We start from the raw sequence: 72,089 nt of genomic DNA on the forward strand, positions 1-72,089 counted from the left end.
TACGGATAGGATATTGCATGCGTCCAGAAGTAGAATACGGTGGTATGTGGTCATCACGCTTATGTGTGAGAGCACGTGAGCGGGTTATGGAGGCTTAGAAATAAGCTTATCGACACTATCGCATATACATTGCATGCATCCTAAAATTAGGCACAAGTGTGTGTAGCATGATTGCATAGCTTGTGTTGGCTGGGGTTGCCCTTGCGATCAAACTCAGTGTTGCAGTAAAGACATCCTCACATTTTATCTATTTTTCCATGCATTTTACTATGCGTCAACAGTTGCCGTGTCTCTACCTCTCAGTCATATTCCCACTGTTTTGTCTGTTAGTTAGGAGTAGGAGTAGTGCTTAGCTTACAACCCCCATCATTCTTTTATTCATCCGTCGCAAACACATCACCGCATACATTTAGCAACAAGTCCCTGAGTTCGACCTCGAATCACCCGAGAAACTTATGTCCACGTTATACTTAGCGCGAGCACAAGAACACTTGTGACAGGAACACATGGTCATTTCTTTTAAGATCAACACATATTTTCCTTTCTAACGCATTACCACCGACGCATGAGTATAAACGCATAACTTAAGACATGCATCACAATTTTCATTTTCACTAATTTTACGTCACCAATTTTTTGGCGCCGTTGCAAGGGACTTGGCAGCTAATAGTTTGTTAAGTTTCGTGTTTTCGCAGGAAAACTTTTTACCTTGGGAGTATTGTAGCTTGTGTGACCAAGTTGCAAGCAATATTGAAGTGTAGGCGATGTGTCGAAAACCAGTATTGACTCCAAGGTAGAAGGGCAATCAGTCGCATGAGCTGAAGGTAGTTCTAAGCATATGATGGCCAACATGCGCCCAACAATTGCTGAAAGTTCCACTGGTCAGGGCGAGCCCCTTGACCTAAGAAGTTGAGAGAAATCTCCTGCATGGGAGACTCCTTGTGGTGACAACACTCCAATTTCTTCAGGGATGTCTTCTACTCTATCTCTACCTTGCTTTTCTTAGTTTAGTTTATTTTTATTGTTATTTTGGATATGCAGTTGCTTCCTTGGTTGTGGTGTGTTTTCTCCTTGTAGGTGTGATAATAATTCTCCTTAGTGCGCAGTTACAATGGAAGAATCCTCCCCATCCTTCAACGCATGGCTTCGGTCGCATGAATTCCAAGGCATGGTCGCAAGCGTTATTATACTTAAGGTCCTTTTCTTGTTATCCTTTATGCATTATCCTTTTGAAATTCCCCTTGACTGATTGCCTTCCTTTGTGATGCATCTATGATGGTACGTATAATTCATTACATCCGCTAATTAAGCATCACAAGGCTCTCCTTACTTTTAAATAGCTTCTTCAACTTTTGACAGTCTAAGTTTTGTTTTGTGTGAACCTTCGCTCAAACATTTGTTACCGCATTCCTATTGATTTTGTCTTTAGTTTTGGGGCGAGAGCACTGCCAACTTCTAAGTTTGGGGTGGCAGCGATCCCAGAGAATTGCGTTCATTACATTGCGATCATTAAAAAAAAAAAAAAAAAAAAAAAAAAAAAAAAAAAAAATAACAACTCCACTGTCAACATAATGGGAAACCCATGTTGATAAGAGTTAAGTTGTGAAAGGCACTTATCCGTAGTTAGATGTCTGCATGACACCCATGGGGGTAAGCCAAAATGAAAGTAAATCATCAAGATCAATGCATAAACGCAACTCCTCTGTCGAGCGCAAGCCCAATCAAGCAAAATAAGAGTTGAGTTGAATATCGCACGCAACTGAAGTTGGCTGTCTGCATGACACACATGGGAGCAAGCCAAAACGAAGAGCTTAACCAGGTTCAACGTTGCACGCTAATAAGAAATCGCAAAGCTTTGAATTGTTTTGAACGAATGCATTCTCAAATGCTGAACACAAAGTTGTGGGGAATGAATAAAAAGTTTTTAAGCAAAGGCTTGCCAGATTTAAATTTAGAAAAGATCTTTTTGAAGAAGCAGCAAAAGTGGAGGAGAGTTTTGTGGCCATGGTCAGAGATATGAGTAAATTATATTCTGAGAGGTTAGTCATCACAAAGGAAAGCCAAAAGGTGAGTTAATAATTTCTTGAGTATAACGCATGCTTGAGGACAAGCATGATTCTAAGTTTGGGGATGTGATGATGGGCAGAAATGCACATCATCTTAGGCCTTTTATTTAAAATTATGAGGGCTATTAAATAATATATGCGGCGATTATGTTAGGAATTCATGAGAAAATGAGTTTGCGTCCATCGACATTAAGAATCTCGGCTAACCCACTATTATGTGTTATTATGCATTCAATTGTCTATCTTTGTAGCAACCGCAGAAAGCGATCGCATGTGTAGAAGCCAAGCTATCGTAAAGACGACCGCATGCGGGGATCTCTCCATCGCAGAGGCGAACACATACGTCCATCGCATGGATGTTGCGGCCATTAACGCATGCGTCCATCACATTGAAGTTGCGGCTGTCGAGCAAATGCGGTCATCACATAGATGTTGCAGCCATCAACCGCATGTGTCCATCGCATAGAAGTTGCAGCCATCAAGCAAATGCGGTCATCACAGAGAGATTGCGCCTGCAGAATAATAACCATAATAGAGGGATGATCATAAGGTTGGTGAAATGCAACTTGAACGCATATCTCGGGAGTATCAAAAGATGATGTTGACATTTCACCTACCACGCTGTTAGCAGCAGAGATTCAGAAAAGGACCATCGCGCCGTGAGTGTCAGATTCAGAACAGGTCCATTAATATTTTCGGTGATCAAACTCTATAAATTGAAGCCGCTGAGCAGAATTTCAAATCATCCAAGTTTCTACCTTCGGGTGGATCCTTGTGATCCAGACGAAAGGGTGAGAAGAAAGCTAGAGAGTTCTTCATCTCCTTCATCCATTCCGAGTGACGACCGGAGCCTTCATCGGAGTCAAAGCTCGAGAGAGTCTATTCCACCGCCCATCCATGGCACCACCGGCATCCTTGACACACATCTGCTGGAAGCAAGACATTGGTTTCAGCTAGTCCTTACATTTCTCTTCTTTCCTTATATTGTATTGTATTACATTTTGGCTTAAGGAATTAATACATTTTGTGATCAATGCATTTCTGTATTTTCCTTCAATTCCATCTCCATCTTCATTTACTTAATATCCTTTACTTTCATTGTATCACTTAGTGAGACTGTTAGAGTATCGCATACTTAATCATGCGGTATAGGAATATGAAGTATGAAACAAACCACCGGTAGGTGTGCGTTGCGTGAGTGTTGTGAGAAAAGCTTATTTGCTTAGTGTGAGGTTGTAGCAACGCTTGTCTATAAGCGAATGCAATACTTGTCTATGAGTAGAATCAGCAACAACTAACTGCTCGGAAGGGTAAGTGGTTGGTCACATTAAGCAATGTAAGCAAGTGTTCACTAGAAATAGGAATAATCTTACGTCAGCCAGGTTTATGCGATTACCTTGTCTTATGAGCGCATCATTCATCATTTAGGCATACTTGGGAGAGTAGTCTAAAAACCAAATCTAAGTCTCGGGAGAGTGGATTGGATCGTATAAGCAAGACTAGGGAACTTAGGAATAAGCTCCATTTGCTATTACATAGCGTATGCACCCTACAGATAGGATATTGCATGCGTCCAGAAGTAGGATACAGTGGTATGTGGTCATCACGCTTATGTATGAGAGCACGTGAATGGGTTATGGAGGCTTAGAAATAGGCTTTTCGGCACTATCACATATACATCGCATGCATCCTAGAATTAGGCACAAGTGTGTGTAGCATGATCGCATAACTTGCATTGGTTGGGGTTGCCCTTGCAGTCAAGCTCAATGTTGCAGTGAAGACATCCTCACATTTTATCTATTTTTCCATGCATTTTACTACGCGTTAACAGTTGTCGTGTCTCTACCTCTCAGTCGTATTTCCACTGCTTTTTCTGTTAGTTAGGAGTAGGAGTAGTGCTTAGCTTATAACCCCCCATTATTCTTTTATTCATCTGCCGCAAACACATCACCACATACATTTAGCTACAAGTCTCTGAGTTCGACCTCGGATCACCCAAGAAACTTGCATTCGCGTTATACTTGGCGCGAGCGCAAGAAAACTTGTGACAGGAACGCATGGTCATTGCATTTTAGATCAACGCATATTTTCCTTTCTAACACATGACCACCGATGCATGAGTATAAACGCATAACCTAAGACATGCATCGCATATTACGTTCACTAATTTTTCGTCATCACACCCCATTAAAGACCGACAGCTGTACTCTTCGCACTACAGATATATTTCTGTATTCATTGGATATAACTAGTCAATAGTACAATGACCCTTCACAAATTGCTCGTAAGTACAACTAGGAAAAATTATCGTTTTGCCCCTATAGTTACATCTAATTCCTTAAGTACCACTAATACCTCTTTTGAACAATAGATTATAGTCCCACTATGACTAAACCCCTCTCAGCCCAGGAGAGGGTGTGGGTCCACATTGTTCAAGACTCAGAATCAACCATTAAGGGAGCTATTATCTACTTACCTCTGCTTCGGAGAAGAAGTGAATTTCATCTTGTGTAGCTATGCTCCCAGCTCCCAAATCAGACGAATCCCGAAAGTGGTAGGCTTATTGAGTCGACGATCTGGCCACTCTCACCCATACAAATCAAAGGACTGCTCTCATAGGCAGGAGTTCACAACTCACTAAGGATTCTAGTCATGTTACCTATGGTAATCCTGATGAAATGAAAGTCTATATTATGAACAACGTTATATAATAAGACTAGACATTTCGTGGTCTGATCTTATACAAACTTCTTTGTATAGAATATCCCCGTTCGCATGTATAATAAATGAATGATCAGGATCAGATCCTTTATAGCACTTTACAACATTTGTAACACCTACAAAAAAGGCCATACTTGTAGTGTCATCAGGATAAGGTACTCAACCTTATCCATATACTACAGACCATTTAGGTTATCACTTAAACATGATCCACCTGTATGTCTCCATATACATGTTTAAATTACAACGATAACCTTGGATGTTAGTTTATTGGTTTGTGGTTAATGCAACTAAAATATCACATATTTCATAGAAAAAGTGAATAAAAATATCATATATTATTAATCACATAAGAGTTTGTTCATATAAGTTTTACAAACTATAGGATCCTACGAGATTTAGGGCATCAACCCGAACAAGACAACATTTTTTTTTTTTTCATATTTTGGGTATTGGGCTTTTCTGCAAAACAAAATTAAGCTCATTAATTAGCATGTTAAACAATTTTGCAAAATATGATATTTAGCATATATTACCTACTTATATAATGCAAAAAAAGAAAGTAATAATAAATAAAGTTGAGAAAAATAATACCAACTTAAACTCATATTTAGAACTCCAAATTAAACAAATGAGCACCTAAACACAAATTTTCTGAACCCATATTAAAATATTTTGCAAACCAAATAGAAGTATTATTTAATTGGAAAATTATTTCAAATGGTAAAATTGTTGAAAATATTTTCAAATTAGAACAAAATTTTAGAACTATCAATGATAGACGCTGATAAATATTGATTGACTTCTATCAATTTCTATCAATGTCATTGATAGAAATCTATCAGCGTCTATCATTGATAGTTCTAAAATTTTACTATATTTTGTAAACATTTTGATTTGTTTTTCTATATTTGAAAACAACCCTATTTAATTCGACAAACTATTATAACATAGAGATTATAATAGCCACTAACTATTATAATTAACTATACGTCTCAAATAACTTGTAGAAGGTTATGAGTCATCAACGCGTGGAGAAAATAATATTATATTTATTAATGCATCAACGCGTGGAGAAAACAACATTATATTCACAAGAATAAAATAGAACAAAAGATCAGCTTGTTGTTGATTTGTTTTTCTATTGGACTTTCAAAAGTCTTTTTTTCATTGTACTACATTTTTTAATACGTACAAGTCTTTCAACAGATGTGTTTACCGTTTCCTATACTTTTAATTATATATTATTTAATATGTACACGAAAGAGACATGACTTTGACTCTAGCTAAAAAAAATTCCGTTTTGCTCATTACCATTTATATAGAGGTTTTCCCTAAAAAGAAGGTATAAATTTTCTTTTAAATTTATTTTTGTTCTAACAATTACATATTTAAAGATGTCGACTTTTAAAATAGATAAAGTTTCTTTTTCTTGGTAGTATTACAAGTTAATAATAAAAATTAAATAAGTTAAATTTATGTAAAAAATGAATAATAAAATAATCAATACAATATAATATGTTAAACATTTAAAATAAATATGAAAAATGAAAATGAAAGTAGGGTTAAAAGAGGGAGAACGAACCTAAAGGTTATTTTTCTCGCTTCTTCACAATATCATACACTCTCTATATATGTGAATTTAATTGCAAAAAGATTATAAAGATACATTTAAGGGCCATTTTTAAAAAAAAAAAAAAAATAGTCAACTTATTTACGATTATAGTAAAATGTCACTATTTATAAGTGATAGACCATGATAGATCGCGAAAAACATCTATGAGTGTGATCAGTGATAAATATCTATCGTGATCTATCACTGATATATTACACTTTGCTCTACTTAAAAATAGTTTTAGCAGATTTACAATTTAAAATAATTACCCTACATTTAATTAAATTCACAATTTTTTGTAATTATGAAAATATTTTAAGAAGATTTGTTGGGCCTAAATACTCAAGATCAACATTGAGAAGATGAAGAAATGACTGAAAAAGACTCTGTCAAATACTTGATGTTGGATACTCGATATTCGATGCTCGATGCAAATTTTCTTCTTTGTCTGACGAGTTTCTGTTCAATCATCGATGGAACTCGATTAATACTGAACGATACTCGATGAGTCTTGGTCTTTACTCGAAGCAACTCGATGGTGAAAATGACTGACTCGAAGCAACTCGATAGCGGAGATCGATGCACGATTCAACTCAATACTCTGAATTCGATATGATTTGAAACAAAATTGGATTGCGCACGATTTGCAGAAAGATAACAGTCGATCGAATGAAGAAGATAAAGACAAGAAGAAGAAACACAAAGGTTTATGTGATTCGGTAAAAATGCCTACGTCCATGGAAAGATTCTTTTTCACTTAGAAGATTGCATATAGCTTTTGTTTGTTTACTGAAAGTTAGTAAATGATGAACTTAACTTTTTTTTTTTTTTTTTTTTGTTTCTCATCAGAGGTATTTATAACATATACCAACTTGTCATAAAAAAAAATGGAATCAAGACATATGAAAAATAGATTGGAAATCAAAACACACGAAAAAGGGAAAATACAATTAGATTATAGATTAAATTTATAGAAGACCAAAATGGTACACAACAAAAAGAATATTAATTTGAATCAAACATTTTATCACACATTTGATCAAATTTATTAGACTTATAGACTATATAATAAACAGAAAGTCTATATTTATATATGTGTGAGCCTTCACGTCATAAATTCAACTTCCACATCTCATAAGGCAATAAAACTCTTAGTCTACTAACACATTTTTTGTTCATGTGACTTTTTAAATCTCATTACATGTCTTGATTTGCGTCAATTTAAGAGTATTTAAAAATGACATTATTTAATCAATTTAGGAAAATTGTATTAAATGGCAAAAACAGGTAAATTATTTACAAATATAACCAATAATTAAAACTTACCACTATAATGACAATCTGATTTACTTTTTTAATTAGTTCCAATTTTACCTAATGTTTATTTACTTTACTTTATCGTGTGGCTGATGAGGTAGAAAAGAAATAAGATGGAGAGGGAGAGTACAGTTAACATGGGAGGAGGATACGCATACTGTTTTTTCTAAAACTAAAAATCAGAGCCACTCAAATTAATAAATCAATCCCATTTGCAAGCCGCTCTGAAATACCAGATGCAGATTGTTATGTCGTGGAGGAACCTACTGTCTGAAAAGTAAAAATGGTTCTACCTGCATGCTAAATTGCAAGAAACCGATTGCTCTCAAGATTTATAAAACACCAGATTTGTTAGGTCCAATTGATTATGATCAGCCCAAGGGAAAAATTAAGTATTAAGCCCAAGTTTCAATCTGTGGAGGAGGATAAATCACGCTGATGTTTTCTTTTACACGCACCCGTAATACATTCAGAAAAGGGGTAATTTTGAAAGTGGTTTTTCCATTCAGTTTCAGAACATGCAAAAGAATGAAATTCTGTTTCTCCTCTCTCTGTTCTCTCAAGGCTCGGTGAAAAAGACGAAGATGAAGGAAAAGGTCACTGTGATATGATTAGTTCTCCAAGAACATAGATGATGATCAATTAAGTATAGAAGAAGAATCAACACGAGGTATTAGAGTGGTTCGGCAAAGGTGTCTACGTCCATTTTACAAGGGAGGATATTCACTTTTATTGCTTTTTCATTTTAGAGATTTTATAAAATGATGTCTCATCTTCTAACTCACTTACGTTTTTATTTATATGCAGATTTTACGACAATAATAGAGAGTTAAAGTGAGTTTGGTGGTTACAATAGAAAAAAAGAAAAACAAATAAGTTTTCTTTATTTTTCCCTAACATGATCTTTGAAGTGCACTCATCAGAGAATAGATTGGAATCAAATGGAAAATTGCTTAGAAACAACCGGCGAAACTCCATATTTTGACTACAAACACCCAACACATTTGTAGCTATTTCATTCTCTCACGTTATATATCTTTGTCTAACAATGACATTGACATTAACTTTAATAATTTAATGATCCAAAACAATTCTAGAAAAAAAAAAAGAAAAGTTATTGTTTTACCACATTTAAACAAGTATCTCACTAATGACAAATAGTAAACTTGGTATTTTCAAGTCATACCTCAAATCATCTCCACTTTTAATATGATGAATTTGTAAGTAAGGATGATATAGTTTTTTTTACTAGGCATGCACTCATGAAGGTACAATGTCGAATTAAGAACTTCAATGAAACATCTACTAACTGTTTCACTTGACAACACAAAATATTTATGTACCACTTTACTATCATATGCAATGATGCATAAAAATATTGCACTATTTTCTTCAAACTCTATACGTTTACTTCCATTTAACTTCCCCGCAGTTTTGAACATATTAAAATTTATACTCATTATTCTACATACAACAAAAAGACCTTTTAATAGCATCACAATGTTACATTTCTTAAAAACTACTATTGAAAAGAATAGGAAAAAAAAGGCGGGCAAGTGGAAATTTGGGCATGCTTAATTAGGTCACATTTTGCTTTTTTTTTCTCCTCGGTTTGTGTATTTTGCGAAGCTCCTTCACTGAACAACACCCACAAACCCTTCATTTTCTCTCCATCTTGCTTTCATCTTCTTCTTCCTTCAAACGACACCCACAAACCCACAACTGATCTAACATCGTCTTCTTCATTCATAGCACTGTCTTCTTCTTCTTAGCATCGTCTTCTCCCTCGTTCACAACTTTCACTTGCCAAGTATTGAAGATTTTTGGTTGCTGAGCATTTTTCGAGCATCTGCCTTTTGTCTTCTCTTGAATTTGAATATGCGATTTCACTACTTTCTTCTTCTACGGATTTACATTTTTCCACAACTTTCTGAACAATTTTTAAGGTACACACACCACATAACTCATCTCCTTCTACCTTTTCAATTAAATTCTTTTCACTTGTTTTGTCGCTTAATTTGTAGCTCAATATTTCATCTCGACTTCTAAAAGGGTTTTCTATATTCAATTATCCGTCTAAGGTTTGTTGATCAAATATGTGTAATTCTTTGTTGGGAAACTTTATTGGTTTTGTGTGTTTATTTAATCGGATTTATTTGTTTTGAAGTTTCTTCTCTGTTCTCCTACTGTTGGAAGGTGAATTGAGTAAGTGAAGATATGGGCTCGTCGTCTACATAGGTTGTTCGGGTAATGCAGGGAAAATGTTTAGGCTTTCCGGTCATTGTATTTTACTGTACATGTACTTATTGCAATCAATACATTGATTCAGTAACAAGCATCTCTTTCTTCGTCATTTGCCATCGTCTAAAATTACGTATCTTCTCATATCATTCTTCATCTCGATTTTCATTACCATTTGTTTCTAATTTACTTCTTATTTTCCTCTCATTTTTTCCATTTCATATCTCGTTCTCTATTTTTCTCTAATTTTCAGGACCTTTAAATCCATTAAGTATCGTATCCAAGGAGCCCCATGGTATACGTTTTTATATTTTTATCTAACATCTCTTGTTCTTGTATTGTTGGCCATGTCTTTTGTGATTCAATTGTTGAGTTTTTTTTCTCCATTCCTTCCTCGTTTCTTGTCAATTGCATACTGGCCATCTTTGTATTTGTTCATTTGGAAGTTCTAGCTTTATTTCTTTTGTTTCCAGACAATGTAAAATGTTTAACGTATTCGTTTTACCATTTGATTTGTAGCTAAACAGTTAGTTACGAATATTTATTGGCAATTATCCTGATTTGATTTGTATTTATATTATGCATAAATTGGATTTTTTTGTCACATTTATTGGATAACTATTTGTTTGGTGTTAAGATCATCCTTGTCTCATTGAAGTACTTCCATGACTTGATTGGCCTACCAAAAGTTGAAAATGAACTCAACAATTTTCACTTTTTGTTTAGTACTTGTTTTAGTTTTATCATTAAAAAATTTTCTATGTTGGGCTTTATAAACTTTTACTTTGATGCTTAAAGTTCAAAACATTTTGGTTTAGTCCCAATTAGTCAAATAACTCAACACTCAAGTCTTGCGATTGTTTTTTTACAAATTATTTAACAAAACCCGCCCCAAGATAGATATGTTCTTAATTTATTTATTTGTGAGTTTTAGTTCTATTGTTTGTTATCTATGAACGAGACTACTATGGGCATAGTCATAGTGATTCACGATGTTCGATCAAAAACTCTCTCAAATATCATTGATCTAAATACCTACAATATATAGAGTTTAGATCTATGTTTTCCTTTGTTCAAAGAAGATCTTGTTGGGGTTAATGCCCTAAACTCTCGTTGGGTCCTGTAGTTTGAACAAAGTATTGAACAAACGCTTGTGACGTAATAATATATGATATTTTCTTCACTATTATTTATGAAACATTGGATGTTTTATTTGCTTTACCACAAACAAATAAACTAAGATCTCTAGTTGTCATTGTAACTTAAGCATGTATGTGGAGACATACAGGTGGATCATGCCTTAAGTGATAACCAAAATGGTCTATAGTATATCGATATAGAAGGAAAATCTTATCTTGGTAACACTATGGATGCGACCCGCTTTGTAGAATAATTACAAGCATTGTGACTTGCTACAGATGGTCTTATTCTAATCATTCAGGTGGAAACATGCAAGCGGGGCATCCTATACAAAGGAGTTTGTATAAGACTGGACCATGAAGTGTTATAGTCTCGTTATATAACGAGGTTCATGACAGAGACTTCACTTCATTAGGATGATCATAGATAACATGACCCCAATCCTGAGTGAGTTGAGAATTCCTGCCTTTGAGAACGGTTCTTTGATTTGCTTGGGTGCGAGTGTCCAGATCGCCGACTCAGACCTACCATTTTGGGGATTCATCTGATTTGGAAGTTGGGAACTCAGCTACACAAGATGGAATTCACTCCTTCCCCGAAGTAGGGGTAAGTAGATAGATAGCTCCCTTAAGGGCTGATTCCAGGGCTTGAATGATGTGGCCTCACACACCTTCTCTTGGTCCGAGAGGTGTTCACACATAGTTGGACTATGTTGTATTATTCATTAGAGGAATCAATGGTACATCACTATAGGGGCAAAACGGTAAATTGGCTCAACTGTACTTACGAATATCTGTGAAGGGTTATCGTACTGTTGATTGGTTATATCCGATGGACACATAAATATATCTGTGGTGAGAAGAATGCAGCTGTCGGTGTTTAGTGGAATGCCTGACAATTAACGGATGATGGATCTCGTGGCTAAAGAGTTTAGTCAGCTATTCATGTACTGTTGGAGTTTCGAGCCATAGGTTCATAAGGTCCCCTTGGTAGTTCAATGGATTCAAGTTGAGAATCAGTTTTTGGGTCAGTTTGAAGTGTTCAAATTGACAAGAAGGAGTTTAATTATATATGATATAATTAAACGAGTCAATTATATATAATATAGTTGACATGATGTAGAGATACATTTATTGGAGGAAAAGGATATAAATATGATTTATATCTAGTGGAGGAGAAAAGAACTATGGTTTATATGTTTCATTTGATGTGATATTAAACTATAGGTTATAAATATAATATGATTATATTTATTTTTTAATTAAACAATTATGGGATAATTGTTGGCGATTTTTCTTCATAACCGAATGAGATAGTGGGAGGTTGCATTCAGTTTTCGTAACTGAAGGATAAAATGAAAATGGTTTTCATTTTGCAAGACATCGGTTAATCGCTACACGAATTAATACATTGCCCATCGCCTAGCAAACGAGAGCATACAAAATAGCTCAGAGTTTACTAAACGATCGTGTACACCCACGCTTTACCTAAACGATTGCAAAGCATTTGCTAAACAATCGGTGCCCGAGTGATTTTACTAAACGACCGTCTATACGATCATACCCTTTTACTATACGATCATGCACCTTTTACTAAACGATCAAGCACCTATCTATATGATAGACTTCAGATATCTCCCACTTGTTTGGTCGTGGTAAACGATCGTTCCTTCCCCCTTCCCTCTACCAAATCCAACAGAGCCCACACCTCCTGGATTCTCACTACGGGAATATCGAGGTCTCCGAGTGGTTGTGTCCTCCATTGCTGCTTGTTTATGTGAAGTCCATTCGGTGGTAGACGACAGCGAGATTTGGTGGACGATAGCCTTGACGATCTCAACGAGGATAGCGAGAGTTGCTGACTTGATGAGAGCGAGATTTGAAATGAAGAAGAGTTCTTCAACTGGTATGTCTCTCGTTCCTTTGTTGTTTAAGTTGGAAAAACATGTCATAATTTGATGTTAAATGCATAACTTGTTTGTTTGATTGTGAATGCGGTATTTCTGTCATAGTGAATTTGGAATGATCTTGCTTCCGCTCATACGTACTCTTTGATAAGAGTTCCTTCAGATCTCCCTATTAAATTTTTTCCTTTTTGTTTGAAAAGCTCGATTAGGTCCATAATGCTTCTTTAATTTAATTCATTCCAAGTAATTTACTTTCTTAGATCTTATCCTACTGCAATTCGTCCTTTTTCGTGTCATAAGCTACATCTAGTATGTTCATTTTGCCCATTTCATTAGCTTTGGACAAATTTATCACGGTAGACATTCTTTTTTTTTTTTTTTTTGTTGATGTTGATGGTACTTCATATGTTGTTTTATTTTTTAATTTGTTTTCAAAGAATTGCAGCTCTTGAAATCTACATAGATGCAACAAAGGTTATATCATCGAGATTATGCTCCCTATGAGTTTGTGCAAATGATTTTTATATCATCTTATTTATTGATAAATTGCTAAGTTGTTTTTAGTTTCTTACTTCTAATTATGCTAGTGTTTATGGCATTATGGATTTCTCTTGATTGTGTATTGCACAACTTGGCTAAGGAGGCTGCATAAATCTATGAAGTTCACTCATGGTCGTGGAAAGTAGACTAGATGAGCCATTACTCAATCAACTATTATCAAAGTTAGATTTGCTCTATTTAATAATTTTTTGAAAGCAAAAAATAGTATCTGATCTAAATCATCACAAATTTACATGTTGTACTCTAAAAATTGTCAATAAAATGATCAATAATTTTTCTCCTTACTGTATACTGATTCTAATAAACTGGGGAAGGAAAAGAGGATAAGAAAAAAGATGAGTAAAGTGGTAATTAATTTAACTATTATTAGTGTTAGGTTTTATGTCCTAAAACTCGTGATTTGTAAACAATAAACTCATTCTGTAAATCGATAAGGTTATTATTGAATATATGAATTGCTTAGTTTTTAGTTTTACAAAGAAATACAATAAACTAGGGCATCACATAATCATGGTTTGCCTTTAGGTATCACATACCCATGGGTTTTTCTCCCACTTGCCCTAGGTTATACAGTCTGTAGTCCTTGTCTCACTAGGTAATCCTCAAACACTTTAGCTGAGAGGATATCTGTAAACATATTAGTATACAACGGATTTCGATTCAAAACAATATAGGGAATGCATCTTATTTCCACAACTTCTTGTTTCTCGATACTGTCACCAAAACCTAATGACTTGAGTTTCCACTAAACTCATATAATGGCTAGGCTGTCATACATTCCTTCTACTACATTGAGGTACCCTCAACTCTTTGAGTAAGATGCATCTGACTTGTCCAAACAACTTTTGTTACAGTGACAACTTTAATCAATAACTCTTTATTGATATACACTTTGCTTTTTATGGAAACTAAATAATACATGGTGATCTCGTATACTTTTCTAGAAAAAAATTTAGCATTGATCAACATGAACACTTGATTTTCTATTTTTTAAAAAGTATACTACTTTTGGTTTTCCTACAGATAGGCATGCCATCTGTACGACATTCCAATACTTAAGGGTTCGACACTAACACATGTATTGATCTATTCCAAATTTTTGAACTATGTAAACATCTTTTACATATCATAAGCAACTTTTATGAGCTCTCTATATTTCATATGGAGTTTCAGAAACACCTTAAAATGGAATGACATTCAAAACGATTTAAGGTGTAGAGAATTTCATTAAATTTCATGTTCTATCAAAATAGTCCTGGAAATCTTTGATTCTCTGTACTCTCTACTTCGATCTGATTGAAGTGTTTTTCTTATTTTACCTAAAAAGTTTTATACACCTTGAATCTTTCAAGTGTTCTAAACTTACAACTTAGGTAAGTACAACTATACTTTAGAATAACTACTGAAATATTCATATCCTTTCTTATGCTTTCACATTCACCGAACCACAAAGATTTGAATATATAAGCTTTTAAGGATTTTTTGATTCTTTTGATCATCTAATCTTCAAGATAAGACACACATAATTGGACATAATCTAGGATTCCTTTGGTAGTGTTTGAGCTTTTGTAAAGTTATGTCTTATTGCTTTACCAATTACACAGGGTTCACAGAATGAAAGTTGTTCACTGATGCCTTGAGGCAATATACCTTGTTTAGAGAGGGCTTGCATACCTTTAATACTAATGTTTGATAGCTTTTTGTGACATAGATCAGCCACTATTAATGTTGTCTTAGTAACATTATAGACTTCATTTATTATCTCTACTCCTATTACAATATATAAGTCATTTATTTTTTTCCAATCAAGACTACTTTAGAGTCTTTAATCACTTCAAAAACTCCTCATTTTCCCTTGTATTCACACCTCATGAATCCAACATTCCCAAGAAAATTAGATTTCTCTTAAGTAAAGGCACATGTCTAACATTTCTTAGAAGCTTCATTATCCCATCCTTAAGCTTTAATGAGACTGATCCAATTCCCTTGATCTTGCAAGCTTCATTGTTGCCCATGTAAACCAATTCTCCAACAATTTCTTTACAGGTGTTGAACCAAGGTCTAAAAGGAGTCATGTGATATGTGCACCCGAGTCTAAAACCTAATCATGCTTTCTTAAAAGACTTACTTGTTTGACTTTACCATTAGTTGAAGCCAAAGCATTAGAATAAAAGTTGGAGCCTTCAACTATAGAAAGGTTGTTTCCCTTTAGAATTTTTCTCCTCTTCCTGATTTTTCCTCTTTAAAATGAAGTAATCTCTCATAAGATGGCCTTTCTTCTTGCAATAATTACACCTCAGCTTTTGTTTAGGTTTGTGCTCCTCATTTTTTTTTTCCACCTTTAGATTAATTAGGCTTATTTTTACTTTTTACAAACAGTCTTTCTATACAAGGCTATTCATTCTTAGAAATTTGAAGCTCTAATTCTTCTATTCTAAGTGCTGAAATAATGATATCTGTAATAATTGACTCCCCGCCATATTTCAAAGCAGTTTCACTTCCTTATAAGCATTTGACGGTGAATTTAATAGAACATATGCCTCATTTTCATCACCTAATTTCTCACCAAGATTTTTGAATTAAGACACTATCTTCTTGATCCTATTTAGGATTGTCTATGAGTGAATTTGTCGAATCTATCTTGAATGTGAAGACTATTCCCTCAAGAACATCTTATTTGGAATGTCTTTTGTGCCAATGAGGCCTTCCATTTTAGTCCACATCTTGTAAGTTGTCTCTTGGCCTATCACCTGCATAAGTACACTATCACTCAGATTTAATACAAGAGTTCCATAGGCTACCAGCTCCATATCTTCCCTTTCTTGTGTTGTAATTGTAGTTAGGAGTGTTGATGTATCCAAAAGGATCTTGTGAGTCTTCTGCTAACCTAGAATGACTTTGATTTTAGCTTTCTATAAGCCAAAATCACTCTAACCATCAAAATTTTCTATCTCGAACCTTGCTAATGCCATTTTTAATCTGAATTCTGAGTCTTGAATCTTCAATAACTGTCTTTTTTTTTATAGTCTTTTGCTCTTATACCAATTTGTTGGGCCTAAATGTCAAATTTATTTCTTTGATTGTGAACAAGCTCAAATGTGATGCTAATCTAATGCAAAGAGAGGGTGGAGGTAGGTGCCAAGTGTGGCTCTAAAGATGCCAAGTTTTCACAAAAAGGAAAAGCACAATAAAAAAGGTGTAGTTTCTACCTTTCAATCAGAATGCTTATCCCTTTCTTGTTAAAAAATAATAATAATAATAATAAAACCTCCAGAGCTCTCTGATTTTTCTCTAATAGCGATCAACTGTTGCAAGGAAAATTAATACATGCGAGATAAAAGAATGAAGAAGTGGAAGAAGTAGAACACAGATGTAACGTGGTTTGGCAAAACTGAGGCCTGCATTCACTAGAAGGAAATCTTTAAAGATTGAAGATAATTTTTCTTTTATTTTACAGAATATCACTTGCGCTCTAAAAACTCCTTTTAATTTCTGATTTGTATTTATAGATTTTCTTGATTAGTTACAAAATAAGTAAATTTGTTAGAGCTAAAAGAAACAATAGTCGTTTGAGATAACTTCTTTCAGCAACAAAATTCATCACCTTTTAATGCATGAGATATTTCCTGTCATTCTAAGCACTTTTTTTTTTTTTTTAATTATTATTATTATTATTATTATTATTGGAAATCAACCTACCTGAGAAATTTGCTACCTTCTATATACATGTAGTTTTCTTATAAAAACAGCTCAAAGCTATTAAATGGGATAAAACTATAGAAAAATCATAAACGAAAGATTGATATAGCATGTCTTCATAATGCATATACACTAAATTTACTCTTAAATTAAGCTAAAATCACAAACTTTAAAAATTCATCTTTTAATGCATGAGATAATTCCAACCATTTTAAACTACGCTATTTGAATATAAATTGTGGTCGATTTTGGAGGTAAAAAAACAGAGACACCGATAAAGATTACAAATCATATATAATTTCCCCATATTATAGTTTAGATATGGAGAAATCCTCGACTAAGCTGGCTTGCATGCCAGTAATGTTCTTTATTGCCTCTGGTATATGTAATAAATTAATTTTAATTTTCTTCTCACTTATATGTTTTCTCTTTTCTGTAATATTTACCTTGAATGACAATCATCAATTAGAACATTTTAGGAACATTGTTCGTGTAAGTAGAAAGAATAGTATGCTATATTAATGAAGATTGTCCTGATCCAATCAAATGTGAATGCAAGTTCAACCCATGTTTTTGTCGAGCAAAATCTGAAGAGAAATTCTTTGACAAAGTCTTTTCTGAATATTTGGGAGAACAAAAGACAACTTCTTGAAGACTAGTCACTCCTTATCTGTACCAATGCATAAAGCTCTTGTAGTTTAGAAAACTTCATTTCCTACATTATACAAAAATAATATACAATCAGTTAGTTCTTTCTCTAAAAACCCAATTTCAATTTCATCAATTTAGACCTCATCAATTCAATATTGTCAAAACAAGCAAATTTGAACGAAAACCTCGGCTCGAAATGGTTGTTCTTTGAAAATCACAACAAATTTATAACATAGTTATATGTTTTAAAGTTCATTGTAAACAAACATTTCTTAACTAATTTTTATACAAAAAAAACCATACCAAAGGATAAAGATTGCAAGACTTTTTAAGTTTAAGATGGAAACACTCATTTAAGTTTGAAGTGTGATTTAATGAAATTGAACATCCAAGGTAAAAATTAGTACTGGAGAAGTTTGAGGTTAACACAATTTTTTTTTCCCACAAATACATGAAGATTTTAAACTTCATCTTTATATAAATTTATAGTCACTTCTCTTTTCACTTCGATCACTTTTGATAAAAGACAACTCTAGAAATCCACGAACTCGGTCATTTAAAATAGTCCAACACTCTTTAAGTTGTATCTTGAACCATCTTAATATAGATAATTGCAATCAAATTTCAAAATAACTTTTAAGTAGACAAGTGTTAGCATTATTCCATATCTCGGAACAAGAAGTTGTCAACATTCTTCTAACAGGTTGTGGTATCTTTACGAGTGTCTAATTGCACATTTCCTAATATCAAAATAAAAGGACTTTCTTAGACCCATACGACATCCATAAAAATAAGAGTAATATTTAGGTGTTATCTTGACTACACGCATTTCCATGTAACCCAACATTTGTCACATGAAAGATAAAATAATAACTTAATCTTTAAAAAAAAAAAAATCAATTATTTTTGTCACATGACATGTTTTTAAGGGGGCTACTGGCTACACCTAAGTACTTTTCTAAAAATAATTACCAAAATTATTATTTTTTTCATGCTGTATTCTAATGAAGGAAAGGGTTCTTGGGTTAAAAAAACCTTTTAGTTTTTAAAATAATTAAAGTCATATTTCATATTTCCTTAAACTTATATATCATTTTGTTGATGTGTATGTGACACATGTTTTATCAAACAAATTTATCTTAAAAGAAAAAAACGAAGATATCCTTTTCAGCTTAAAAACGGTATTAGAAAAAGTCCAGTATTTGAGAAGAAAAACTAGATAGTAAATATTGATAGAATTAATCTAGATTTATATTCAAGGTGCATGTATTACATTTAATTAAATATATGAATAGTTGAGATTTAATGAATAGTTGAATATATGAATAGTTCAATGAATAGTTGATGAATGTTCATGTATTGGTGAAAAGTCACATGTATTTACATTTATCATTGATGTCTTTTGATGTATTTTCCTACTAGTATAAATATGTGTAGGATTTGTCATTTGTAAGCAAACCAAGAAAATAAAATAATATTCAAGTTCTAGTTTTTCCAATCTTGTGTAAGTAAAAGAACAATCTTCTTCTCTTATCTAATTAATTGAATTGTGAGGGCCTACTTCGTTTTCAACAAGTGGTATCAGAGCTAAGATCAGAGATGGCTTCAAGTGGTAACATGTTGCAACCCCAACTTCTAAGATTAAGTGGGAAGAATTTTAATCAATAGAGTATTCAAATCAAAGCGCTATATGGCCCACAAGAATTGTGGGATATTGTTGAAAGAGGATACACTGAAGTTAAGAATTAGAACGAGTTCACTAATCAACAACTTGCTGAGTTGAGAAAAAATCGTAAGAAAGACAAGAGGCTTTGTTTTTCATTTATCAAGTTGTTGATAAACATGTCTTCGAAAGAATTTCAACAGTTACTTCTGCAAAGGCGGCTTGGGATATTTTACAATCCACCTATCAAGGAGAAGATAAGGTAAATATGGTAAGACTACAAACTTTCATATCTGAATTTGATCTTTGATGGCACACACACCACCTTCAAATGAAACTTTTAAACCTCACTGAAGCAGTTGGCCAACGCTCAAGAGAGCATGCCTCAGACCTGGAACATATAATACATCCACAACTCATTTTGTGCCTTTCTTCATCTTAACGAGAATATCATCTGGGCCTTTGACTTGCAATCTGGTATTATCACCAGTTTTCACATCATTTTAGAGTAATTCATCCAAAGTAACAAATATACTTCTATTTCCTGTCATGGTTACTACAACCACTATCAAGGTACCATGTAGACTTTATAACATCGTCTTGAGCACTACATGCAAGAAATAGAACACCTTCATCATTTTTCTCCTCTTTATGCATCATGGGGGAATTTCCATTTCCATTTTTCAGTGCCCAATAATCTGCTTGAAGATGGCCATACTTTTTACAATTAAAACATTGAATGTGAGAAAAATTACCATGACCACTTTCTTGATTTCTGCCAAAGTCCTTTCCTCTTCCACCTCCTCTTCCTCGAGATGAAGAAGAGCTTTCTTCTTGATTTTAAGAATTCATACAATTTCTATTATCATAGTATCTTCCACCTCCTCGTCTACCACGACCACCACGTCTTCCACGAGAACCGTCTCTAAATGAAATTTGCATCTGAAATGCTTCCTCAAGATTAATATCAAATTGCTTCAATCTAAGCTCATGGTATTGAAGAGAACCCATCAAGCTATTTACTGATAATATAGATAAATCTTTTGATTCTTCAATTACAACAACAATATGCTCATACTTTCTTGGCATACTTTCTAAGAATCTTTTCAATAACTCTTTGATCACCCAATTCTTTTCCATTTGTTCTCAAACTGTTGACAATCGCAAGAATACGATTGAAAAACTCTTCAACAGTTTCGGTCTCTTTCATCTTAATGCAATAAAATCCAGACCTGAGAGCTTGTAGTCTTACCATCTTTACCTTATGTTCTCCTTGATAGGTGGATTGTAAAATATCCCAAGCCGCCTTTGCAGAAGTAACTATTGAAATTCTTTCGAAGACATGTTCATCAACAGCTTGATAAATGAAGAATAAAGCCTTCTTGTCTTTCTTACGATTTTCTCTCAACTTAGCAAGTTGTTGATTAGTGAGCTCGTTCTGCTTCTCAACTTCAATGTATCCTCTTTCAACAATATCCCACAATTCTTGTGAGCCATATAGCACTTTCATTTGAATACTCCACTGATTAAAATTCTTTCCATGAATCTTGGAAGTTGGGGTTGTAACATGTTACCACTTGAAGTCATCTCTGATCTTAGCTCTGATACCACTTATTGGAAAAGAAGTAAGCCATTACAATACAACTCAATAATAAGAGAAGAAGATTGTTCTCTTAAATATTTGATTCTTTTTAAATTAAAATACTATTTTTGTGTTTGTATTTTGGGATGTATTCTATTTTAGTCTTTACTGTAAAATGTTCAAATATTATTCTTGTACTTTTAATAGTCTTAAAATTTGTAGTATATGGTTAAATAAAATTTCAAAACAAATTGATTTATTAGTTTTCGATTTAAAATTATGAAAAATTATTAACCTGTGATTTTTATTTATTTGTTTATTTATTTATTTATTATTATTATTATTATTATTTTTGAGTGCGAAAGATTATTTTTTATTATTTTATCGAATCCTAAAGCTCTAGTTATATGTTAGAAATAAACAAAAAGTAATTTTTCTTTTTAGAAAAAGTTGCTGTTAACTATTAGATACATTTTAGGTACATGATTACATTTTCTAAGAATTCAAAGACTAATTTACAACATAACCTACAATATATTTTAGAAAATATATACTTCAAGAGATATGTTTTTGTTCACATCTAAACCCTAATTTTTTTTTATTTTTTTTTTGGGGGGGAAAAGTTTTAAGCCTCTTTTCTCTATGTCCTTATTTTCCTAGGTTGATTTTGTGAGCAAAATGATGTGGGACTATGTTGATGTCGTGTTATGTCTTGTTCAATATGATAAAGAAGTAAACTAAAATCATATAGCTAGAAGCAAAAGAACCTATAGATAACTCCATATAGAACAATATACAATGTCTACCCACACATTTCAAGGTACATATGTATGCTCACTAGTCATACAAGCTTTATAATGACTTAAAATAAAGGAAAAATTACGTTTTTTTTTTGTTAGGTTTCAAAATGTTACACTTTTAGTGTTTTAAGTTTTGAATTTGACATCAATTTAGTCACTAATTTAAAATGTTACAATTTTATCTTTAAAGTTTGAGTTTTGTTTCAGTCTAGTCCCTTCAAGATTTACACTTTTAGTTTAGATTGTTTATTGGATACAAACATCAAAACTCGAATTTAGTCTCTATTTAAGTAACATATATCTTAAAGCTAGTCTTGTCGTTATTTATTATTATTATTTTTTTCGAAGTCTTAAATTAGTGCCTCCCTCTATATATTTAAATTTAAAATTTTTTAATTTTTAAGCCCTGATTAATAATAATTTTTTGGCAAGTTTGTAATGATATTGTAAAGTAGTCCTTAATTTGCTTTTAAAAATTTAAAGAAATATGATTTACTTTACATTAAATTATTTATATCTTTCATTATATCATTGTTGAAATAAAGATATATCGTATACCATAATACACTTGGCAATATCGATGGATTAAACATATGAACATGACGTTAGACATCACTTGAACATGTAAGAAAAAGATGTAACAATGTTAGAACACCAAGAATATGTAGGGTTTGCCTATTTGGAGCTTATCTCTTTCTTCTTGGATGAGTCCTCCCATTGAGTTCTTAATAGCACTTCAAATGGAGACAATGCTTCAACAAAATAGGTTTATAGTTTTAGCTCATAATATTATTGGTCTTGAATGATGTATGATTAGGGCTTGAAGAGAATTAGAAGGATTGCTTAAAAATATGTTCTATGACATGGTGACATGATGGGCTCAAAGAAAAAAAAGGAGCTCTAGTGATATGAACATGTAGAGGTAAAGGAGTGATGTATCGATTTATTTAGAGTGTCTTTGAATTCAACTCAATCAACATGTTCAATTCATATCATAAAAAAGATCGGACTCCAAATAGAATAAGCTCAAAGGAGTGAGCCCTCGATTTTACTCTTGATGATGTATATGAATAGATTGAAATTACACCATTTAAAAAGAATCAGTTTATCCATCATGGGGACCCAAAACCGAGGTCCCCAATGTGCCCAATTAACACTTGGTTCCAAGAGCAAAGCAAAACCTAAATTTGTTACCATCTCTATGTTTTCATCCCTCCACAAATCTTCTTAAACTATTAAAAGAAAGTGATCCTCAAGCTCTTCCTCTCAAGAAAACTTCTCTCACACAAGCACAAGATGAAGGTAAAGATTTACATATTTCTTTGTTGATCTTTGAAAGAAAACCATCCACATTAAACCCTAAACTCTTTTCTTGTAAATTGTGAAGTTATTAGGATGGATGCACCGCAAGTTCAAGCAAAACAGTGGCCAACCACTCAAAGATTTTGTCGTTGGTAATTCCTCCTTTCTCTAGTACTATATTTCATCTTTACTACAAGGGTTGTCAATATATGATAACATATTATTTATAAATATTTTAGACTCCGATCGATAATCAATTGGTTTTAAAACAACTGAACTTGTAAATTCTACTTTTATTTATGAACTTCTTTATTTGTTATCTATTTTCCGTGAATATTTTGAAAATCCATAAACCAAAATTTAAATACTAAGGATCCGTTTGACAATACTATTTAATTTTTTGTTTTTGGGTTTTTTTTTTTATTAAACTTATAGATACCACCTTCGCTCATAGATTTTTATGTTTGTTATCCACTTTCTACTTTCTATTGATATTTTACAAAATCAAGTTTTTGAAAAATTTGAAAAATTAAAAAATGTTTCGAACTTGTTTTTACTTTTAGAATTTGACTAGAAATTCAAGTGTTTCTTTAGCATAGGTAAAAACAATAATTGTAATTTAAAAAGAAAAAAATAACATACATCTCAAAAACTTGCATAAAACTAAAACAAAATCGTTTTTCATTTATAGGAAAAACTTTTTTTTAAAGAGTGTGAAATAAAAAATTAAAATGATTATGTGAAATTTCTTTTAATAAATCACTTATAAAGAAATTATATTTTTTACGATAATGATTTCTAAAATCACTCTCAAATATGTCTTTAAACTCTTACCTAGTCTATTTTTGTCCCTTAACTTTTTCAAAGTTGTGTTTCAACCTAAACTCTAAACCCTTAAAAGCATAAGATCATTTCAATCTTCATGATTGATTTTAATGTTGCATAAAAGTCATTTTAATCTTGACGGTTAATTTTTTTATTAAATTACAAGCTTAGTCCTAACTTTCCAACTTTTTATTTATCTAATCTATGAGCTTTAAAAGATGTAGTTAATATTTTCCTAAACAGTTTTCAATTTTGTGTCTAATAAATTTCTAAACTATAAAAAGTGTCTAATAGATCGTTAAACATCTAATTTTGTGTCAAATAGGTTATTGACCTATTCGACAATTTCTATAGTACATACTTGATGCTAGTTGAGCAATGCTATTTTTTGCTACAATGTTCAAGTTTATAGTCTCATTAGACATAAAGTTGAAATAAAGACACTATATTTGTTAACATCAATTAATTTAAAAAGGATCAAATATATTAAGTACCTATTAAACAAAAAATTGAAAGTTATTAAATTAAGAACACATTATAAATTAATTTTTTAAGGTTTAAGGACCTATATTAAACATAAAATAGGATGTTTAAATCTATTTGGTAACAATTTTGTTTATGGTTTTCCATTTCTGAAATTTATGTTTATTTTCTCCAAAATCCATACTATGGTTTTCAAATTTCTTGAATAAACACTTAAATTTTTAGTCAAAGTTTTAAAGTAAAAACCACTTTTTGAAAACTATTTTTTAAAATTTTCAAGATTTGACTTCCCTTTTTAAAACATGGGTGAGTAGTGGATAAAAAAAAAAAAAAGAAAAAAAAACTTATAGGCATCTATGAGCTTTATTTTTTAAGGACCCAAAAGAAATATCAATCTGTACGTTCAAGGGCCAAACTTTTAGTTTAACCTTAAACTTTCATTATTCATTTGATCAAATTAAAACTTAATATTAATCCATTTCAAAACCACAGGAGATGTAGCTTTTACTTGTCAAAATAGAAATCTATTCATCAAATAAATGAAAAAATATATTTGTCAACGTCAAGAGTCTATTAATAATTTTAAGGGAAAAAAGAAAGGAAAAAAATATATAGAAACTATTTTTGTGAGATGTTTGACCCACCAGTTTCATAAATTGGTATTAAATAACTCAGCTTCAATGATAAACATTATTGAAATTTTTGCACATTATCAAGAAACTCCATCTTACAATTTTTGCACATACAGATATATATAGTTCACTAACAGTGTGTTAGCTACGTCCACGGGCAGAGGGAGAATAATTTTATTTCAAGAGAATGTTTTCAGAATTACATCAAAAAACGGTGTCTCTAGGTTAGAGAGTTTATATATCGCATTGCTCTAAATTCTAGGGTCAAAATCATAAATAACTGCAAATAAATAAATATGCCGAATACAAAATCTGAATAGATTGTTCGAAACACCAGCAAACAGATTCAAGCATTTCAATAACCCACTTATTGTGCGCTAGTGTATATACATATATTCGTCGAATATATATATATATATAGTACAATAGAGTTGGAGAATTCAAACTGCAAATCTTTTTATTACTAATACATCTATATGTCAGTTGAGTTATGCTCGAAATAAGTATTGGAAATACATGATTATAGTGCGTGAATCTCTGTAAGGTGATTTATAGGTTAAATGCTTTGAAATTGTATTCTAGGCCAACAAGCAAGTGATCATGACCAACAATATTTCCCAAGAACAAGCATCAATAACCCTTTGAAACAAGCCCAAAGAGACCTAGATGCTGCAAGATCAGATGAAGACTATGAAGAAGAATCCCTAATCTCCATATCTGAAATCTTCCCAGGCTTTCTTGCCATTGGAACCCTAGGCTCTTCTGAACCAGCAACCCCAAAATTCTCCATCTCCATTGACCACATTACTGAAAGAGATCAAACTGAAGTCACAAAGAATGAGCTGAAGCTGATCAATGATGAGCTCGAGAAGGTGCTCGAGGCTGATGCAAAACACGACGATGGCGGGTCGAGGCGGGACAGCCACGTGAGCAAAGTGTTGGAAGGACAACCTGAGAGCAATAATGTCGAAAGTGGCGACACTATGGTTTGCCCACTTCAAGGGTATTTGTTCGGGTCGGCAGTCGAGCTGTCAACGACAATGGCAAAGAAGGAGAACCGGACCTCGCTTGGGGAGCTGTTTCAGAGAAGCAAGGTATTAGAGGAAGGTGGAGGAGGAAGATGTGAGAAGGATGACCAAAAGCAAGTAGAGAAGGAAGGGGATAAGTGTGGGATGCAATTCATAAAAAAGAAGCTAAAGAAAAAGATGTTTAGTGCTGCTTCTAAAAGCTCTTTAAGTTCAACTGCTTCTGGTGGAGTATTAGATGTTTCTAATGCAACTAAACTGCACAAGGTATGCATCAAATTCTACAAGTGTTTTTTTTTTTTTTTTGGGTGTTATTCCTCACGATAAAAGTAGACAGAAACACAAATCACCCCGAATTACAAATATTTGATAATGTTTTCGTGTTTCTGGTTTCTTCTTTCATAATTTTTAAGAATCAATACTATTGGGTCGACACATTTTTAAAACAACAATATAAAGTTTCTTTCTTTGCTTTTTTTTTTTTTTTTTTTCAGTTTTTTACTTTTTTACAAAAATATAAATAAAACCATCATCGTCGTCAACAATAATAAAACCATTATTTTATCACTTATAGATCGGATGATAAATATATGAAAATAAATATAACCTAAAATTTTTTAACATTAATTTTAAAAGCAAAAATTCATATGAAATTCATTACATTTAAATTTAAGAGAAGAAAAAAATTACCAAAACATAATAAAATAAACATGAAAAAGACATAATTACCTAATGCATTTCCCTTTTTTTTTCTCCTTTAAAAAGGAAACACAAAACGTAAAATGAGAAACGAGAAACGAGAAACAAAAATGTTATCAAACGAAACCTTGATTTCTTATTTTATAAATTTTTAAATGACAAAAAAAAAGTTTATTTCCTTTAATACGATTATCCCCTTGCTCCTTCCACCATGCTTCTTTTTACAAAAGATGCCTCTTTTCTTTGTCTACCTCAACTTTTTTTTTTCCTCTTTCTTTTAACACACTCAACTCTTTTTCCAAATATGAGCATAACTACGTAGTTAATACACATTTACTCATCCTTTTAAATTAAGATTCAAATCTCTAACTTCATATTTAAAAATATATATATACACACAATTACATAATTTTAAAAATTTTAAATAAATTCACGAATGCAAATTGTAATAATCACTCTAGTTCGAGAATGATGCCATGAAGGAAAAAAAAAAGATGAATAATGAAGTCCCCCTCGATAATCGTCTTTGATATCGACCTAAAACACTTGCAATGGCTTTGTAGATTCTTCATTTGTTCAACAGGAAAGTTTATCCAGCTGAAAGCATCGCAATGGCTAAAGGAAAAGGGGATCATAAGGCACAAAAGAATGACAAAAAGAAAAAAACAACAACCACCGTTGATGGATTATCAGTCCTTAATAGGAACAAAGAAGAAAGAACCTCGACAGGTGAAGACAACATGATCTATCCAAAAAAGCTCATCTTAAAGCAAACCTTACAAAGCTACCAAACCCGATCTGTTCCTCCACAGTTCTCCGACGACATTTGTGATGACGATGTCGATTCCAATTGGAACAAGGAGCAATGAATCAAATCAGACTCTGACTGTAAGTGAATGTTGTTTAGTCTCTATGGTTTGAGTTTCATGTGTACGTCTTTATGTTTTTATATGTTTCTACATTTTTATTATTATTGTCACTATCGTTTGATTAAAGTTTATCAGACATATTTTTATTTGAGAAAGTAATAAAGTTTCTTAATAGTAGATAAGATTTTTTTTTTTTTTTAATGATTTGATGATTTATTTAGGAGAGTTAAAATTGATGATATGAGATATTGATATTTAACACGTTCCCTGACGTTTTCTCTTAAAAAAATCATTACTTGACTTTTTTTAAAACGTCAAGTAATTAAAAGTTACAAGTATTAAGTAATGTACATTTTCTAACCGTGAATGTAAGTACTTTCTAACCTAACTCTATAGGGTTAAAAATTGTTACTTTGTTCCTATCTACCTTGAAATGACTCAACTAGAATAAAGATGGCACCTTGAACACAAAACATGAAGGCCATGTTTGATAATGATATTTCGTTTCTTGTTTTCAGTTTTTTAATTTTATATTGTTTTCTTACAATTTCTTTTATTATGATGTTTACCGTTCTTGAAGAAAAATTTAAATTCTTAATGGAATTCTGAAAACAGAAGAATTAAAAAAAAAATACAAAATTTTATAGTTTTCAAAAACATGATTTGGATTTTGAAAACTTTTTTAGAAAGGACATATACAAAAATAAGAAACTCACAAATGTAAATAGTGTTTATAAACTTCATTTGCAAAAATTAATATTCAAAATTTAAGACTCAATTTGATAACACTTTCATTTTTAGTTTTGTATTTTTTAAAGTTTTATGCTTGTTTTCTTCTAATTTTCGTCCGGTGGTTTTTGCATTATTCTAATGAAACATTTGATTTCTTTATCAAATTAAAAAACAAAAAATAATAATAATAGTTAAATGGTTATCAAATGATGTCCAAATGGAATCAATGAAGCAGATGCTACACTTGGTAAAAGGAAGGAAAAAAATAGAACAAAAGGGAAAAAAAAAAAAAAAAAAAAAGGTAATTGTGGCTCCCTTTTCATCATAGCCCATGAATTAGAATTTAGGGTAATTGCAATGGTAGTACTTTTAGGGCTAATAATTAAGTGTATAGAATTGCAAATATAGCAAAATTCATCCTTGATAGATTCTATAACTGATAGACTTCTATGAGTAATATATAGTCTGTCACTAAAGACTTTTATTAGTGATATGGTCTACCACTGATAGACTTCTATGGATATGTTTGGCCCAAAAAGTTGGAAGTAGAAGTTGTGAAATGCACTCTTTTTTTGGTCCAAAGAGTTTGTAGGTCCCACTACTATTCAATTCTATACCTCAACTTCGCACTGTGACCCTCACGAGTTCACATCTCCCTAGATTTCATAGTTTCTTTGGAGCTCACTACTCCACTCCTTGCGTTGAATACACCGTGTTTGGCCCAAGGAGTTAGAAAGTAGAAGTTGTGAACTCCACTTCTTGTTTAGCCCGAGGAATTTGTGGATTTCTCTACTTAAAAACATCAATTTTATACCTTATCAATTTCTTACATTGTGGATCCCAAGAGTTCACAACTCACTAGACTTTATAACTCTTTGGAGTTCACTATTCCACTTGCTGCCTCAAACGCCCCAAAGAGATGGATCTAAATTTTGTTACCTATTCAATTTTTTTTGCATTATGTTGTTTTTTCTAATATTTTGGTCTGATTGATATATTAGCATCTATACCTAGAATTTGATGAACAAATTAAATTGCAAGCCCAATCCTTTTCTACAAACCGTGATCAACTTTTGCATTACTAGTCCCATTATGTGTTTACTTAGTAAAAACAAAGCCCTATAACACAATATAAATGCTTATATCTTTCAATCAAAATAGAATTCTAGCACTTCCTAACTTCAACGTATGAGGTGGGGTAATCGAACTTTTAACCTTGAGATTGATAATACCCACTAGTCTTAATGCTAATTGAGTTATACTCATATTGATGGCACTTTCTAACTCTTACGAGATCAAAACAAATTATTCCTTTTATTTCTAAACTTCATTGATTACATTTACAAATATCTTAATTTACAATAAAATTTTATGTCATCTTTCCCTAATATTGTGGATATCTCTGACTCGATTTTAATGGAATGATATAAAAGAAAAAGAAAAATTCTAAGCAATGGTTAAATCATAAAAACCCAAAAATGTAATTTACAAATGAACTTATAACTATGATTTCTCAATCTAGCTAGCCTTCCAAGTCACAAGTATATATGAATGAACAACCAAAATGTTTTAATCCAATGTATGACTTCTCTTTTTCTTCATTGATTGCATTGTACAAATAAGACCAAAAGAATTGAACACATCTTTAATTACTTATAATCTTATTATATTACTAATCAATATTATTCTTGTATATGTCTCTTAGACCTGGTGCTGGAGCTCTGAAGCACAAGAAACAAGAATGGCTACTTAGCCATATAAACCTAATATTACTAAAATACATATGCATGCATATAGTGTAGTGTGTGTCAAATTCTACTGCTAAAATGGTGTGCAAAGTCAATGTCTCTTATGATTTTATGATCATGATTGTAGTAAAATAAATAAAGTGAGGGACCTCTTCCTCTCAAACTTTACTTGTGATGTTTGTGATTGTGAGATGTGTAAAGGGTATATGCATATATATAGTTATATTGTCAAAGGAAAAACATAGAAATTAAATTTTATATATGTTTGTTTAATTTTAAGAAAATGGAAGGTAAGGTGAAGGAATATTGCCTTCTAAATTCAGAAATGAAGGCGTTTGAAAAAATAGGGAAGAAAGCATGCATAAAGAGAAGCTACTAGGAGCATATAAAAAGAAGCTATTAGGAGCATGATTAGTTGCAAACTAATCCACGTATCTCATTTTTCTTATATAGTACAAAATAAAAATAAAATATTTAATAGCAGATTTTTATTAGGGTGTTATTTGTGCAGTTCAGCCTATTACATAACGTGGAGTTCAATCTCAAAACCAATTGATTATGAGAGGAGTGGCTCATCTATCTTATAAAAAATGTGAAGTCACTTGATTTTTCTAATGTTAAATCCTCACCACAAACTACTCCCAAGTTGTTTTTTTTAGTTAATAGTAATTTAGTTATTAATTTAAATTAATTAGTTAATTGTCTTATTTTCTTATAAAGTTATAAATAGAGAATTTTATTCTAATTTTTAGAGTATTCTCTCTCACCCTTTAAGGATTCCTTGTTTGACCCTGGACTTGGCCTAATACCTTCACCTGCTACATCACAAAGTCTAATGGTTGTGTTTTTAAGTTTATTTGTCTTTACCCGTTGTGAGTTATTTATTATTGGGGTTGCCTTTGTTCATCAAGGTTTACCGTTTAAAGGGCGGTTTGTATCCTTTTTTTAGAATCATATTTGAATAAGTGACAACATTTTTTTATTGTTGAAATGTCTTAAATCTGTTTGCTGGCGCTTCGATCAACCTAGTACGGGGGTCTCTCTGACCAGTCAGCGAGCCGGGGTCCAGGGGCAGCGCGCCCTGGTGGGGGTTCGGGGGCAACGCCCCTAAAACCTGTTCAGATTTTGTATTCAGTATATTTATTTATTTGCAGTTATTTACGATTTTGACCCTAGGGTTTAGAACAGTGCGATATATAAACTCTCTAACTTAGATGTGCCGTTCTTGATGAAATTCTGAAAACATTCTCTCAAAATAATATAGTTCTCCCTCTGCCTGTGGACGTAGCTAACACACTGTTAGTGAACCACGTATATCTGTATGTCGATCTCCCCTACTTTACGTTATTTTTTGTGTTCTTTAATTGTCAATTTCACAACACTTATATTATGGAAATAAGTCTTATGATATAGCGTTAATTGATGGTTTGTAAAGCTTTAATTTGCACAAATCATATCACCTATTGCATTAACTCAAGCATAAATCAATGTAACAATAAGTAGCACCTGGGGTATTCAAGATTGATTCCTCATGGCCAAAGAAATCAAGCTACTAAAAGCTTCTTTTAATGCTATATAAAAGGTGATTACAAATATCCTAGGATGATGAAAGGTTAATGCTACCGCTTTAAGAAAGATAAAATTGATCTAATTGTAGAACTAATATTATGCAGATGATTGTGAATAATGGCTGTAAAAATATAAAATAAAAAATGTGCAGATTTAACTGTTTGACGTCCTATACTTTCGCAACTATAACATTAATCAGAATGTTTCCAAATCATAATGGTTCTTTTAAGTAAGAAATCTACTGCACACACCTTTCAATGTGACATAGAACTTCAAGCTAGTTGGAGGTCGTTTGTACTAACTTGATACATATATACCTGTTTGTTCAATAGCTTCTGAGTGTTTTCATTATCCCTAATAAAACTTGATGTATTATTTTTACACTCTCAGTTGTTTTAAATATTTCCACACTTACTTTTTCAAAGTTCATGTGCTACTATTTTAATCTCGATTAGCCAGATTGAGAAAAATACTTTTCAAATTGAAGAGCTTTTAAAGGAAAAATATGCTCATAGGATTCTAAAGAAACTTTCAATTGATACAAATAAACTGTTATAATATAGGGATTCTAGTCAAGCTTTACCCTACAAATTAGCAACAAATAGACATGATGTAAACTCTTTTCCCTTAAGTTATGGATTAAAAGTAAATAAGTTAATTAAGAATAAATTAGTCGTAAGTGGTATATTATGCAAAGTAATGTGAATTTAGGGTTGAAATTAATTCTAGCTATCCATTTACCTAAACTTTGTTTATTAATTAGTTAAGGGAAGATTATTTGGAACATTTAAGGTAGAAAAGTACAAAAGGTTGGAATTAATTGAGTTAAATGGAATTTAAGAGAATAAGTATGATTAAAGGAGTAAAATTTTGGTGGAGGGAAGGGGAAATTGGCCTCCACGTTGACACCTTCTAAGTAAGAGGTGGAGTTATAATATTTAAGGTGGAAGTTTGGATTTAGATGAAGACACTTCACATATAAAAAGTAAGAGGTAGAGAGAATTTGACCGGCATTTTATTTTTCTTTAGGAAGGTGCTTGTTTATCTCTGGCCTTTAGTATGTTTTTATTTTGTCATGAAGTACTTATTTATCCCAAGTCTTTGACTCTTTTGTTGTGGTAGAGATTGTTTATCTCTAACCCTAACATTTTATTTTTTACTTTGATGACATTTATTTATCTATGGCCTCCAACTCATTTTTACTTTGTCGTGAGATGTTTGTTTTATCTCTAGCCCTTGACGTTTTTTTGTTGTGGAAGTACTTTTTTATTCTAAGCCCCTAATGTTTTATTTTTGTTGCGATGGCACTTATTTGTTTTCGACCTATCCAGCTCCTTTTTACTTTGTCATGAGACACTTGTTTATCCCTGACCCTTGACACTTTTGCTAGCTATGGTACTTGCTAGCCTCCAACTCTCGTTTTATTCTGTTATGAGGAGCTTGTTTTATCCCTCGCTCTTGACACCGTTAATATGTTTGAAATATTTTATCTCCACAAAATAATGGCTACACCTTGATCTACCTTCTATTTCTACACAGATGTATAAAGGGGGCATGTTCTAGCCACCAACTTTTGGCCATCCTTTCTAAATTTAATTATTAGATTAATTTTGTCTTAATTTTACTAATTTTAAATTTTATGATTATCCATTTTTATTTAACTTGTTTTACTACTTCTTAACTTTTGTATGGATTAGTTAAGATAACTAAGTTGGTTAGTTAGAGTAACTAAATTAGTTAAGAAAATTGCAAGAAAGGTAAGTTTCAAATTTGTGTTTATTTTTCAAAATTTGTATTCGTTTTTGGGTTGAGACACGTTTGGCATAATTTCAGATTTTTTTTAAAAAAAAATAGGCAATAAATGTTTGTGGTAAATGGGGAAAAGTTTTTTGGCTATAAAGCCTCATTGTTTCTTCTGCAAATAAGAGGTTTTTTACACGGAAAAAAAAAACAGAGTGGAGGGAGCCACACATAAAAATCCTAGAACACACAGCCATAGAAAGAAATATATATACGGAGAGAACCTCAAGAGAACTAAAAAAAAAAACAAAAACAAAAACAAAACAAAACAAAACAAAAAAACTAAAGAGGTAGAGAGAGAAGATCAGTGAGTTTTACAAACAAAATGTAGCCAAAATCCCCTCAAAATTCGAAAATCAAAGAACACAAGAAGTCTAGCTCGTTGAAGGTTGCACTTGGTAGGGTATTTGTACCAAGAATCCGCACCTCAAACAATGAGCGGCTTATTTGTTACTATTTGTAAAAAAAAAAAAAAATTGAGCTAAAAATTACCTTTTAAGATCAAGCTTCAATTGAATACTTTTTGTTCTAACTCACCTCATGCAAGAAACGAAATAAACAGTTAGAGAAGGTAGCTTAAATATAAACTTAACTTTTAAAATTCATTAATTTGAATTAGCCCTTCATATAAATATATATATATAAAAGAACCATAGAAAAGCTTCAATAAAGATTTCTTCATACCTTTGTAGAGTGGATGTAGGTCCCTTAGACCGAACCACTATAATCTTCGTATGAATCTCCTTCTCTCTTCATTTCTTGTGTTGCATACTTCAAATCTCGTATTTTCACTCTTCAATCTGCACAAAAACAGTCAAGAACATTATAGAGAAATTAGTGAGTTTTCAAAAGCCTAGAGAGAGAGAGCAAACGTCTGAATGAAAGAAAAATAAGAGTTGTAAAAGATTTTTACTCATTGTTTCTTTTTAGTTTTGCAACGTGGCTCTTTGTAAACCACAGATGGCACCTAAGTCAATTTCGAATTTAGGCCAGAAAAGAAATATATCTTGGGCTTTCTTCTAATCCAAAAAAAGTCATTTTAAAATGTTCCAAATTATTTAACAACTGGTATTAGAGCTAGACCTCCAAGAAAACATCAAGAAAGCTTCAAGAAAGTCCAAGAAAGCTCAAAGAACTTATCAAGAACACCAAGAAAGCCAGAAATGGCAGTAGCTTGATATGAGGTGGAGAAATTTATAGGAAATGGGGATTTTCAGCTATGGATGAAAAGAATTCAAGCTTTTCTAGCTTCAAGAAAGGATTAAGAGCTCTTGATGATCCTAAATCTTTTCCTGAAACTCTTACTGAATCAGAAAGATAGAATATGGAGCAATTGGCTTATGGAGCACTGATTTTGGATATTTCAGGTAGTGTGCTAAGATAGGTCATCAACGAGAACATAGCCTATGAGGTATGAAAAAAGCTGAATGATCTCTATATGAAGAAGGATGTTCCTAACAAGATATATGTGAGGGAGAAATTGTTTTCCTTCAAAATGAATTCTTCAAAGTCCTTAGATGCGAATCTTGATGAGTTCAAGAAACTCACAAATAAGTTTGTTCAAACGGGGGACAAGATGGGAGAAGACAATGAAGCTATAATCCTAATAAACTCTCTACATGAGAGTTATAAAGATGTGAAGGCAACACTGAAATATGGAATAGATTCAATTTCTATCGATAATGTAATCACAACCTTCAGAAGTAAGAAGTTAGAGCTTAAAATTGAATCTAAGGGCAGTGGTGATGCTAAATCACTATTTACAAAAGGAAAATATTTCTCAAGAAAGGGAAAATCTAACTTTCAGAAGGAAAATCGTGCATAGAGGGATAATTCTGTTATGAAATGTTTCTTTTATCATAAAGAAGTACATTTCAAAAGAGATTGTCCTGATAGAAAGAAGAAACCACGTAGAAAGGATTTCAAAAGGCCGAAGGAACATGCAAGAGGAGATGTTTCTATTGGGGAGGATGGACTTAAATTTATATAAATTCTTGTAAGCAATGAGGAAAGAGCAAATGGCCATGAATCTAAAGAAGATTGGGTGTTAGACTCAGGTTGTACCTATCACATGACATCATCAAAGGCATAGTTTATCTCCTATAAATCATGGGATGGTGGAGAAGTATTCATGGGAGACAATCAAGGTTGTAAGGTGATTGAAATAGGCTCATTGATGCTTAAACTCCAAGACAACAAAGACATACTCCTCAAAGAAGTAAGGCATGTTCAACAGCTTAAAAGGAATCTGATTTCTATGGGAATGCTTAATGACCAAGGTTGTATGTTTGTTGGGAAGAATGGAAGCCTAGAAATTACAAATGATGGAAGACCTATTTTTACTGGGATGAAGTCCAATGGGCTGTATTTTGTGAGAAATGTTTCATTACCAGCTCAGTCACTTATAGCACAGAAGCTTGAAAGGGGAGAAATTGATATATGGCATATAAGACTCTCACATATAAGTGAGAGGAGAATTCAAGAGCTATAAAAGCAGGGGCTGATCAAATCAAAGGGTATTAAGAGACTGAAGTTATGTGAACATTGTATCTATGGGAAGTCTAAGAGACAGAAGCTTGTGAAGGGGACTAACACAACCACTGAAATTCTAAGCTGCATACATGCTAATTTGTAGGGACCATCAAGGCACAATCATAAAGTGGCTCAAGGTATTTTCTCTCTCTAGTAGATGATTACGCAAGGAATATTTGGGTATACTTACTAAAAACTAAAGACCAAACCTTTGATAAGTTTAAACACTAGAAATCTATTGTTGAGAATTGTTCGTTAATAAAATAAAATTACTTTTAGGGGGAACGGGGAACGCAATTTCTTGTTTGATGCATGTTTTTATGTTATGCGTTTGTACCCATGCGTCGGAGGTCATGCATTGGAATGGAAAGTATGCGTTCATCTAGTATGTAATGACTATGCATTCCTATCACAAGCTTTCTTGCCTTCTCGCCAAGTATAACGAGAATGCAAGTTTCTCGGGTGATCCGAGGTCAAACACAGAGACTTGTAACTCAATAACATTTGTGAAGTAATGCATTTGAGGCGATGAATAAAAGTAAAAAGAAGAAGTTAATGAATTACACTACTCCTACTTCTAACTAAACAGATTGAGCAATGGAAGACTTGCGATGAGAATTAGTAGCTATGCAACAACTGTTAACGCATATTAATGTTTATTATCTTAAATCACTCGAGTAATCCCAGTTCGTCACACTAACACATCGCACACCTCTCGGTGGTCAGCCCATGACTATATCTCTAAAATGCATGGTTGCGTCGAGCGTAAAACCGTGCCTATCTCTAGGATCAATGCATACTTTACTTTAATGCATTCCACCTCTTACCTTCTCAAGCAATGCGGCTAACTTATAGACAAGCATTGCAACAGCCCATCAACAAGCGTTGCTACAGCCTCTCACCAAGCAAAGAGGATTAACTCACTATACTCGCACAACGCACACCTCTCGGTGGGTTGCTACATGCGTCCTATCTCTAGGCTACATGATTGAGTATGCAATCGCCCTTGATAAATAAACAATGAATATAAACAATGATAAAGATAAAGAAGATGAGGAAGATGGCATTGAAGGAATTTGGAAATGCATTGATTACAGAATGTAAGATCTTAAGCCCAAATTGTAATACAATACAGAGATCAGAAAGGAAATGTAAGGCTATGAGTCAAGGCTGTTGGCGGTGTCATGGATAGATGGTGGAAATGCCTCTCTCGAGCTCTAACTCTGGAGAAACCTCCGGTCGACACTCGGAATGGGTTGTGGAGGTGAAAAATCCTCAAAGAAAATCTCGCTCATGCTCTCATCTGTGACCGCAAGCATCTGCCTTAAGGCAGAAGCTAGGATGCCTTGAAATGAAGGTCCTAGGGACTATTGATAGAGTTTAAACACCAACAGCAATCATGATTGCGTTATGTCTCACTGCTGCCTTTGTCGTGATATGGGCAATGTCACATCATCTTATGTTGTTGATACTCCCAAAGTATGCGTTCAAGCTTGATTCAACTGAAGTATCAATTCATTCCACCCATCTTATAATCACCCTTCTATTTAAGGTTATCACTCCGTGGCTGCAATCTCTAAGTGATGAACGCATTCGATCGATAGCCGCAACTTTCATGTGATGAACGCATGCGGTTGATGGCCGCAACTTTCATGTGATGGACACATGCAGTTGATGGCTTCAACTTTCATGTGATGGACATATGCGATCACCGCATGCGTTCGTCTATGCGATAGCTTGACTTCACTCAATGCAATTATCTTTGCGGTCGCCTGGCTTCAGCGCATGCGTTTGATTTTGCGATTGCTTATTTCCAGCGCATGCGTTTGATTCCTGCGATAGCTACAAAAATAGACATTTTGACACGGAATAATGCAAATTCTAAGTATTATCACCGCATTTTCTACTTGTTAGCCCTCATAATTCTAAATAAAAGGCTTATAATAACTGGCATTTCTGCCAGTTATCACACCCTCAAACTTAGAATCATGCTTGTCCTCAAGCATGCCTTATACTTAGGAAATTCAAAATTTATCCTCTAGCTTCCATTTTGATGACCAGCTTTTCACAATATAATTCACCCATACCTCTAACCTTGGAAGCCACACTCTCCACAACTTTGGCTACTTCTTCAAAGAGATATTTTCTAAATTTAAAATCCGGTAGGCCTCTGCTCAAAAACTTTTTATTCATTCCTCGCAACTTTGCATTTAGCTTTTGAGAATGCGTTCATTTAAAATAATTCAAAACTTTGCGATTTCTTATTAGATTGCGGTGTGGACCTGGTTGCGTTCTTCGTTTGGCTTGTCCCCACGTGTGTCATGCGTGCATCCAACTTCGGTTGCGTTCCATATTCAACTCAACTCATGTCTTGCTTAATTTGGCTTGCGCCAGACAGAGGAGTTGCGCATATGAATTGATCTTGGCGACTTACCTTCGTTTTGGCTTCCCCCCATGTGTGTCATACGGACATCCAACTACGGGTAAGTGCCTTTCACAACTTAACTCTTATCAACATGGGTTTCTCCATTACATTGACAGTGGAGTTGTTATTTTCAAAATTTTTTTATTTTTTTTTTTTTGATAATGATCGCAATGTAATGAACGCAATTCTCTGTGATCGCTGTCACCCCCAAACTTAGAGGTTGGCAGCGCTCTCGCCACAAAGCTAAAGACAAAATCAACAGGAATGCGGTAACAAATGTTTGAACAAAGGTTAGCACAAAATAAAACTTAGGGTGTCAAATTTTGAAGAGGCTACTAAAGTGGGGTGAGCTATACAACTTTTAGATAGAGGATGTAGTGAGTTATAATTGTAAGTATCATGGTTGCTGTTTTATCAACGCATAAGAAAACAAGCGAGCAAAGAAGAATTTCAGAGGGATAACGCATAAAAAATAACAAAAAAGGACCTATGAGCAGAATATCAATTTCGTCAATACTTAGGATTCATGCGGTGAAATAGCCATGCGTTGAATGATAGAAAAAATTCGTCTTCCGAACCATCGCACCGAGTGAAATTATTAACGCACCTACGAAGAGCTAACACAAATTCATCCAAGAAAGCAGCCGTAAATCCAAAATGACAATATTCAAATGCATAAACTAAAGTTAACTAGGAAAGAAAAGTAAAGATAGAGTAGAAGACGTCCCTGGAGAAATTTGAGTGAACCCACCGCAAGGAGTCTTCTATGCAGGCGATTGATCTCAACTACTTAGGTCAAGGAACTCGTTGTCCTCACCATTGGAGCTTCCAGCAATTGTTGGACGCATGTTAGCTGACATACGCTTAAGACTGCTTCCAATTCATACGACGATAGTCTTTCTATCTCGAGGTCAACATTGACTTTCGACGTATAGCCTACACTTCAAATATTGTTTGCAACTTGGTCGCACAAGCTACAATACACCCAAGACTAAAAGGGGTGCCTGCGAAAACACAAAACTTAACAAACTATTAGCTGCCAAGTCCCCGACAACGGTGCCAAAAACTTGTTTGTTAATAAAATAAAATTACTTTTAGGGGGAACGGTGAATGCAATTTATTGTTTGATGCATGTCTTTATGTTATGCGTTTGTACCCATGCATCGGAGGTCATGCGTTGGAATGGAAAGTATGCGTTCATCTAGTATGCACTGACCATGCGTTCCTATCACAAGTTTTCTTGCCTTCTTGCCAAGTATAACAAGAACGCAAGTTTCTCGGGTGATCCGAGGTCGAACACAGGGACTTGTAACTCAATAACGTTTGTGAAGCAATGCGTTTGAAGCGATGAATAAAAGTAAAAAGAAGAAGTTAATGAATTACACACTACTCCTACTCCTAACTAAACAGATTGAGCAATGGAAGATTTGCGATGAGAATTAGTAGATATGCAACAACTGTTAACGCATATTAATGTTTATTATCTTAAATCGCTCGAGTAACCTCAGCTCGTCACACTAACGCATCGTACACCGCTCGATGGTCAGTCGCATGACTATATCTCTATAGTGCATGGTTGCGTCGAGCATAAAACTGTGCCTATCTCTAGGATTAATGCATACTTTTCTTTAGTGCATTCCACCTCTTACCTTTTCAGACAGTTAGATGAAACTAATTCACTTATAGACAAGCATTGCAACAGCCCATCGACAAGCGTTGCTACAGCCTCTCACCAAGCAAAGAGGATTAACTCACTATACTCGCACAATGCATACCTCTCGGTGTATTGCTACATGCATCCTATCTCTAGGCTACACGATTGAATATGCGATCACCGTTGATAAATAAACGATGAAGGTAAACGATGATAAAGATAAAGAAGATGAGGAAGATGGCGTTGAAAGAATTTGGAAATGCATTGATTACAGAATGTAAGTATCTTAAGCCCAAAATGTAATACAATACAGATATCAGAAAGGAAATGTAAGGCTATGCGTCAAGGCTGCTGGCTGTGCCATGGATGGATGGTGGAGACGTCTCTCTCGAGCTCTAACTCTGGCGAAAGCTTCGGTCGTCATTTGGAATGGGTTGTGGAGGTGAAGAATCCTCAAAGAAAATCTCGCTCGTGCTCTCATTTGTGACCACAAGCATCTGCCTTAAGGCAGAAGCTAGGATGCCTTGAAATGTAGGTCCAAGGGGTTATTGATAGAGTTTAAATGCCGACAGCAATCATGATTGCGTTATGTCTCACTGCTACCTTTGTTGCGGTATGGGCAATGTCACATCATTTTATCTTGTTGATACTTCCAAAGTATGTGTTTAAGCATGATTCAACTGAAGTATCAACGCATTCCACCCATCTTGCGATCACTCTTCTATTTAAGGTTATCACTTCGTGGCCGCAATCTCCAAGTGATGAACGCATTCGATCGATAGCCGCAATTTCATGCGATGGATGCATGCGGTTAATGGTCGCAACTTCAATGCGATTTAAGCATGCAGTTGATGGTCGCAACTTCCATGTGATGGACGTATGCGATCACCTCATGCGTTCGTTTATGCAATAGCTCGGCTTCACCGAATGTGATTTTCTTTGCAGTCGTCTGGTTTCAGCACATGCGTTTGATTTTACGATTGCTTATTTCCAGCGCATGGGTTTAATTCCTGTGATAGCTACAAAAATAGACATTTTGACACAGAGTAACGCATAATATTGGAGTTAGCGAGGATTTAGGTTCTGATCGATGCAAAACTCAATTTTTCACAAATCTATGTATTATCACCGAATTTTCTACTTGTTAGCCCTCATAATTATAAATAAAAAGCATATAATAACTGGGATTTCTGTCGGTTATCAAGAATCAATCTAATAAGAGAGTTAAATACTTGAGAATAGACAATGGACTAGAATTCCTAGGCAATGACTTGAATAGTTTTTTATGCTAAAAATGGAATAACTAGGCATAAAACATTGGCCTACACCCCACAACTGAATGGAGTAGCTGAAAAGATGAATAGAACTATCCTAGAGAGAGTTAGATGTATGATGTTAGAAGCTAAGGTGGAAGAAACCTTTTGGGCAGAGGCAATAAATACAACATGTTTTACTATCAATAGGAGTCCATGTATAACTATTGATTTTAAAGCACCTGAAGAAGTATGGTCAGGCCACCCTCCTAACCTATCTTTTCTAAAGCCTTTTGGCTGTGTAGGCTATATTCATGTCAAACAAAGGAAGGTTCAACCTAGGGCTGTGAAGTGTATGTTCATTAGCTATCTAAAAGGAACTAAAGGGTTCAAGTTGTGGGACTTCAAATCCAATCGAAACATAATCAGCAGAGATGTTATATTCAGAGAAGAAGTACTTTATATGGATTATAGAGATCCTAAAACAACTGGAAATTATAGCGAAACAGCAGTTCAAACTCATTCTGAGGTGAAGTTGTCTAATGCCCAACAGACCCTTTTGAAACCCAAACTAATCATCTTGATCAGTTTGAAGAAGAAGAGATAGGGACAGAATCAGCAACTCAAGAACCTTAGACTCAGGATCTAATAGATTACACCCTAACAAGGGACATAACTAGAAAAGAAAGAAGATCATCATAAAGGTATAGAGAAGATAATTATGTTGCTTTTGCTAACCTTTGTGATTACCTAAATGATAATAAACCTAAAAGCTATAAAGAAGCAGTTAGCAGTAAAGGAAGCAAACAGTGGGTGGGGGCAATGAATAATGAAATAAGCTCTTTGTATAATAATGAAACATGGACCTTGACTACTCTACCTCCCAAACAAAAAGTGGTGTCTTGCAAGTGGATCTTTAAGAAAAAGTTGGGGAAGGTAGATAAAGGTGGAGTTAGGTTCATGGCAAGGCTGATAGCTAGGGGGTACACTCGAAGAGAAGGGTTAGACTACAATGACATTTTCTCCCTTATGGTGAAACATACTTCTATTAGAGTACTCCTAGCTACAGTGGCCTGGAAGAACCAAGAGCTAGAACAACTAGATGTAACCACAACTTTCCTACACGAAAAGCTAGAAGAAACTATCTATATGTCTCACCCTGAAGGTTACAATAAAAAAGGGGTAAGAAGATCTAGTTTTTTTGTTGAAGAAATCCTTATATGGGCTTAAACAATCTCCAAGGTGTTAGTATAAGCGTTTTGATGAGTTTATATCGAGCCTAAAGTTTAGAAGAAACAGTTACGATTCATGTGTGTACATAAGGGAGTGTGAGAATAAAGAAGAAGCATATCATCTACTATATGTAGATGATATGTTATTGGCTGGAAGTAGTATGATTGAACTAAATGAAATTAAAGCTCAAATGAGCAAAGAGTTTGATATGAAAGACTTAAGAGCAACAAAGAAAATTCTAGGGATGAAGATCTACAGAAATAGAAGCAAGGGAGAATTGTTTTTTTTTTTTCAGTCAAACTATGCCTCTAAGGTTCTAAAGAGGTTTAATATGGCCAATGTCAAGGTTGTTTGCATCCCTTTAGCCCAGCATTTCAAACTCTCAGTCCAAGACTCCCCATCTATTGAAGAACAGAAGAAAGTGATAGAGAAAATTCCCTATTCTAGTGCCACAGGCAGCTTATTGTACTTAATGGTGTGTACAAGACCTGATTTACCTCACAGTTCCAGCTTAGTGAGCAGGTATATGGGGAATCCAGGGAGGGCACATTTGGAAGCTACTAAATGGGTATTAAGATACATTGTTGGCACTCAAAAGAGGACTTCTATACAAACATCCTGACGTAACTAATCTAAATCTAATAGGCTATTTAGATTCTAACTTTGTTGATGGTATGGACAAGAGAAGATCATTAATAAGGTATGTGTTTTAGTTCAAAGGAAATACTATAAGCTGGAAATCAAGTTTATAGTCTATTGTGGCCCTATCTACAACAGGGGCACTGACAGAAGCAGTAAAAGATGTAAAATGGCTACAAGGACTTATAAAACACTTTGGTTTCATTCAAAACACAGTAAACATACAATGTGATAACTAATATGTCATACATTTAACAAAAAAAAAAAAAAAAAAAACCTCAATTCTATGACAGAACAAAACATGTAGATACGTTTACACTTAATAGAGATGAGGTTGAGAAAAGAGAAATTAAAATTGAAAAGGTCAAGACAGAAGAAAACTTATTTGATTTTCTGACTAAAGTCGTGCCTCGGTCCAAGTTGGAATACTACTTAGGTCTACTAAAAATAGTAGACAATCCAGCTGAAGGGTAAAGCTACAGAACAAATTAAAGGTATGAAAAAATTTATAGCTCAAGGTGGAGAGTTGAAGAAATGAGCTAAAAATTACCTTTTAAGATCAAGCTTTAGTTGAATAATTTTTTGTTCCAACTCACCTCATGCAAGAAATAAAATAAACAATTAGAGAAGATAACTTAAACATATACTCTTCTCATATTCATTACTTTGAATTAGCCCTTCATATACATATATATATATAAATAGAAATAAAATCAGAGAGAACTCATATGAATGTATAAATCTCCGAAACAATCAAAAGAACCATAGAAAAGCTTGAATAAAGATTTCTTCCTACCTTTGTAGAGTGGATGTAGGTCCTTTAGACCAAACCACTATAATCTTCGTATGAATCTCCTTCTCTCTTAATTTCTTGTGTTGCATGCTTCATATCTCGTATTTTCACTCTTCAATCTACACAAATCAGTCAAGAACATTAGGGGGTGTTTGACAACCAAGGAGAGGTTGGTTGAGCTGGTATTTTTTACCAACTCAATGTTTGATAACCAACTTTAAATGTTGGTGGGGTTGAGTTGGTTATTTTACCAACTCTTCCCAATTCTCTCTCTATCCAATGTTTTTAATGGTTCTACCCATCGGTCTCCGTTGGCAATTACCGCTACCACACTCCGGCGACATACTCAGATGACCACCTTCGGGTGGCTACTCTAGCGACTAACTCCAATGACTACCTTCGCACAAGCAACTTCGACAACATACTCTGCCTACCACCTTTGCGTGCCCAACTATGATGACCACTGATAAAAATAAAACGGCGGGTTTAATTACCCACTATTTTGTCACTCTCACTCTCACCCATTTTTCCACGAGTTTTCAATACTCTCCCAACTCCCTCAATTACTTTGTCATCTCTCTCTCATGTTCTCTTCACATTTACTCCATTTCTCTCATTTCTCTCTTCTTTCGTCGTCCAGTCCGTCTTTCTCATTTTTTCTCTTCTTTCTTTGTCTGGCTCGTATGGGTTTTACTTTCTCTTTTCTTTCTCAACTCCTCCTTTCTTTTTTTTTTTTTTTTTTTTTTTTGCTATGGTTGTTCTTTTAGATTTAATTATTCTTCTTCTATTTCATTTTTTTCCTAGATCTAAAAAATATTACATATGAAGTCCTGCTATTGTTTCACTAAAAAAAAAGTTCAACGATATGTTTTAAACAACTTATACCTTAATGTTTTCAAATATTACATAATTCTAATAAAATAGTGAAATTTGAAACTATGGCTCAAGTTCTTTTTTTTAAAAAAAAAAATAGTTTCTACACTGATGCAACATAATAGTAGAAAAAATAGACATCAATATTTCTAAAATCATTTCATCGATTTTAGAAAAAGATAAATCTATATTCTACAAATTGGTCAAAAAAAGACCATCTAATCGTTGGTTTTATGATTTAAATTGTAAGATTTTGGTGTTTTTTAAGATTAACATTTAAGTGTCATCCCTTCTATCTAAAACAATATCAATAGTTTCATTTGATGGCACTAATCCTTTCAATTCTTTTTAACTTTTACTATAATTAATGATTAAATTGAGTTTTTGAATGGAATAATCACTTCTATTTTAGTGTTTAAAAAATTGTATTCAAAATTTTGTTCGATATATGAATATAGAGAATTTGTTATGTTTTGATAATGGAAACCAATTGAAAGTTTTTTGTTTTTATCTTAGAAAAGATAAAAAAATATGTGTATAGTTGAAAATTAAAATCAACAATAGCGGGAAAAAAAAAAAAAAAAGATAAAATCAATTTCATTTACAAAAACAGCACCAAATACCCCAACTCAACTCAACTCTGCATTCAAACACAGATAATAATTATCAATTCAACTCAACTCTACACACCAAACATACACAATGTAACTCTCCAGATAATTTAACTCTCAAAATAATAATTACCAACTTAACTCAACTCAACACTCTGCTTTTATCGTGCATCAAACGTTTCCTTAGAGAGAAATTAGAGGGTTTTCAAAACCCTAGAGAGAGAGGAAACGTCTTATTCATAACTCTGGGAGAGAGAGAAAGTTGTAAAGGAGTTTTACTCATTCTTTTTTTTTTTTTTTTTTTTTAAGGCTGTTTGTAAACCATAGATGGCACCTAACTCGGTTTCAAATTTGGGACAGAAAAGAAGTATATTTTGGGCTTTCTTCTAATCTAAAAAAGTAATTTTAAAAGGGCCCAAATTATTTAACACTATTTTTATGCACTTTGTTAGATTTACAATTATTTTCCCTTTTCTTTTCTTTTATTTTGTGTTTTCATCACCTTCATCCATCCTTAGTTTTTCTTTACTTTGTTGTTTGATTCATAAATAATTTTGAGTTTTTTTAGTAAAAAAAAAAAGGAAGAAGAAGAAAAGGAGTAACATACCTTGGAAAAAATAAGTTGTATTCTATATTGTGTTGAAACAGAAAATAGTATCCTTGTTGAAGAATAGGTCTGAAAAAAAGGGAAAAATTTTGTTTCGAAGAAGAAGAGAGTAAAGAAGGTTTGAAAAGAAATGGGTAAATAGAAGTTTTAAAGGAATTGACGCAAACTTGTTTTTTTTAAAAAATGTTTATATTTATTTTTGCTTATTTATTTGTTATTGTTAAAATTAGTGTTTTAGTTTTCAGATTTTTTGTTTATAATCTCATACTTTTTGTTTGGCATTTCTTTACTTTATTTATTTTATTTTTAGTGTTGCATTTAATCATTTTATTTTCTAAACCATTTTACTGTGCCGTTACTTTCATATGTTCATATTATGTTATAAAATCTATTATGCTAATATTCTTAAATCTTTATTAAATAACCAACTACAGAATCTAGAAAATTTGAGTATCTGATTTTCTACTATTTTTTAGATGAAAAAAGATCGATCCTCAATGTATTTTTATTAATTTTTTAACATGTTTTTTATATTTATTTAATTCATTATTATGTTTCTTAATTTATATTTTTGTCTATATAATATCCATATTAAACCTTATTTGATTTCCAATTTAAATCTCACCAAGTTTTAGATCTTTTTTAAAACACTCTGAAGTCATTTAAATTACACTTTTCGTGTTTTTGAAACATTTAAAAGTTAATATATTATTCTAAAAGGGTTTCTAATAATTTATTTTTCTTGAGACCATCATTTTCTTTTAAAAAAAATCCTTCAATGGAATTTAAGAAATTTAGTAACCTAAAGATAAGGGATCACATGATCTTTAGGAGTCCGAGATTTGATAAAAAAAAAAAAAGATTAAATAAGGGTTTAAAAAAATATCTTTTATCAAAAGAATATTCATATGACAAATTCAATTTCTCACATTCTTAGGGTGTGAACTTTTTCCTCAATTCTAATATAGTCAATTGATGGAAATTCTTCCAGTTATTTTATGAGATCATTAGTTCAATTATTAGAATAATGAGAGGTAAAAAAAGATATTTATTTTAAATCTTTTTTCCAAAAGAATAATTTTAAAGAATTTTTTCAATTCAAGATTTGAATTTGGCTACCGTTTTCTCAGGTGCTAACACTTTTCCCATACACAAATGACTCCCGAACTTAACTCTAATTTTCGTAGACCATTTTTTTAATTAAAATTTGTTTATTTTACTTCTGTGTTCAATCACACTATAAAAAAGATTGGTGGTGACTCATTTTTATTTTCTTTTAAAGTTAATCTTGTTTTAGGATGTCGACCGCTCCACATCGTCGGCACGTGACAACAGCTTGGCGACTCCACTATGGACATGAGGTTCAACCACGAGAGTTTGACCATTTTTCCCCTTTATCTTGAATTGTTTTATTTTTTAATTATATTGTAAATTATTGTGTATATTTATTGTGTATTTTATTATTGCAAATACATTTACAAACCTCCTACCTAGGCTTTACCCAATAGGTTTAGAATCAAGGATGGAGTAATGTTGACCTTAAGAAGCTTATGTTTCTGTACAAGCACACGAAAAGTTCTCACTCAATTTGGTCATTCTGTCATGTACAACTTTTGATCAATTTAAGGGCTTTTTTCATATAAGACTCATATTGATTGAATCCTTTATATTGATTATATTGATTTATTATTTTACTTCACACACTATCACAAGACTCCTATCCGAGCTTTACCCAATAGGTTTAGAATCGAGGAAAAAATAGTGTCGGCCTTCGAGAAGCTTTGCATTCGTGAGGGCACACGAAAAATTCTCACTCAACTTGGTTATTCCATCATGTATGGCTTCTTTATCAATTTGGAGACAATTATCATTTAGGGCCTTAGAATCAGCCTCACTTTATTCAAAACTTTTATGTAACGTATTTTGATGGTATATTTTTTTTTTCTCTCTCTCAATTGTTGTCATGTTCTTATGTTAATCTTCCATCATCAAATCCTCTAAGTTTTATGATCTTACATTGAAAGTCATTTCATTATCATGCATAATCCTATACTTATAAACACTCATTTGCATGTTATATCACTGTTTACTAGCATGTTGTTTTAAAAAAAAAAAAAAAAACTTACTAGCCATGACATTTAGTCATTTCTTCTTGAAAATATAAATGAATTTTGTTCACATCAAACTAACTGCTGCATTGTTGGTGAAATCTCACATGCATACACCTTATACTACTAAACAACTTTGAATAATTGAACCATTCTCTTAAATTAAAAAAAGTATTTAAAAAAATAGCTCAAATGATCTACACCCCCTCTATCATTATTGGACTAGAAGGAAAGTCGCCGTCTCCTCCTCCTCCTCCTCCTCCTCCATCATCATCATCAATACATTTCTAAATTATTTTAATATTTAAGACTTTCTACCTTAAGCTATAAATTGTTGTAGTATTTAAATGGAAAGTTTGGCTATGATATTGTAATATTTAAATTTTAACTTTTAGAAATTATAAGATTAAATTATATTTTACACATATAATAGTATTATTTTTATAATGAATTTTTATACTATTTTCTTTGAATGAAAAATTTATTGAAAATATCTCATCTAATATATATAATTTTATTTGGTTGAGAATAAACAAAATTGCTAAAAATGAATATATTAAAAAAAAAACAAATGGAAAAAATTTCTCCACAGGGAACTCGATCCTCGCGAATTCCCCGCGGGGAATCCCCGTGGAGAATTTCGCGGGATAGGGAATGAAATAGAGGGACGGCGATGTGGACGGAGAAGCCTTCCCTGTCCTCGTCCTACCCCATGGATATCTCTAGTTTTTGCCCTAAGGATGCAAGCCTACAAGAAGACTTTTAAAAATGTAGGAAGCGAGGAAAGATTATATTAAAGTTCATAAAAGAGAGGTTGTGTGTAATAGAAGACACCAACATTTACACAGGCATTGAGACGACATAATTGTGTCTAGTCTCGGGCGTCATTATTATTCCATCCAAGTTCAAGCTATTGGAATTTGAAAAGTATATTTGTGCAGTTGCCCCAAAAGCCATCACGCCATGTACTATTGAAAAATATCAATCCACTCACATGAGGACAAAACTTTGATTCACCACTTTCAAGATCGCCTAATTGGCATTATTTTTTGGCAATGAATTTATTCTCTATCGAGTATGAGGTATGATGAAGGCACTACAATGGTGTCAACCTAATTGAGATGTTCTAATACATCTACTGATTTCACCTCTCTCTTTAGTTGCTTGTTCATAAAACGATAGCCTAATCAGCTCAACTCCTTATTGGTACATGCAGTTAGATATCTCCCAAGTGCAGAAATATTGAGATAGTACAAACACAGTATTAATTAGGCCTTAGACCATTTAAATTTCCAATGTATGGAAAAGGAAGAAATAGAGACTTTCAAGGAATATGCTCAAAGATGTAAAAGTGGTCACTCAGGGGCAGCCTCAATTGACTAATAAGGAAACGTCACCAAAGGTTATAGGCACTCTCAATGCTCCATACTACGATAAAATGATTGGAAGTGCCTGAAAAGATTCCTCCAACATTATAACAATATGAGAAAGAATTGAGAATATAGTTAAGAGTGCAATGATTATAAAATGATGCAGAGGAATGATTCCACAAGAAGAGAAGATGAAATGCATAAGATCAACTTGGGACAAAGTGTTATTAGCCATGTGTCACCACCATCATTTAAACAAGTGAACTACGTTCAAAATCCTCAACGAAGAGGAAAAATTCAACTAGATACAAGAAATCAACGATCAACAAAGAAAGGATAACAGAGCACCTTGTCGCGGTCATTTCTAGAAGTTTAGCCTCGTCTAATAAGTTGGTTTATCCATACTGGAAAAAATATGAGCTTCACAACTAAGAAGTCAAAGAACTATCAAAGATCGCTAGAGAAATGTGAGAGTATTTTCCATTAGCTATCCTTAAAGTTAGGGCAAGACCTTTGTAAAATGGGCACCTTTTAATCTTTGTTGAATTGGATGGCATCTTGGTAGCCGCACGTGTCCTATTTTCCTGGAATAAAATGGATTTGTTGGCTTCCATTTTTTTTACTCAAGTATATTCTTGACTATATTTACCTTATATTTGTATATCATATAAGAAAAATATGGGATTAATGAGGATATTATAAGTAAGATTAATATCAAGACTGGATTACAAAGTTTCATTTCTTAATCCTAAGCAAGGAATGAAATTAAAGCATTTTATGCTCTAGCAACCTCAATACCCAAAAAAGATAATTGGACAACCATCAAGCCAAAACTTTGGAAGTAGTTTGAGCTCGCATTTTATGTTTTCAACCCCATACATTCACTTTGTGAGTGTAAAGATGGACTAGGTTTGGATACAAAATTTTGAAGCATTAACTATCCCAGTTGAAATTTCAGTTGGTGTAGTGGAAACATCCAACAAAGTATCCAGATTATTGAGAAAAATAATGGTCTTGAGATGATATCATTTGTTTATGCATCAACTGGGCCATTCTCCCCATTGTTTAAAATATAGGGCTAAACCAATTTTCCTTATCAAAAGTTAAGAACCATCTCAGAACATGGAGTGTCCGTCATCATTGCTCGTAGAAGATGATCAGTTTTAATGAGGATCCTCCCGTTTTATTAAAGACTATCAAGGACATTTATATAAAAACTTATAAGAACGTCTTCCCTTATAAAGAATGTAAAATTGAATAAGAACTTTAGCCTTTTAAGTTGAAGATATCAAGGTTTAAGTTACATGAACACTTGGTCTTTTACGAATCCACTCTTTACCATCAATCCCAAAGACTAAAGATCGTGTTTTATTGAGTAAATTATTAACTCCAAGGAGATTTTCTGGGCAAGACAAAAGTTGGATTACAACTCAAGTTTGTGGTACTCAATTGCCAATTTTGTCGACAAGTAAACGAGTTATTTTGTATGCTTTAACTTGTTTTATTCTTTTGGAAAGAATCTAGAGAAGGGTTGACAAAAAAACTTTAAAATAAGCATATTCACATTCATGAATGACATCTATCCTTATGTTTTTAACTGTGGTGGTGCTTGTTTTATCCCTGGCCCCCAATATTTTATTTTTGCTACGATGGCTCTTGTATATCCCTAGCTTCTAACTCATTTTTATTTTGTCATGTGGCGCATGTTTATCCCTCACCCTTGACACTTTTTGCTATGGAGCTATTTGTTTATCCCTGACCCCCAACGTTTTATTATTGTTGTGATGGCACTTGTTTATTCCTAGCTTCAAGCGTTTTTATTTTGTCTTGAGGTGCTTGTTTATCCCTGACCCTTGATACTTTTTACTGTGGGCGTGCTTGTTTATCCCTGGCCCCTACTGTTTTATTTTTTCTTTGATCGCACTTGTTTATATCTGGCCTCCAACTCATTTTATTTTGTAATGTGGCGCTTGTTTATCCCTGACCCTTGATACCTTTTGCTGCAATAGTACTTGTTTATCCCTGGCCCCCAGCATTTTGTTTTTATTGTAATAAAGCTTGTTTATCCCTAGTCTCTAGCTCATTTTTATTTTATCATGTAGCGCTAATTTATCCATGGCCCTTGACACTTTTTGCTGTGAAGGTTCTTGTTTATCCCTTACCCCTAAAGTTTTATTTTTGCTGCGATGGCGCTTGTTTATCCCTAGCCTTCAGCTTGTTTTTATTTTGTCATGAAGCAGTTGTTTATCCCTGGCCCTTGACATCTTTTGTTATGGTGGTGTTTGTTTATCCTTGACCCCTAGCGTTTTATTTTTACTATGATGGCACTTGGTTATTCCTAGCCTCCAACTCATTTTTACTTTGTCATAAGGCGCTTATTTTATCCTTGATCCTTGACATTGTTTGTTGTGATAGCACTTATTTCTCCCTAGCCTCCAGCTCATTTTTTACTTTGTCATGAATGTACTTATTTATCCATGTCTCCCAGTGTTTTATTTATGCTCTGATGGCACTTATTTATCTCTGACCTCTAGCTATTTTTTACTTTGTCATGAGGCACTTGTTTTTCCCTAGCCCTTGACATTTTTTTGCTAACGATGGCGTTTGTTTATCCTTGGCCTCCAACTCTTTTTTTTAATTCATTATAAGGCGCTTGTTTTTTTCCTGGCTCTTGACACTGTTAATATGTTTGAAATATTTTATCTCAACAAAATAGTGGTTACAGCTTCGTCTACCTTCTATTTCTACAAGGATGTATGAAGGGGACATGTTGTAGCCTCCTATTTTTCTCCAGCCTTATTAAATTTAATTATTAGATTAGTTTTGTCTTAATTTTATTAATTTCAAATTTTATAATTATCCAGTTTTATTTAACTTGCTTTACTACTTTTTAAATTTTTGTATTGGTTTAGTTAAGGTAACTAAGTTGGTTACTTAGAGTAATTAAATTGGTTAAGAAAATTGCAAAAAAATTAAGTTTCAAATTGGTGTTTATTTTTCAAAATTTGCATTCATTTTTGGATTGAGACACATTTGGCATAATTTCAATTTTTTTTAAAGAAAAACTAGCCAATAAATGTTTATGGCAAATGGGGAAAGCTTTTGGCTATAAAGCCTCATTATTTCTTTAACAAATGGGAGGTTTTTTTTTTTAAAAAAAAAAAATGGAATGGAGGGAGCCACACACAAAAACCTTAAAACACACCGCCACTGAAAAAAAATATATATAGAGAGAGAGAGAAAGTCCTAAAAGAGTTTTTAAAAAAAAAATCTAGAGAGATATAGAGAGAGATGAATGAGCTTTACACACAAATGTAGCCAAAATCCCTTCAAAATTCGAAAATCGAAGAATACAAGAAGTTTAGCTCGTTAGAGGTTGCACTTGGTAGAGTATTTGATCCAAGGATCCGCACTTCAGACAACGAGTTGCTTTGTGTTCGGATCCCAACCTTCAACCTTCTTCTGTTCTCTTAGGGTGTGTTTGGTATATGATAAAAGTAGAGAGTTGAGTTGAGTTGAGTTGGTAATTATTATTTGGAGAGTTATATTATCTAGGGAGTTAAATTGTCTGTGTTTGTTGTATAGAGTTGAGTTGAGTTGGTAATTATTGTCTGTGTTTGTTGTGCAGATTTGAGTTGAGTTGGTAATTATTGTCTGTGTTTGTTGTGCAGAGTTGAGTTGAGTTGAGTTAAAGGATCTGATGCAGTTTTTTTGTGAATGAGATTAGTTCTATTTTTTTCTGTTTGTTTTTTATTTCATTCTTTTATTTTTTTAGTTTTATGTTTTGCTATTATTATTTAATTTTCAAATATACACGTATTTTCTCAAATCATTTATGACATAAATTGGACAATCTTAATTTTTTTTCCTCAATTTATAGAACATAATAGATTGTTTTTCATATATTCTTTTCAAAAACTGTAATAATTCTAATTCTCTTCAATCGGTAAAACATACCAACAAAATATATTTCATATTGCTGCTCAATTAATTGGTATATTGTATATTGTATGTATATATATTGAATGTTTGTATATATATTGAAGGTATATATATTTCATATTGAATGTTTATACGTATATATATCCAAAAAAAACTCACAAAATATATGTTCTTTTTTATATTTATAATATTAGTTATATTTACAAACACAAAAAGTACATGTTTTCAATGATGCAAAAGTTATCATTCTTTTCGACATGATAGTCCATTGTCCATTTGCTGTTATCCAAAAGAACTATAAACAAAATGTAGGGGTGTGGTCAGTCTACATGTTTCTTCCTAGTAAACGGAGGCAGTACCTCTTCCGTGCGTGTTCTGGTACTGCAAGGAAGCAATTTGTCTTCTGAATGTCTGTGACAACGAGGTCAATAAGGGTGACCTGATCATCCTCATCCAGGCCATCAATGTTGTATATGGCATTTACTACTTCCTTCTGACGCCTAAACTTCAACTCATACTTCTCCTTTTGCCACGATGCAAGTCTACCCATGTGTGTGCTCTACATTTCAACAGTCGATCTCATGATGTCGATCATTTCAACTTGGAATGATGACCTCTTCCTCTTACTGCCTCGAGATGACTCGACAGGTACACTTGCTCTACCTGTAGATTACTCTGTTGGCTCTTCATCTATTTCATCTTGATTTAATGGTAATTTTGTTTGGCGAACCTCAGGGGTGTGACAGTCCTATGATCCAAGTCGAATCTCATCTTCAAACTCTCTGAATGCATTCGTCGCCATCACGTATGGGTTCTTACTTGATTGCCCTACTGCTCTGTCTTTCCTAAATACGATGGAGAGGTCATCGTAATGTGGGAATGACTTGTTCCACATCCCCTTCGCGTTGGGATGACTCTGCATTGATAAACATACACATTATTAATATTTATATTATAACACGTATCCGTACATTTTTTTTCTAGAATCTTATCCGAATCCAAAGATAAAAAATCTCCCTTTCTACCTGGACACATTTGAACTCCTCATTCCAGCCGAACCCCGACTGACTTAACATCTCTGATACTGCGTTGTATTGTTTCTTCAGACTCCTCACCTTGCACTCAATGGTGTTTTGATTCAGTGCGCACCTGGGCACTTTTTCATGCATAATTCGCTCCATGTGTTGTAGGTATCCTGGTCGAAATGTCCCATTATCGGACCTCCAACCGGTCTCCACCAAATACAATAGAGCTTCCACCAACTTAGCGTCCTCCACCTTCGACCATACGTGTTTAGACCTCTTACCATTACCTGCCATTATGCTGCATGCATATGTTTGTTGAATGAAAAGATATTATAAATTAAACACATGCACAAATAAAGGATAAATTGCTGAAATTATATGTTCCAATTTAACTTGTTCACACAGAGTCTTGGCATAAAACATTTTCACGACATACTTGGAATGTTCCATAATTAAATTCTATTCAATAGTAAAAGAAAAGTAAGCAATGAACATTGAATAATCAGGCTCTTTGCCATTGAGTAAACATTTCGACTGCTAAGTCATCCCTGAACTTGGTCCATTCCTCTGATGATTCAACAAATTCAATATGATCCTCATCAAGACCAACTGATGCAGAATTCTCCTCATCGGGCACGTCAAGCATTGCACCGATTCCCATCTCCCTTGTGATCAAGTTGTGAATAAGGCAACATGCAGTTATTGTTCGACATTGGACTTGTATTGGGTAGAATGATTTTCCCCTAAGAATAGCCCACCGCCCCTTTAGCAACCCAAACGCTCGCTCGATAACGTTCCTTGCTGAAGAATGTTTCATGTTGAAAAATTCTCTTGTAGTTGTTGGTACATTTCCTACTCCACGCCAATCGAAGAGATGGTATCGTTCCCCTCTGTACGGCGCTAAGAATCCTTCAGCGTTGGGGTATCCAGCTCACATAGGTAATAGTATCTTGTACACGCAGGTACGCATGTTTAAATAACATATACGGTTATTATAATACCCTTTGGAACCCTCAATCTATACGATCGCGAAACCGCATCCCTAAGAACCCTTGAATCGGCTGCAGACCCTTCCCTCCCTGGCAAAATGAAGACGAACTCCCCATTTTGATCACACACCAAAAGAACGTTTGTGGCAATCTCTCCCTTTCTCGTCCTATATCGAGGTCGATCGACAACACTAACATTTACTTTAATGTATGTCGCCGTCTAACGCACCTAGACAATTCTGTTTCTCTCAAGTGATCAGAATGAATTAAAAAAAAATCTATCGTTGCATGCATATTTATGACGTATTCATATAAAAAACTGAGTACTTTTTGTACCTGAAACCACTTCCATCTTCCATCGGTGCATGTATTTGTGATCGGTTCTAGTTTTCTTAACAAAACAGTGTGAAGTTGTAAGACTGCCCTAAGAACTGTGTTGAAATATCTCAAAACTATCTCACCAGACCTCAAAAAGTTTATGCGTACCACTCGATTCTTGACATCGTGTGCAAGAATGTGTAGGAATATCACAACCATCTCTTCGACGTCCATACATCTTGTTGGTTCCAAAAAACCAGTCGACCGTAATATATTACATAGAATTGTAAAAGTACGTCTATCCATTCGGGTGCTTTCACGACATGCCAAGTCACTCTCGTAAATTAGGCGAAAGAAGGTCAACTGCCTAATGCAGTACCTAGCATATGTCGGTTGTCTCTCTATCCTTCGGTAGTTGTTCAATAACGTGGTTAATGTTATGAACAACTGTATTTGAGAGTGCGAAATAATTCTCATGATCGAAAAGAGGTCTTCAACAGTATCTATCTTTATAGGGAAAGGGATACAATAGTTGTTCCTGAAAGGGTAAGTTATTTGGCGGATTATGTTTCATGATTAAGAAAGAATAGCAAACGATGTCAAGCGTCGGTATTGGGCATATTGGATTATAGTTTAGATTTATGGTGTTATTTCCCAATGTACCTTTAATAATCTAAAAATGCATGTTTTCAAGGGCTTAGTGGGTTTTTTTCCTAAGGATAGGGTTGAGGGTATTTTAGTTAAGTCTTTTTTAGGGCCTAGTGGGTTCTTTTTTTTTTTTTAAAGGCCCAATGTACCTATAATAATCTAAATTTGTCATAATCCTAATTCCTAGGACAACAAATTTTCACAGAAAGATGTGTTAAAACGATGTATATAGAAAAAAATATGTATTTTTCCATATTTTCAAAACTTGGTGAACCGATTGTATGAATATTGGTGTGCAATATTTTTTTAATTCTTATGTCACCGATTAGAAACTATATTTTTCAGAAATTAAACATTGGTTATAATATTAATACCATCGTTTCATTACAATTATATAATTTCAAAAAAAAAATCAATTTTGATTGTGAAACGATAGTAAGACATACAAAAATTAATCCTGAAACTAGCTTGATAATAACACACCAAAATGTATAGAATATGATCTTATTGAAGCTGAAAAAAAAAAAAGAAAGAATAGAAATGAATGTATTATTAGATAAAAAAAATTACATAACAGTACTATTTCACCCATAATTCATCAAAAATTTGAGAAGTATCAGAGGAGGTAAAAAACAATGAGGATCTCGCTCATGAGAAGGATCTCGCTCATTGTTTTTCACCCATTGAAATGAACTAAAGAGTAACCAAAAAAAGCATACCTTTTTTAGTGGAGAAAGACAGTCGAAATATGAAACGTGGAAAAAGACGGTGGAAATATAGTGGAGAAAGACAGTCCAAATATAAAACGTATGAGTGGGAAGTCATCTATAAACAAAAGAGGGAGAAAGAAGTGGTTGTTAGAGAAAGTTGGGTGCATTTATTAAAGAGTGAAATTAATTTAACCTCATTAATAAAAGAGTGAAATTAATTTGAGTGTTAGTTGAAAGTAAGTAACAACCACGATGGTAGTAAAGTCAAGTAAATAGAAATATCATATTTCCATAAAAAAAAAAAAAAACAATGAGGATCTCGCTCATGAGGATCTTCATGAGCGAGATCCTCATTTCTAGCGAGATTTCCTTCTAGAGCGAGATCCTCATCACAAAATAAGCGAGATTCGGCCCATATTTCTAGTGAGATTTCCTTCTATAGTGAGATCCTCATCACAAAATTAGCGAGATTCAACCCACATTTCTAGCGAGATTTCTTTCTAGAGCGAGATCCTAATCACAAAATTAGCGAGATTCCGCCCACATTTCTAGCGAGATTTCCTTCTAGAGTGAGATCCTCATCACAAAATTAACAAGATTCAGCCCACATTTCTAGCGAGATTTCCTTCTAGAGCGAGATCCTAATCACAAAATTAGCGAGATTCCGCCCACATTTCTAGCGAGATTTCCTTCTAGAGCGAGATCCTCATCACAAAATTAGTGAGATTCAGCCCACATTTCTAGCGAGATTTCCTTCTAGAGCGAGATCCTAATCACAAAATTAGCGAGATTTCGCCCACATTTCTAGCGAGATTTCCTTCTAGAGCGAGATCCTCATCACAAAATTAACGAGATTCAGCCCACATTTCTAGCGAGATTTCCTTCTAGAGCAAGATCCTCATCAAAAAATTAGCGAGATTCAGCCCACATTTCTAGCGAGATTTCCTTTTAGAGCGAGATCCTCATCACAAAATTAGCGAGATTCAGCCCACATTTCTAGCGAGATTTCCTTCCAAAGCGAGATCCTCATCACAAAACTAGCAAGATTCAGCCCACATTTCTAGCGAGATTTCCTTCCAGAGCGAGATCCTCATCATAAAATTAGCGAGATTCAGCCCACATTTCTAGCGAGATTTCCTTCCAGAGAGAGATCCTCATCATAAAATTAGCGAGATTTACTTCTAGAGCGAGATCCTCATCACAAATTAGCGAGATTCAGCCCACATTTCTAGCGAGATTTCCTTCTATAGCGAGATCCTCATCAGAAAATTAACGAGATTCAGCCCACATTTCTAGTGAGATTTCCTTTTAGAACGAGATCCTCATCACAAAATTAGCGAGATTCAGCCCACATTTCTAGCGAGATTTCCTTCCAGAGCGAGATCCTCATCATAAAATTAGCGAGATTTCCTTCTAGAGTGAGATCCTCATCACAAAATTAGCGAGATTTCACTTGTCCAGGGTTGAAGTTACGACTTATGTACAACCCTTTATACATATTGTTTCCAAGTTTTTCTTTGTTTGTCGAGTTTTGTATGTCGAAACTTCAACCTACGACAACCCTAATATACATATTGTTTCCAAGCTTTTCTTTGTTTTTCGAGTCCTCAACGTTCAACCTCTACATTAATCCAATCTTCAACCCTCGACTTCTAGCAAAACAACAATATTTCTCTAATATAAAAGGTCTAATATTTCTCTAATATAATAAGTTTTGAAAACAACCATATTAATATAAAAAGTCATAGTTTTGAGGGGATAAAAAAGGAGAGTTTTGAGTGGGTAAAAAAGGGGATTTTAATAACCCATAGGTTTTCTTTATGGGCTTAACAAACATGGATAATAAATACCCACCCAACTCAACTCAACTCATACCCATTTATCAAACACCCCTAAAGAGTAACCAACAAAAGCATACCTTTTTTAGTGGAGAAAGACAGTGGAAATATGAAACGTGGAAAAAGACAGTGGAAATATAGTGGAGAAAGACAGTGAAAATATAAAACGTATGAGTGGGAAGTCATCTATAAATAGAAGAGGGAGAAAGAAGTGGTTGTTGGAGAGAGTTGGGTGCATTTATTAAAGAGTGAAATTAATTTAACCACATTAATTAAAGAGTGAAAATACAAATACATACAAATAGTAAAGTCAAGAAAATAGAAATAACATATTTCCATATAAAAAATAAAAAAAAAAAACAATGAGGATCTCGCTCATGAGGAGGATCTCGCTCATGAAGATCTCATGAGCGAGATCCTCATTTCTAGTGAGATTTCCTTCTAGAGCGAGATCCTCATCACAAAATTAGCGAGATTCAGCCCACATTTCTAGCGAGATTTTCTTCTAGAGCGAGATCCTCATCACAAAATTAACGAGATTCGGCTCACATTTCTAGCGAGTTTTCCTTCAAGAGCGAGATCCTCATCACAAAATTAGCGAGATTCGGCCCACATTTCTAGCGAGATTTCCTTCCAGAGCGAGATCCTCATCACAAAATTAGCAAGATTCAGCCCATATTACTAGCGAGATTTCCTTCCAAAGCGAGATCCTCATCACAAAATTAGCGAGATTCAGCATACATTTCTAGCGAGATTTCCTTCTAGAGCGAGATCCTCATCATAAAATTAGCGAGATTTACTTCTAGAGCGAGATCCTCATCACAAAATTAGCGAGATTCAGCCCACATTTCTAGCGAGATTTCCATCTATAGCGAGATCCTCATCATAAACTTAGTGAGATTCAATCCACATTTCTAGCGAGATTTCCTTCTAGAGCGATATCCTCATCACAAAATTAGCGAGATTCATCCCACATTTCTAGCGAGATTTCCTTCCAGAGCGAGATCCTCATCATAAAATTAGCGAGATTTTCTTCTAGAGCGAGATCCTCATCACAAAATTAGCGAGATTTCACTTAGCCAGGGTTGAAGTTTTTACTTATGTATAACCCTTTATACATATTGTTTCCATGTTTTTTTTGTTTGTCGAGTTCTCAACGTTCGACCTCTACATTAATCCAATCCTCAATCCTCGACTTCTAGCAAAACAACAATATTTCTCTTATATAAAAGGTATATTATTTCTCTAATATAATAAGTTTTGAAAACAACCATATTAATATAAAAAGTCTAGTTTTGAGGGGATAAAAAAGGAGAGTTTTGAGTAGGTAAAAAAGGGGGATTTTAATAACCCATAGGTTTTCTTTATGGGCTTAACAAACATGGGTAATAAATACCCACCCAACTCAACTCAACTCATATCCATTTATCAAACACCCCCTAAAGAGTAACCAACAAAAGCATACCTTTTTTAGTGGAGAAAGACAGTGGAAATATGAAACGTGGAAAAAGACAGTGGAAATATAGTGGAGAAAAACAGTGCAAATATAAAACGTATGAGTGGGAAGTCATCTATAAATAGAAGAGGGAGCAAGAAGTGGTTGTTGGAGAGAGTTGGGTGCATTTATTAAAGAGTGAAATTAATTTAACCGCATTAATTAAAGAGTGAAATTAATTTGAGTGTTAGTTGAAAGTAAGTAGCAGTCACGTTGGTAGTAAAGTCAAGTAAATACAAATAGTAAAGTCAAATAAATAGAAATAACATATTTCCATAAAATAAAATAAAAAACAAAAATAATAAGGATCTCGCTCATGAAGATCTCATGAGCGAGATCCTCCTCAAGAGCAAGATCCTCATCACAAATTAGCGAGATTCGGCCCACATTTCTAGCGAGATTTCCTTCTAGCATGAGATCCTCATCACAAAATTAGCGAGATTCAGCCCACATTTCTAGCGAGATTTCCTTCCAAAGCGAGATCCTCATCACAAAATTAGTGAGATTCAGCCCACATTTCTAGCGAGATTTCCTTCCAGAGCGATATCCTCATCACAAAATTAGCAAGATTCAGCCCACATTTCTAGCGAGATTTCCTTCTAGAGTGAGATCCTCATCATAAAATTAGCGAGATTTACTTCTAGAGCGAGATCCTCATTACAAAATTAGCAAAATTCAGCCCACATTTCTAGCAATATTTCCTTCGAGAGCGAGATCCTCATCACAAAATTAGCGAGATTCAGCCCACATTTCTTGTGAGATTTCCTTCTAGAGCGAGATCCTCATCACAAAATTAGCGAGATTCAGCCCACATTTCTAGCGGGATTTCCTTCCAGAGCGAGATCCTCATCATAAAATTAGCGAGATTTCCTTCTAGAGCGAGATCCTCATCACAAAATTAGCGAGATTTCACTTGTTTAGGGTTGAAGTTTCGACTTATGTACAACCCTTTATACATATTGTTTCCAAGTTTTTCTTTATTTGTCGAGTTATGTATGTTGAAACTTCAACCTACGACAACCCTGATATACATATTGTTACCAAGTATTTCTTTGTTTGTCGAGTTTTTAACGTTCGACCTTTACATTAATCCAATCCTCAACCCTCAAATTCTAGCAAAACCACAATATTTCTCTAATATAAAAGGCCTAATATTTCTCTAATATAATAAGTTTTGAAAACAACCATATTAATATAAAAAGTCCTTGTTTTGAGAGGATAAAAAAGGAGTGTTTTGAGTGGGTAAAAAAGAGGATTTTAATAATCCATAGGTTTTCTTTATGGGCTTAACAAATATGGGTAATAAATATCCACCCAACTCAACTCAACTCATACCCATTTATCAAACACCCCCTTAGAGATCTTTAATCATAGAGAGAAAAAAAGTCATAAGGAAGATTTTACTATTCTTTTATTATTTTTTTTCTTTTTTATTTATTTGTTACTTTTTTTATGCATTTTGTTAGATCTACTATTATTGTTTTTATATTATTTTCTGCTTGATTTTTTTCATGTTCATTTCCTTCATCTATCCTTAGTTTTTCTTTACTTTGTTGTTTGATTTAAAAATAAATGTGAGTTTTTTCTAAAAAAAAAAAAAGAAGAAGAAGAAGAAAAAGAGTAAGATACCTTATAAAAACATAGTTGTGTTTTGTATTGTGTTGAAACAAAAAATAGTATTCTTGTTAAAGAGTAGTTCTGGAAAAAAAAAGGGAAAAAATTTTGTTTTTATTATGAATATTATAATAATAAATAGATGTTCATTGTTTAGTGTCCCAAAAGCCATATGTCACATTTCATATTGTCCATGTGCTTATTCATGTTTGGTGTTCATGTAAGTTCACATCCTACTTACCACTTTGCCTATAAATAGTGGCATTTGGTGAATCTTAAAATTACACACCCATTGGTAAGAAATCGACTCCAAATTCCACTAAATTTTCTATTATCCAATTTTATAATTTTAGTTATTATATGATATTATTTTTTTATATTATATTATATTTATTATTATTATATTATATTTTCTCCATATTCGTGTTTCTGTTGTGCTCCTCAATTTCAAAATACGTTATCAGCACGAGTTCCTATCATTTTCTCCGCTAAAGGTAGATCCTAAAGGTATGTCGGTTTTTCCCTCTTCGTTATAAATAATAAATCTAATTTTATTTTGCATATTCAATATCTATTAAATTTCTAAAATAAATACAATATTTTGTGATAGTGTTGTCATGACAAATCTTACAAAATTAGAATTCGCAGCCATTGACATTAATGGCAATAATTATTGTCATGGGTGCTTGATGTAGAAATTCACCTGGATGTTATGAACTTGGGAGAAACAATTAAAGAAGAAAATACAACATTCAGTCTGGACAAAACAAAAGCTATGATTTTCCTTTGTCATCATATCCACGAGGGATTGAAAATGGAGTATCTTACAATAAAAGATCCTCATATCTTGTGAAAAAAATTTGAAAGGTAGGTATGATCATCAAAAAACAATTATTCTTTCTAAAGCTCGTTATGAGTGGAAGCACTTGAGGCTACAGGATTTTAAATCAGTAAGTGATTACAACTCCGCATTATTTAAAATCAGTTCGAAATTGTTATTATATGGAGAGAAAATTACTGATTCTGATATGTTAGAGAAGACACTTTCTACATTTCATGTCTCGAATATGCTACTACAGCAGCAATATCAAGAGAAAGATTTTAAACAGTATTCTGAATTAATTTCATATCTTCTCGTGGCTGAACAAAATAATGAGTTATTGATGAAAAATCATGAATCTCGACCAACCGAAACGACATCATTCCCTGAAATGAATGCTATGAATTTTAATAATAATCGTGGTCGCGGTCCTAACCGTGGTAGAGGAAGAAATAATTATTATTTTTGTGGCGATCATTTTAATCATTCAAATTTCAAAAGAACCACACAAAATGATGATCCAAAGGTAAAGCTCCACAAGATAAGAGTTCAAAAAATGTTGAAAATAAATGCTTCTGATGCGAAATGACTTGACATTGGTCAGGTACCTATCATACATCAAAACATTTAGTTGACCCATCCCATATGACAAATTTGGATGAAGTAGACTTCTTTAAATCTCCTAAAGAGAAGATTGACGCAGTTGATGGAACGTCAAGTGTTTCTTTTGATTTTGAGAATATTTAGACTTAATGTTGTTGTTTTCTTTTATCTATCTTCATATATTTTTTAGTAACTTTTTATATTTTAAGTGTTTTTCTCTTATCGTAATTATTTTCTTTTAATGAAGAAATATGGATCATTTTCTTATGTTGGGTGTTTAAAAAATGAGCAAAGAAGATCTATGTTTAGTGGAATTACACATATAATACTTTCAAATAAAAAATATTTTTTCAAATTGACAATGCTGAAAGCAAAAGTAAATATAATATTAGGTTCTGCAAACTTGATCGAAGGTTTTGGAAAAGAAAATATTAATTTACCTAGAGGAACAAAATTTATAATTGACAATGCATTATTCTCTAGTCAATCAAAGAGAAATCTTCCAAGTTTTAAAGATATACGTTGCAATGGTTATCATATTGAGACTAACAGTAAGAATAATGTGGAATATCTATATATCATATCCACTGTCTCAAATAAAAAACGTATATTGGAAGAGTTTTCTGCTTTATCTTCTAGATTTTATTATACTCATATACAATTAATTGAAACATATGCAACAATGAATCTGAAGAGGTAAAAAACAAAGAGAAATTGTGTTTGAAGTCGGCTGGAATCCCAGTACTTTCCTAAGTGGCTAAAATAGGTATTTATAAAATCGTGATAGCATCGCAACACTAAGGTGTAGCACCGCGGCATTGACGGAAATCCTTGCATGCCTGAAGTTTGGAGCCCCGTAATGCCATGGTGCTACATTAAATTTGGTGCTACTGAAAAAAACGTCAAGCACTAGCGTCATTGCAATGTGCACTGCACCTCTAAGGGCATTTTGGTCATCTTGGTCTTCTTTTTTTCGATTGATGCAATTAAGCTCTGTTTTGGCCTTTTTTAGCTCTATTTTGTCGCTAATGCCACGTTTTACTTCTTAAGTGCTTGAAACCTATAAAATAGCCAAATAAACACATAAAATCCAAGAACAACCCCGAATTAAGTGGAGCTAGATAGCACATTTTCGGTGCTATAAGATATTATTTGAAAGATATTTATTTAGATAAGATTAAATATTTAGATTAAAAATCAATGTATAAGGTTATCCAATAGGATTAGGAGTAATCCATAGAGTTATACAAACAAGGCTTTTAAGAGCCTTCATGAAACTCACGCTCTACAAGAATAATTTCTATGATTACTCTACAACTCTCCCTCTAATATTTTCCCAATTTTCTTAGAAAAATTCTACAAAAATTCTTCTTCTCATTCTCTCTATTCTTTCAAGAAGTGGTTCCCACGATCCTTGTCAGATTCATAGCAAGGAAGACCTCGTGAAAAAAGAAGATTTCGAGGAGAAGATTTTGCTGCATTTTTGGATTGACAAAAGTATAGTGCTTAACCTCCTTCTAGTTTCTGTATTTTTAGTTCTTTCGAGAAAAGGATGCGATCACACGTTTCCGAGATTCCATTCCCTTTACGTTTGGAATAATTAAGGGATTAATTTGTAAAAGTCCTAAATTCGGGAAGAATTAGGGTTAAAGGGGAGTTATGTTGAAATTGGTATCCATAGGAAATATTTAAGGGTTAATTGTTTTTTTGGTTGATTAGAGAATAACCAAGTGAGTACAAACCTAATTTCAGGTTACGTGGTAACCAAAGGAACTAGTGATCCGAGAAGGAGATGATTATACAGTGAATGGTTTATTTTTAAATATTTTGCTTAATATTTTATATATATGGTATTATAAGTATGATTTATGGAAATTATGGGCATGATATGTTTTATATGTTTTCCTGCTGGTTTGAACTGTTGGATTTAAATAAATATGTTTTATCTCTGGATTTTCAAAGGAAGCATGTTTTATGTCGAATTTTATTCACTAGTTCTATGTAATTTCTATGGAAATGATTTGCTAGATTGGAATCTTGGATTTGGTTGTTTATGTTGTAAACTCGTATCTTACTGTGGTTGATGGAAATGGATTTCAAACCACTAGATTATGTACCCGGGAAATGTCAGCATACATGCATCTGGTTGGGATTGTCAAGTGTACTTTATGTGCGTTTGTCCGAAATTGACAGTATGCTTTGAATATGTCTAGTGAGAAATGTCTACATGTGCACATGAGATGGATTGTATTGGGTATAGAGTTCAGTGTGGTTTTCAGGACTTAGATGTGGTTTATGTGGACTTTATCTCAAATATGTTTGAGGAATCTTATGATCATGCCATCCTACGATTTTGATTTATTTTATCTGCTGATGTGTTTTGCAACTTATTTGCATGTCTCAATTCTCAACTATTGGTTTCAATTTGTTTTCTAAATGGTTTCTATAAATGTTTTAAAAGGAAAACCCTATGTTTGTATTAAATCACCACTCACTGGGCTTCTCAGCTCATTCTTTTCGTTTTTGTTCCCCCCTCCCCTAGGTAGTGAAGAAGTCGAGGTCTGCCATAGGAATAGTGTTCTTACAGTATGCAGGTAGAATTCCTCGCAGAAGCATGTGAACATTGTATTGATGTATAATAAATTTTGAAATGCCAAAAATAGAGAAAAGCATGCAGATTAAACATTGACAATATAAGTATTCTTTTGGACAGAAAGAAAGGAAAAGAATATACTAACCCTTGAAGATAATTCTTCTCGCAACTCCTCTCCATGAAACAGAATAGCACAATCTAGATCTCCCTCGTACTCAACGAACTGCCAGTTCTTCCCACGATCTCAACCGGTCACAAACAAGGGCACCAATAGGGCTTCCTTGCTATTCTCAGGCAAGGAACAATGGATTGCGAGATCCTTTCTAATTTTGGTAAGGGAAGGGAATAATATAGAGAAAGAGCTTGAAAGAGAGAGAGAGAGATTTTTGTGTTATATGTTCTTTTTTCTTTTTGTAACTATTATAGAATCATAGAGAATTTCATCACGAGAGATATCAACTAGGGGAGTTACAACTCCTTTGCAGTTAACACAGAATAACTCCCTTCGGGAATTATTCTTATTTAATTATATATTAAATCCTATTTAATATATAATTAAAATAATTTTAATTAATTCATAAATAATTAATCATTAAATATCATATATTTAACTAATACATCCTCTCACATCTATATTTTTTATATGAATCTCATTCATATTAAAATTAACCTATAATATTTATATGAATCACATTCATATAATCAATATTTGATCAAATATATTACTCTCATATAGTATTAATTATAAGTCGCATTTATAGTTAACCATATAATGTAGCATTGAAATATTTATTTCTCTTATTAATTATAAATCATATTTATAATTAAGTAAGCTATAATGTATATACATTATACTTTATATTGATCACATAATATAGAACTTCCCTTAAATAGTTTGAACAATTCAAATTATTCCAAAATCATTTATTCCTTGTTTTATCCTTATGAGCTAGCAAGGGGACTTAATGAAACTACAGATTAAAAGCTCCAATAATTCGAGATTAATTAATTAATCAACATTCATTAACTACAAGTCACTCCATTAAAGTCCCACAGCTACACTCTTCGGCACTGTAGATATATTTCTGTGCCCACGGATATAACCAATCAAAAGTAAGTTGACCCTTCACGAATCACTCGTAACTACAGCTAGGTCAAATTACCGTTTTATCCATGCAGTTACATCTAACTCCTTAAGTATCATTGTCTCTCTAATGAACAATTAATTATAGTCCAACTATATACTAGATCCATCTCTGGCGAATGAGAGGGTGAGACGCCTTATTGTTCAAGACCCGAAATCAACCCTTAAGGGAGCAATCAATCTACTTACCCTAAAATTGGGAAGGAGTGAATTTTATCTTGTGAAGCTATGTTCCCATCTCCCTGCTCGGACAAATTCCCAAAATGGTGGGCATATTGAGTCAGCGAATGTGGTCACTTTCACATATGGATCAAAGGTTCGTCCTCATAGATAAGAGTTCACAACACACTTAAGATTAAGGTCGAATCACCTATAGTCATCCTATTGAAATGTTAATCTCTTCAAGTAACGATATTACAAAGAGAGAGACTAATCATTTTACGGTCCGGTCTTATACAAACTCTTTGTATAAAGTACATCCACTCGCATGTCTCCACATGAACGATTAAGATCAAATCGCTTGTAAAACTTTACAACTATTGTACAAATTTCAAAGTGGGTTGTATCCGCAGTGTCACCAAGATAAGGCACAACCTTATCCATATACTACAGACCATTTAGGATATTACTTAAATATGATCCACCTGTATGTCAATTACATACATGTTTAAGTTGCATAAAATAACCTCGGATCTTAGTTTATTGGATTAAGTTAACGCACAAATAAAATAACTTTTATTTTATTAATAACAATTTGTTCATTCAAGTTTACAAACTACTAGAACCAAGAGATTTAGGACACCAATCCCAAAAAATTCAGTATCTTAGGATTCAGTGTGTATATAGTTGGTTTTTGGATATATATGAATTCATATTATTATTAAAGTTGGTTTTTGAGTAAGAGATAGTTTAAATTATATTGTTGGTTAAATTGTACCATATTCGGGGATGGTGTCAGTGAATCCCAATTCAATCAAGTTCTGAATGTTGTTGTTTAAATAATCATAAGGAGTTGTCAGGTAGAACAAGTTAAAGGTGGACAATAAGTATCATGAGAGGGTTGGTATTTGTTGTCCTCACATCTTCTTCTAGGTTAAAGAGGTAATCTATGAGGGGTGACACATTGATATTAATATCATTAACAAACAAAAGAGTAATAGATGAGAGTTTAAAGAAAATTAGATGTGGAGCATCTGTCTGTAATGTTGTAGCTACGAATTCTAATCAGGAGGCCTTCTGGCAATCGACAAGATTCTGCATGAGGTTCCCTTTTCCTAAGAATTTTTCTTTGTGTCTCAATTCTACCTTCCATTGGTGGAAAGCTTAGGCATTGCTTTTTATAGAGACAATATGAGGAATCCACTTGGGAACCAATTATAATTATGTAGGTTTCGATACTGCAGATTGTGATGGATAGATGTGATAGCAACTCCCCTTATCTCTACAACATTCAATGTTTAGACAACTTCCCATACCTTTACAACTTGTAGGTGATATGATATGCTCAAATTGATTTGATAGTGCGTGCTTCAGGATAATGTTGATTCAAAATATGAAGATGCTACAACATGTAAGCGGTTTAGTAGCTTCATGTACTTTTTCCACCTTCAACTGATTTGATGTGCTCAAATGATAAGTTGACGTCTCAGCTTCAAAGCATGTGGACTTCGCATAATGTTGTAGCTTTCGTTTTTTTTTTTTTTTTTGTCAATGCTACAACATCAATTTTCCTTTAAGTCTTTTAAGCATATGAGTGATTTAATTGCTTAGTTGCTTAGGATAAAGTGGGACCATATGTCTATTCAGAGTATGAAAATATTCCACCATGTTGTCACTCTGAATTTACATCATGTTGTAGCATCATTTTCTAAAAGTTTTATTTCTGCAGCATCTTTTATATACTCTTACAATATGCTTTTGGTTAACACCTTAAATTTCTTTCCTTATACATTTCTAATGGGATTTAAATATTTATTTGTCTCAAAACATGCTACAAAACCAATAAATATATACGATTTAAGGGCATTTTCTTTCATAAGAAATCAATAAGCAAAATGTCGGATGACAAGTAATTAATGACCAAGGTTTCATGACACTTAGGGGATGTTTGGGCATTTACTTGGATTAAGTTTAGTTGGTTTTTTTAACCTAAATTAGTGTTTGGCCAACCAACTTCACAAGTTAGTATTAAATAATCCAACTCCACCAACTTCAATAATATTCACTATTGAAGTTTGCACATTTATCGAGAAATTCTATCTTTTCCTCTTATTCACTCTTTCTCTCTAATGTTTATCCAAGGACTCCATCCTCCAACCATTGTCGACAACCAACTCTAGCAACAATCATTGCTGGTGATATGCTTTGACGACTACCTTTTGTAGGCAACTTCAACGACCACTTTCGACACCTCACTCTAGCGACATGCTTTGACCATCCACCTCTGACAGGCAGACTTTAAAAACCACCTTCAATGATAATCACCTTCGGCAACTACCATTCGATGGAATATCACCTCCAATAATTATTTCCAGCGGCCACCTCCTATGTCCAACTCCCTGCGACTACCACCTCCAGTGACCACCAACTCTATCAAATATCTATCATCTCCAATGACTAACTCTAACGACCAAATCAGTTGATCATTTACTCAAAAAAGAAACTTGGAAAACTTGGCCAGTGAAAGTGTTATTATTATATACAAAATTCAAATTATTAGTTCATAATGCTTAATAACCATCTTATATAGTAATTTAACATTAATAGAAACACTTTGGCCAATCAAGAAAAAAAAACTTTTGTATAAAAACTCTTTTGAGAAAATGTTACCAAACACATTTGTATTTTTTATTTTGTGCATATTTACACTCATACACCCTATTAATGTGAAAGTATATTGTAATTTTGTTGTTTGTATGAAACAAGAGTTTTTTTTTTCTTCCTCAAGTACAATGGTTACATACAAAAAATTGTAAAACATATGTGAATGTTTTAAGTTGGCATCTCAATTGAGTATTAAAAGTTTGGGAAAATATGTGTGCAATTGAATGGTTAAAATAAAATGAAGCAAACAAAGTAAGCAACAGAAAATCATACATTTTTAAATTAACGAAATTTACACTAGATGCCTATGACTTAATAACTCAACTATGCACCCCAAATATAGACTTCTTAATTTCAAACTAAACAACTATGCACCCTAAGCATAGACTTTCTAATTCCACAGACATATTAACTACATACTTCACAACTCAAATCAGTGTCCCAAACAACCTTTATTTAATAGCATTAACTATCCCAATAAATTTACAGTCCAAATTACTAATATCCTACTTAATAGAAATAACTTTCTTCGTTCGTCTCAAAGTGTTTGATGTACATTTGTGAGCAAGGAAAGATTGATTTTATCTTAATAGAGACCAAAAAAGAAAAAGATACTCATTTGTTTGCCGGTTGGGATGTTGAACTCCAATGGTCATGCATTGGCTAGTATATTCTATGATCGAGGAAATAAGTTGTAACTATATAGTTAGGGTACTCTAGTTCGAGAAAATTACAAAATAGCTGGTGTAAACCAGATGTATTCTGACCTAGGTTATACTTCACTCTCTTGACATCATTATAGTTGAAGGCTAAAAAAATATCAATAAAAGAATCTACTGTCACTTAATGTGTCAATAAATATATTATTGTCGACAGATGAAAAGTGTCAACAAATAATTTAAATTTACAGCTACAAAACATCAACATTATCCTAAGTCGACAGTTAAGAAGTGTCGATAAAAATTTATAGTGGATGTTTTTAACCGTCAACTAAAACATAAAAGTTGACTCTCTGTTTAATAGTGACACTGGCCAACTAGTTTAGTAAAATACATCTTAAACTAAGGTCTCTTTAGTAATCATTTTGTTTTTTTTTAAAAAAAATAAAGTGTATTTTCTACTTAATTTCTTACAATAATTTGCATCTTTCTTAAGTGTAAGAGTTGAATTTTTAACCAAATTTTAAAAACAAAAATACGTTTTTAAAAATCTGCTACTTTTTTTTCTTTTCCCAAAATTTGGCTTGAGTATAAAAACCATTAGTAAAAAAATGGATAATAGAGCAAGAAATTTAAAGGTAGAAAGAGTGTTTATAAACTTAATTTTTTTTTAAAAAAAAAAAAAAAACTAAGTCTATGCTTGGTAACATTTTGGTTTTCTTGTTTTTTATTTTAGTTTTTGAAAATTAAGCATATAAATATCCCTTCTAACCTCTGAACTTTTTGCCATTATTTTAAAAAATTATGTCGAATTAAAAAAAAAATGTAGTTTTTAAAATGTTTGTTTTTGTTTTTGGAATTTTGTTAAGAACTCAACTCTTATGCCTAAGATAAATGTAAACTCTTTCTGAAAAAAAAAAAAGAAAAAGAAAAAAAAGAGATAAACATAAACTATCGTGAAAATTGAGAGGAAAATAAATTAATTTTTAAAAACAAAAAATAGAATGATTACCCTTTCTACTGTAGTCCTTTCTATTTTCCTAATTAAATTAACATAAACAAAGCAAATCCCCTCACGCGAACAAGAGTAGTTTCGTAATATTTTTATACCATTCTTCCACTAA

At 33.2% G+C, this 72,089-nt stretch overlaps 1 protein-coding gene, 1 long non-coding RNA gene and 1 pseudogene across 2 annotated transcripts; 1 reads left to right on the forward strand and 2 right to left on the reverse strand.

Moving 5' to 3' along the window:
* Positions 1–20,117: 20,117 nt before the first annotated feature.
* Positions 20,118–21,167, reverse strand: LOC150038707 (uncharacterized; annotated as a pseudogene).
* Positions 21,168–23,182: 2,015 nt separating this feature from the next.
* Positions 23,183–30,517, forward strand: LOC120070603 (protein LAZY 1-like). The gene is made up of 5 exons (XM_039022427.2): positions 23,183–23,264; positions 23,350–23,416; positions 25,787–26,496; positions 27,492–27,816; positions 30,235–30,517. Exons 1-4 carry the CDS (start codon positions 23,259–23,261, stop codon positions 27,795–27,797), a joined length of 1,089 nt encoding a protein of 362 aa, XP_038878355.1. The 5' UTR covers positions 23,183–23,258; the 3' UTR covers positions 27,798–27,816; positions 30,235–30,517.
* LOC150038708 (uncharacterized) lies at positions 25,636–34,526 on the reverse strand. Its single transcript, XR_016526672.1, has 3 exons — positions 34,331–34,526; positions 34,139–34,174; positions 25,636–26,280 (listed from the first exon to the last, which is right to left on the reverse strand). It is a non-coding gene; the product is annotated as an uncharacterized LOC150038708 (long non-coding RNA).
* Between the last annotated feature and the right edge of the window lie 37,563 nt (positions 34,527–72,089).

The sequence above is a fragment of the Benincasa hispida genome, chromosome 1, assembly GCF_027475165.1.
Source record: "Benincasa hispida cultivar pf3 chromosome 1, pf3_genome.v1.1, whole genome shotgun sequence".
Taxonomy (NCBI): domain Eukaryota; kingdom Viridiplantae; phylum Streptophyta; class Magnoliopsida; order Cucurbitales; family Cucurbitaceae; genus Benincasa; species Benincasa hispida.

Coding starts and splice junctions, on each gene's coding strand:
- LOC120070603 (XM_039022427.2), top strand. Junction 23,417..25,786: donor ACTCAAAGATTTTGTCGTTG/GTAATTCCTCCT, acceptor ATTGTATTCTAG/GCCAACAAGCAAGTGATCAT. Junction 26,497..27,491: donor ATGCAACTAAACTGCACAAG/GTATGCATCAAA, acceptor ATGGCTTTGTAG/ATTCTTCATTTGTTCAACAG.